Source organism: Mobula birostris, chromosome 10 (genome assembly GCF_030028105.1).
Source record: "Mobula birostris isolate sMobBir1 chromosome 10, sMobBir1.hap1, whole genome shotgun sequence".
In the NCBI taxonomy this organism is placed as follows: Eukaryota; Metazoa; Chordata; class Chondrichthyes; order Myliobatiformes; family Myliobatidae; genus Mobula; species Mobula birostris.
Window position 1 is genome coordinate 2,398,391 of NC_092379.1, and position 72,089 is coordinate 2,470,479.

The following is a 72,089-nucleotide window of genomic DNA, read 5'->3' on the forward strand; positions in this document are numbered from 1 at the left end:
ACGCTGACTGGCAACTCCTGTGACACCGCTGGTGCCAAACTGTATCGGTCTCTGCTCTTCCTTTGGGTTCATGAATGGGGTGGCAAGGCGGAGCCTGTCACGTGTGTAACAGCTTACTCCCCAAATCGTACTGCCCAGGCTTGTGTACTGGCCTGCGTTACACGTAGGCAGCTGGCACACCCACTGTTGACACTTACAGTGGAGCACAACAAGATATATTCAGTATATAAATTAAACAAATAGTGCAAAAACAGAATCAGAATCCGTTTAATATCATCAGCATATGTTGTGAAATTTGCTGTGTTGTGGCAGCAGTACAATTTAATAATAAAAACTATAAATTAGAATAAGAAATATTGTATTATACTGTAGTCTTGTAATAGAAATATAAAATTTATATTATTAAATCAAATATGTAGTGCAAAAACAGAAGGAAAAATAGTGAGGTAGTGTTTATGGGTTCAATGTTCACTCAGAAATCTGATGGAAGAAGCTGTTCCTGAAATGTTGCGTGTGTGTCTTCATTAATAGGTTGGGCCCAGGATTGATCATCGGAGATGTTGACACCCAGGAACCTGAAACTGCTCACCCTTTCCACTGCCGACCCCTCGATGAGGACTGGGGTGTGTTCCCTCTGCTTCCCCTTCCTGAAGAGCACAATCAATTCCTCGTTGAGTGTGAGGTTGTTCTTGCAACCAGCTGATCCATCTCGCTCCTGTATGCCTTCTCATCACCATCTGAACTTCTGCCAACAATAGTCGTCCTGTCGTTGGCAAAGTTGGATATGCTGTTTGAGCTGTGTCTAGCCACACAGTCATGGGTGTAGAGAGAGTAGAGCAGTGGCAAAAATACTGGGGTAGTGTTGTTCGTGGGTTGGTTCATTGTCCATTTGGAAATCTGATGGCGGAGGGGAAGAAGCTATTTCAAATCTGTTGAATGAACCCCAAACACAAGGAAGTCTGCAGACGCTGGAAAGCCAGAGCAACGCACACAAAATGCCGGAGGAACTCAGCAGGCCAGGCAGCATCCATGGAAATTAATAAAGACAAGAGGTTCTGCAGCTGCTGGAAATCCAGAGTAACAGACACCAGAACACCGTAGGCTCAGTAGTTCAAGCAGCATCTATGGAAATGATGGTTCAGGACTGAGACCCTTCTTCGGGACTGAGAAGGAAGTGGGAAGATGCTAGAATGAGAAGGTGGGTGGAGGGGAAGGAGGCTAGCTGGAAGGTGAAAGGTGATAGCTGAAGCCAGGTGGGTGGGAAGGGTCAAGGGCCAGAATCTGATAGGAGAGGAGAGTGGACCATAGGAGAAAGGGAAGGAGGAGGGGACCCAGGGGGAAGTAACAAGCAGATGAGGAGAAGTAAGAAGCCTGAGCTGGGAATAAAGGAAGGGTTTGGTGGTTCTTGTGTGGGGGGGGTGGTGTTTGTTTACTAGAACATTAAGATGGACTCCTGGCCCCGTGATCTACCAGTCTGTTCACACTGCCCTTTTCCTGACACTTTAATCTGCATATTACAGTTGCCTTTCCCTTGTACTACCACAATGCTATGTTGTAGTGAAGTGATCTGTATGTATAGAAAGCAAAACAGAGTCACTATACCACAGTACATATGGCAATAGTAAACTGATTTACCAATTCATCTTTTAATTTCACTTCTATCCCTTCTCAAGTGCTGCAGTGATAGAATGTACCAGCAGGTGGCATTGCTGAGGCGAATTTGTTGCCATGTGCTCTGCAGCACCACCTGCAGGATATTCCCATTCCTGCAACTGCCCAGGAATTGAATTGAATTGACTTTATTTCTTTCATCCTTCATATATATAGGGAGTAAAAATCTTCATGTTACATCTCCAAATGTGCAATGCGCAATTTGTAGTAATTTATAATAAATAGTATGTACCACAGGATAGTCAATATAACATAGAAATACAGTTGTGTCAGCATGAATTAATCAGTCTGACGGCCTGGTGGAAGAAGCCGTCCCGGACCCTGTTGGTCCTGGCTTTTATGCTGTAGTATCATTTCCCAGATGGTAGCAGCTGGAACAGTTTGTGGTTGGGGTGACTCGGGTCCCCAGCTATGTTCCCTATAAGCTGTGTGCGTGTGCGTGCACACATTTTTCAACTAGCACTCAAAGGAAATTAATGTGTGCACAAAAGGTTAGTTACCTAAAATAAGGTAGTAATTAATAATTATACTTATTGAAAATAACCTTTTAGTTAAATGTTTCTGTTAACTAGTTAGTCAAATACCACAATGCACGTCACTAATTTACGTCACCTCACCTTTCCTGTTCCGGTTTGTACAGCTGCATCACGGCGGCAGCCATCTTTGGCGGACAGTGTTCATATCGTAAAGTTTACAAAGGTCTGTTTCAAATCCTGTAGATAGCTTACTAAGTTTTTTATTGAAAAAGATCAGTCAAATGACTCTGTGACTAAATACTGCCACAAGAAATTGATAAACATCACATACTTTACAGGTTTGAAGTGATGTGTTTGATGAACTGGCTGCACTGTGCAAGATTCTGCAAAAGAGTGGCCTGACACCGATTGATTCACTTCATTTTGCGCGAGGCAAAATTAACAAGATAAGAAAGCAGTATCTGGGAGACAATGTTTCGTGGAGTGACAAAGTTAAGGTTTTGCTGAGCCAACAACGTGAAGAAAACGTCACAGTAGATACAAGTTCACTGTTGACTTTTATAAATAGTCTTTGTGTTCATTTAGAAGAAAGGTTTCCTGAAGATGAGGTACAAGAATGGCCAGCTTGTGATTTCTCCGCAATTGCAGATTGTGACTTCACATTTGGCAATGAACAAGTTAATGCCTTATGTCTAAAATATCATGATTTTCTAGCTGAAAATACTGTAATAGCTAGACAATTTGATGATCTCAAATTTTCCGTGCAAGAAGAAATTAAATCCAAATTGATTTCAAACTTTGCTCAAATGGTGGCATTTGTACTTCAAACTGAACAGCTTTGCAACCTTGCACAGTTGATGGACATTGGGGGAGTCTTTCTTGCGTCTAGTGCGGACTGTGAGCGAGGTTTTAGCCTAATGAGTCAACTCAAAAACAAGCTGAGAAACCGTTTAGGTGAATGTCATTTGGATGTGTTAATGAGAATCAAAAGCTATCAATTGGATGGAAGTTCTATTAGTCTAGATAGGGATTACAAAGAATGGGTAAATGCCAAAGACAGGAGAGCGAAAAAATAACTGAGGGACTTAAATATGTATGTTATTTTGATGTTATTCTGTGAAGTTTTATGTCAAATATTTTGTAAACCTACATAAATTGTGTCATGTGTGCATTCAGTGCGCACATACTTCTGTCACTGGAAAAAAATTTGCACGACATAAGATTTTTGCGCACACTGACTACGAAACATTAGAGGGAACATTGGTCCCCAGTGATCCTTTGGGCCCTTGTTACACACCTGTCCTTGTAGATGTCCTGAATCATGGGAAGTTCACACCTACAGATGCGCTGGGCTGTCCGCACCACTCTCTGCAGAGTCCTGTGATTGAGGGAAGTACAGTTCCCATACCAGGCAGTGACGCAGCCAGTCAGGATGCCCTCAATTGTGCCCTTGTAGAGAGTTCTTAGGATTTGGGGGCCCATACCAAACTTCTTCAACAGTCTGAGATGAAAGAGGCGCTGTTGTGCTTTTTTCACCACACAGCCAGTATGTAGAGACCACGTGAGATCCTCAGTGATGTGTATGCCAAGGAACTTAAAGCTGTTCACCCTCTCAACCCCAGATCCATTGATGTCAATAGGAATTAGCTTGTCTCCATTCCTCCTTGAATCCACAACCAGTTCCTTTATTTTTGTGACATTGAGGGAGAGGTTCTTTTCTTGACACCACTGTGTTAGGGTGATGACTTCCTCTCTGTAGGCTGCTTCGTTATTATTTGTCAGCAAAAGCTGTTGGGAGTTGTGGGTGGTGAGGCAGTCATAGGTATACAGAAAGAAAAGGAGGGGGCTTAGGACACAGCCCTGAGAGGCACCTGTGTTGAGGGGCAGAGGGGCAGAGGTGAGGGAGCCCACTCTTGCCACCTGCTGGTGACCTGACAGGAAGTCCAATACCATTCAGCAAGGGGGCCGTGGATCCAGGTTGGAAATCCCTACTCCAGAATATTGTTTGTTGCTCCAGGTTCCACCATCGGCAGTCACACACGTTCTCCAAGTGCCGGGGACCCAGGATAACTTGGCAACAGACAGATGCTGTTCATCGACTATAGCTCAGGATTTAATACCATCAATCCCGCAATCCTGATTGAGAAGTTGCCGAACCTGGGCCTCTGTATCTCCCTCTGCAATTGGATCCTTGACTCCCTAACCAGAAGACCACAGTCTGTGCGGATTGGTGATAGCATCTCCTCCTCACTGACGATTAATACTGGCGCACCTCAGGGGTGTGTGCTTAGCCCATTGCTCTACTCTCTATATACACATGACTGTGTGGCTAGGCATAGCTCAAATACCATCTATAAATTTTCTGATGATACAACCATTGTTGGTAGAATCTCAGGTGGTGACGAGAGGATGTACAGGAGTGAGATATGCCAATTAGTGGAATGGTGCCACAGCAACAACCTGGCATTCAAAGTCAGTAAGACGAAAGTGCTGATTGTGGACTTCAGGAAGGGTAAGATGAAGGAACACATACCAATCCTCATAAAGGGATCAGAAGTGGAGAGAGTGAGCAGTTTCAAGGTCCTAGGTGTCAAGATCTCTGAGGATCTAACCTGGTCCCAACATATTGATGCAGTTATAAAGAAGGCAAGACAGGGGCTATATTTGATTAGGAGATTGAAGAGATTTGGCATGTCAACAAATACACTCAAAAACTTCTATAGATATACTGTGGAGAGCATTCTGACAGTGTGCAGCAGCTGCCATCTTCTCCTTGGGCATAGGCCTCTGACGGCAGCTCACCAGAATCCTCTGTCCTGCGCCAATCTTTATCCCCCAGGCAGAGCCCATCGTCAAAGCTCCTTCCCCCTCCTGGAGATAAGGTCGTTGGAGCTTCTGTTAGTGTTTCTGTAGCCCTGGGTTTTCACAGGAGGGGGCTGCTAGCCCGCTGTCCAACCTTCTCCTTTCCCAGCCAGGGCTTGGACCATCTATGGTGGAGTTCTGCTGCCTGTACCGACTACAAAGTTCTCAGCAGATACTTGCCCAGGCGACATGGATGGGAAGGGTATGGAGGGCTTTGGAGCAGGTGCATGTCAATGGGACTAAGCAGTTGCAAAGGTTTGGCACAGACTAGATGGACTGAAGGGCCTATTTGTGCTCTATGATTCCATGATTGGGTGCCACAGTAACGTAGAGGTTAGCGCAACACTATTATAGCTTGGGGCTTCAGAGTACAGAGTTCATTTCCAGCATCTTCTGTAAGAAGTTTGTACATTCATCACTGTCCATCCGAAGAGTTGTTTCATTTATTACAAACCTATCAGGCTGTGTGGAATTGAACAACAAATGTAGTCAGAAATATCTGAAACTTTAAGTTTACTTGACTCAGTGCTGAGATGTTTGGGAGTGTTTCAGTGCCAGTTGCTTCCAAGGCAGCAGAGAATTCAGGCCTGACAACTGGAGACTTTGTTGGTGGGGAGATTCACTGGGAAAGTCGAGAGGCAGGAAGCATCCATTTCCCATCACCTGCCAGCCAGGACATGCCCTCTTCTCATTGCTACCGTTGGGAAGGAGGTACAGGAGCCTGAAGGCACACACTCAGGAACGGCTTCTTCCCCTCCACCATCAGATTTCTGAATTGTCACTGAACCCGTGATCACTACCTCACCATTTTTTTTTTGAGTGACATATGCAGTGGTCTGAATCTGACTCCGAAACTGAACAGGCAGCTGGGATTCTGGAGCCAACTCTGGGTCACCTGCTGGGGTTCGGGAGAGGGGGAGATAAAGGTAAAGCTGAGTAGAGAAGGGAAAGGAATGAGAGGAGGAGAGAGTGAAAGAGGAAGAGAGCAAGTGAGTGCAAGAGAGAAAAAGCGAGACGGAGAGAGAGCGCACGCGCGCGCAAGGGAGAGAGAAAAGAAAGAGAGGGGGAGGGAGGGGGAGAAGGAGAGAGAGAGAGAGAGAAAGAGAGAGAGTGCTAAGTAGGTAGATAGAAAGCAAGTGAAATATATGAATGTAACTGGCAGCCACAGTTAGCTCTGTTTCTCTCTCTCCACAGATACTGCATGACATACTGAGTGTTTATCTTGAAATTTCAGAATCTGCAGTATTCTAAATTTTCAAGCACAATGTAAAGTCATAGAGACATAGAGTCAAAGATCACCACAGCATGGCCCATGTAGTCTGTGCTGAACCACTAATCTTCCTAGTCCCATCGACCTGCGCCCAGACCATAGCCCTTCATCCCCCTCCCATCAACATACCTCTCCAAATTTCTCTTAAATATTGAAATCGGCCCTGCATCCACCATTTGCACTGGCAGCTTGTCCTACACTCTCACCACCCTCTGAGTGAAGAAGATCCCCCTCATGTTCCCCTTAAACATTCCACCTTTCCACCCTGCTTAGTACCAATTATTTCAGTAATATTGGAGTAATATTGCAGATATGTTGTTTGATTAAGCGATCTTTATTGCTTAAATAGTTCATTACGGGTTATATGTAAAAGCACGTAAATGGCATTCATCATTACATCACCACATCATACATCATCTTAAGTTAAAAAATAAATTGTTTCATTCTCCAGGGCACCCGTCTTTTTCTTGCAATTAGATTTATGTATTGGAGTTACACACTCTTAACCCGTGATTTTAGTTCTGGTCTCAGCCAACCTCAGTGGAAAAAGCCTGCTTGCATTTACCCTATCTATACCCCTCATCATTTTGTATACCCTGTAGACAGGTGACCAAAACTGCACACAAAACTCCAAATTAGGCCTCCCTGACATCTTATACAATTTCAACGTTGGTGGATCTGTTGGAGAGAATTAGAGGATTTTCTTTTCAAAGCACAGCAAACGTTGGGGGATTAGGAGAGACCCAGGCACTTAAAAGGTAGGAGAACTCTACAGGGTGGGACTAGTCAGGATGGCATAAAATCAATGGGCTGAATGGCCTCCCTGGGTTATAGATGCCAGTAACCCACTGATTAACCATCTGCAGCTCCACTGGCTTCATTGTAGGGAGGTGGGTTCATTAGGTGCAGGATCCTACAGGAGATCACCCTCCCCTTCTGACACCCTCTGGTGGCGACCCAACTCAATGAGTTTTCAAACACCAGTGGATTCCTCCTCCTTGTTGAAGTGAGATTCTGTCCTTGGTAGACACACAGAAGCAGATCCTTGGTAGTGTATGTGGTTAAATGTGGGACTCCCAAACACCAGTGGACAGAGGGAGCAGAAAATTTGCCTCCCCGACCCCAGGGCAGAAATTTCCCAGCTCCTGAATGGTCCTGAGGTCAAGATGGCACCCGTGAACTAAGGCAATATTCGCTACGCTACAAACAATACTTTTAAATATACCTCTTTTGAATTACTCTCACTTCAATCTGTGGCATGTAGTTTCCCTCTAAGCAATGTATTTTTAAATCTACTTAATTACGGATTTCACAATCAATGGACCCTCTAAGCGGATGCAGGTTCATCGCCATGGCTGGAAGCAGGCAGGGGGGAATGGCAGCGAACGACTTCATGCCAGGCTGAAATGCAGAGGAATGAAGCCCCCTCACCCAGCGTCTTGTTAGGAAATGTGCAGTTGCTGGAGAATGAAACTGAGGACCTGAGGGTGAGATTGCTGTATGAGAGGGATAGGAGAGATTGTTGTATTCTATGTCAGAGTGAGACATGGCTTTCTGCCAGCACGCCAGTGATCAGAATAGAAGGCTTCTCAGTTTACAGAAAGATCCAAACTGCTAATTCGGAAAAGGCAAAAGAAGAACAAATTTCAGGGTTGTGTATGGTAACATGTATGTACTTTGATAATAAAGTTACTTTGAACTTTGAAATCCTGGAAAGGAAGGAAGGGTGGGGGGTGAGGGGAAGAAATGGCTCGAGCCTTAAGATATAAATTTTGACGAGGAAGCCTATCACACGCAGAACAGACAGTTTATGTTTTCAATCCGGTAACCAGACTCGAAACCCAGTGGGTGGATCATAGAAGGAGCTCCCAGGGGTTCCTTGCCACAGTCCTCTGGATCTCACTGAAGGAATCGAATGCTCATCTTGTGCTCCAGGTTAACATTCTCAAGGCTCTGTGACAGAGGCAGAAACAGAGAGACATCATGGTGTTTGCTCAGAACGAAACTGAAGTCAAGCCAAATGTATTACCATCTGCCCAAGTACGGTGAAGTTCATGTATCAGACCATGAAGCACCAAGTCAGGATCAGGTCAGAACAGATTCATTTATTCATCTCGTATACCTGGGTGGCCGGGTGGAGATACGACTCTACCAAAGGAGGTGTAAGGCACTTCTTCCCTCCGCTAGCCTGCAGGTCACCCTTGGGCAAGATGTAGCACCTCCTGGGCAATCCACCTCCCACCCCAGCGCTCCCCACCACCCCCCGGATCAGGGTCACATGAAGCCATGGGAGCAGGTGGTGGATGGCCGTATGAGCAGCCGGTGCAGATCACACGTCCTGGTTGTTCATCCCAGTTTGGCAAAAGAATAAATCAAGGAAGGTAGTGCACCCGTGGCTGACAAAGGAAATTAGGGATAGTATCAATTCCAAAGAAGAAGCATACAAATTAGCCAGAAAAAGTGGCTCACCTGAGGACTGAGAGTCCAGCAGAGGAGGACAAAGGGTTTAATTAGGAAGGGGAAAAAAGATTATGAGAGAAAACTGGCAGGGAACATAAAAACTGACTGTAAAAGCTTTTATAGATATGTGAAAAGAAAAAGATTGGTTCAGACAAATGTAGGTCCCCTGCAGACAGAAACAGGTGAATTGATTATGGGGAGCAAGGACATGGCAGACCAATTGAATAATTACTTTGATTCTGTTTTCACGAAGGAGGACATAAATAATCTTCCGGAAATAGTAGGGGACAGGGGGTCCAGTGAGATGGAGGAACTGAGGGAAATACATGTTAGTAGGGAAGTGGTGTTAGGTAAATTGAAGGGATTAAAGGCAGATAAATCCCTAGGGCCAGATGGTCTTCATCCCAGAGTGCTTAAGGAAGTAGCCCAAGAAATAGTGGATGCATTAGTGATAATTTTTCAAAACTCTTTAGATTCTGGACTAGTTCCTGAGGATTGGAGGGTGGCTAATGTAACCCCACTTTTTAAAAAAGGAGGGAGAGAGAAACCAGGGAATTATAGACCGGTTAGCCTAACATCGGTGGTAGGGAAACTGCTGGAGTCAGTTATCAAAGATGTGATAACAGCACATTTGGAAAGCGGTGAAATCATCGGACAAAGTCAGCATGGATTTGTGAAAGGAAAATCATGTCTGACGAATCTCATAGAATTTTTTGAGGATGTAACTAGTAGAGTGAGTAGGGGAGAACCAGTGGGGATGTGGTATATTTGGATTTTCAAAAGGCTTTTTGACAAGGTCCCACATAGGAGATTAGTGTGCAAACTTAAAGCACACGGTATTGGGGGTAAGGTATTGATGTGGATAGAGAATTGGTTGGCAGACAGGAAGCAAAGAGTGGGAATAAACGGGACCTTTTCAGAATGGCAGGCAGTGACTAGTGGGGTACCGCAAGGCTCAGTGCTGGGACCCCAGTTGTTTACAATATATATTAATGACGAATGAGGGAATTAAATACAGCACCTCCAAGTTTGCGGATGACATGAAGCTGGGCGGCAGTGTTAGCTCTGAGGAGGATGTTAAGAGGATGCAGGGTGACTTGGATAGGTTAGGTGAGTGGGCAAATTCATGGCAGATGCAATTTAATGTGGATAAATGTGAAGTTATCCACTTTGGTGGCAAAAACAGGAAAGCAGATTATTATCTGAATGGTGGCCGATTAGGAAAAGGGGAGGTGCAACGAGACCTGGGTGTCATTATACACCAGTCATTGAAAGTGGGCATGCAGGTACAGCAGGCGGTGAAAAAGACGAATCGTATGCTGGCATTTATAGCAAGAGGATTTGAGTACAGGAGCAGGGAGGTACTACTGCAGTTGTACAAGGCCTTGGTGAGACCACACCTGGAGTATTGTGTGCAGTTTTGGTCCCCTAATCTGAGGAAAGACATCCTTGCCATAGAGGGAGTACAAAGAAGGTTCACCAGATTGATTCCTGGGATGGCAGGACTTTTATATGATGAAAGACTGGATGAACTAAGCTTATACTCGTTAGAATTTAGAAGATTGAGGGGGGATCTGATTGAAACGTATAAAATCCTAAAGGGATTGGACAGGCTAGATGCAGGAAGATTGTTCCTGATGTTGGGGAAGTCCAGAATGAGGGGTCACAGTTTGAGGATAAAGGGGAAGCCTTTTAGGACCGTGATTAGGAAAAACTTCTTCACACAGAGAGTGATGAATCTGTGGAATTCTCTGCCACAGGAAACAGTTGAGGCCAGTTCATTGGCTATATTTAAGAGGGAGTTAGATATGGCCCCTGTGGCTAAAGGGATCAGGGGGTATGGAGGGAAGGCTGGTACAGGGTTCTGAGTTGGATGATCAGCCATGATCATACTGAATGGCGGTGCAGGCTCGATGGGCTGAATGGCCTACTCCTGCACCTATTTTCTATGTTTCTATGGTTATGTGACCACTGACACCAGGCAGACAATCTCTGAAGAGCATTGATAATGGCTGGGGTCACCCGTCTTGTAAAGACACTGTCCAGAAGATGGCAATGGCAAACCACTGGCTCAGGGTGGAGGAGACCTGCTCAGGGGTAAAATTAGGAACGGCACAGTAGAGTACGTGGTGATTCATGTTACACTTTACTGTGCCGGAGATCAGAGCTGAATGTGTGCTGTTTTCTGTCAGGAGTTTATACCTTCTCCCAGTGACTACGTGGGTTTCCTCCCACGCTTCAAAGACGTATAGATTAGGGTCAGTAAGCTGTGGCCACACTACTTGGCACCAGAGAATGGTGACACTTGTGGGTTCTCCCCAGCACATCCTCGAACTGTGTTGGTTATTAACGCAAACAACATATTTCACTGTATATTTTGATGTACAGGCGACAAATCTAATCTTTAAAAAACTTCATCTTTAGAACCCAGCTCCCTCCCGACCCAGGTCCAGCCAATCCCGAACCTCACCTGGCCTGGCCTTGGCCTATCCTGAACATGCTCAACCTTGGCGAATCCTCAACCAGCCTGGCCCAGACCTAGCCAATCCTAACACGCCAGGCTTTGCTGATGCCAATCCTGAACCAGCCCAACTTCGGCCAATCCAAATGCAGCCAGTTCAAATCTATTGAGTCCTGTTGGTTACCGGGGCCCAACATGAGCCATTTTTCTTCATCACTACAGTGATCTCTCTTCCAGGCCGCGCACTGAGCTCCTGCAGACTAGTGGAACTGCCGGAAGGGTGGAAGGGTGTCATAGGGAAGTCCGAATCCGGTAGGATTTGCTGGAACATGATTAGCAGATGGATTCGAACCATCTCTCACCTCAGTCGCCACTGACACCTGCAGGTAGAGCTCCTCCCTCCCACCCACGCCGTGCCGATGGAAAGACCCACCCAGATCCCGACTGTGGGCCTGACCTCACACTGAGGCCGAGAGAGAGCAGTGAGGGCGGGCGTACCTTCCTGAACTCCTCGAAAGAGATGGCACCGTCACCGTCTAGATCAGCCTCCTGGATGGTGCGGTCAATGATACTGTCCAGTTGGTCCTCCGTGACCTCTGCCTCCATCATCATGAACAGCACCTGAGGGGGAAGGACAGACCTTTGGCTTTCATCTTGGCCCAGGAACCCCATTCTGGTTTAGATTCAGTTTTATTTATCAGGTGTACATCGAAACATACAGAGAAATGCGTCGTGTGTGTTAACAACCAACACAACCTCAGGACGTGCTGGGGGCGGCCCGCAAGTATTGCCACACATTCCACTGCCAACATCGCATGTCCACAATGTCAACAGAGCAACATGAGCAACAACAATCTCTTTCTCTCTCTCTCTTTCTGTCCCACACACACTGAAATCTTTACAGAGATTGTTGGAATAGACATTTTTTTGTTAAGATACCATGTTTTGGGTGTTTTCTGTAGTGTTGGAGGTCACATTTTCTCAATCCCATGTTTAAACATAGAAACATAAAAAAAATCTACAGCACAATACCAGACATCCCACCCTGCAAAAACTGATTTCAGGGAGGTAGCACCATCAATTTGCGGGAGACTCCCGGAACTTCCAGGAGAGGTGGGATGTCTGTAATAGAGTAGCTCCTTAGCAGCCGGCCAGCTAGTTTAAATAACGTTAGCTATGCTAATGAACGAATGACTCCTGTTAAACTCACCTCAACATGTCTTTTACAGTCTTAACCCACCATGGGCAATAGAAAAGTCACTGTTGCAAACAGTGCAGCGAGCAACACTGTCATTATTTTGACTCCTATTAAGTAGGGGTACACTTTAGTGTAGTCTGGGGTGATGTACGTTTTATATTTTCTTTTTTTTCTGGAACACTCTGCCATGGCGTGCTCTCGCTCTCTCTCTCTCGTGGTCGCTAGCACGCTCTCGCTTGCTTTCTCTCTCACTTGCTTTCTCTCTCTCTCTCTCTTGCTTGCTTGCTCTCGCTCGTTCGCTCTCAAAAAAATTGATTTCTGTGATATTGTATATAATTTGCGGGCATCAGGGAGCCACTATTAATATGCGGGAGACTCCCGGAACTTCCAGGAGAGGTGGGATGTCTGCAGTACAGGCCCTTTGGCCCACAAAGCTGTGCTGAACATGTCCCTACCTTCCTTACCTTACTACCTAGGCTTTACCCATAGCCCTCTATATTTCTGAGCTCCATGTAGCCATCCAGGAGTCTCTTCAAAGACCCTATCGATTCTGCCTCCACCACCATCGTCGTCAGCCCATCCGCACACTCACCACACCCTGCGTAACAAACTTACCCCTGACATCTCCTCTGTACCTAGTACCTAGTTTACCTGGTAGAGTTCGTCTCTCGAGATTTTCCCATCCTTGTCCTGGTCATACAGCTCAAAGGCAACTGAAATATGACAGAGAAAAGCCGTCAATCATCTCGGCTGTGCGCCACTAAACCTTTGATTTAAACCGCTGCACCTCTTTCCCTTCCTTACCTGGATCATCCTTCGATAACCCTCCCTCCTCCCGCAGTCCACCAATCGCACCTCCCCCCTGCCTCACCAATGCCCCTTTCTCCGACACTATTCATTCCACTCCCTGTTCCGATGTCGTGTTTTGACCTGAAACATTGCCAACTCATTCCTTCCTCCCTCTCCACTGCAGTTGCTGCTCGATCTACTAAGTCTCTCGAGCAGCTATGGTCTTGGGTGGTGGGGTGGAGATACGTCTCTACCAAAGGAGGTGTAAGGCACTCCTTCCCTCTGCTAGCCTGCTGGTCACCCTTGGACAAGGTGTAGCACCTGCTTAGCCCCTGATCAGGGTCATGTGAAGCCATGGGGGCAGGTGGTGGACAGTCGTATGAACAGCCGGTGCAGATCACAACTCCTGGTTATGTGACCACTGTCACTAGGCAATCTCTGACGAGTATCGATAATGGCTGGGGTCACCCGTCTGGTAAAGACACTGTCCAGAAGAAGGCAAAAACAAACCACTTCTGCAGAGAAAAAAAAAATCTGTGGAATTCATTGTTGCTGATTGCAGTGGAAGCCAAGTTATTGGGTATATTTAAAGAGGAGGTTGACAGGTTCTTGATTAGTCAGGATGTCAAAGGTTATGGGGAGAAGGCAGGAGATTAGGATTGAGAGAGATAATAAATCAGCCATGATGGAATGGTGCAGCAGACTCGATGGGCCGAGTGGCATCATTCTGCTCCTATGGTCCTGTGGTTTGAAGGAAGGACAGTGAAGAAACAGCCCATGATAGTTGAACCTAGTTCTCTCCACTGAGGTTCTGAACTTAATCTGGTGTCCCACCACAGTAGAAGTACCAGGCTTGTCCCTGATGGTTTGGTGAGATGTGCTACTTGCTATACTCACACCGCAGCTTGTTGTCTCGGCTATTAATTGGTTCGGGGGCCTGAGGATCTGATGACTTGACCTTTCCGATGGGCCGGAAGCACGCCAGGATGCGGACAAATGAACGGAAGTCCAGCGTATCCTTACTGGGAAAATAGAGGAAGGTGAGTTAGGGAAAGCAGCTGAGGGGATGGTGCAACAGCACTTCTCTCTAAAAGTTATTACTTTTAGTTATTACCAAACAACACAAAGCAAGACCCCATTCACCTGCTTTAGCCCCAAAGTCTATCAGGTCACCCTCTTTGAAAATTATTCCATTGATTTCTGAATGGAATCAGTGAATTTCAGTTGAATTTTGTTCGCCATATAGATTTACATGTATTAGGAATTTGCTGTGATGTGTTAGTCAGTGGGACATGCAACCAAAACAACATTCAACACTTATAAAGAGTAAAGAATTATATAAAATAAGGTTAGTGCTTGACACCCATAATTGGAATAAATTGTGCATAAATACAGATGCTGTAACGCAGACAGAAATCAGAGGGTGTGGAGGAGATTCACCAGGAGGTTGCCCTGGGTCGAAGGGCTTTCGTTACAGGGAGAGATTCGATAGGCTGGGACAGTATTCCCTGAAGCAGCGGAGGATGAGGGGCATTAGAATCGGAATCAGAATCGGTTTATGATTGTCACATGTACAGATCTACAGTGGAAAGCTTGTCTTGCATACTGTTCATACAGATCAGATCATTACACAGTGAGGTAGAACAAGGTAAAACAGTAACAGAATGCAGAATAGAGTGTAACAGCTACTGAAAAAGTGCAGTGTACGTTAACAATAAGGTACAAGATCATAACGAGGTAGATAGCCAAGAGACTATCTTATCATACAGGAGTCTGATATCAGTGAGATTGAGTCTGGTGGTACCCACGTACACTAGCTGACCATTTTTTTGCACTATTTATTTATTTTTTTCATATATGTATTTCTTATTGTCATTTATCATTTTTAATTATGTATTGCAATGTACTGCTGTAGCAAAGCAACACACTTCAACACACATACCAGTGATATTAAACCTGATTCTGATTTGGGACGTGCTTTCAGGCTTTTGTGTCTTCTGCCCAGTGGGAGAGGGGAGAAGACAGAATGTCTGGGGAGGGTGGGGTCTTTGGTTATTCAGGCTGCTGTACTGAGGCAGTGAGAAGTGTAGGCAGAGTTCATGGAGGGGAGGCTGGATCCTGTGATGTGCTGAGCTGTGTCCACAAATTCCTCAAGGGTCACAAACAAAGGATTTGTCATGATAAGCTGTTCTTCATCGAAATAGAATGCTTTTGATGTGGAGAAAAATTGGTAAGAGTTGACAATCGTGCCAAATTTCTTTAGTGAGGCACAGATGGAGTAGATATTAGGCTATAACACAATCAGATATAGGAGCAGAATTAAGCCATTCAGCCCATCAAATCTGCTCTGCCATTTCATCATTTCCCTCTCAATCCCAATCTCCTGCCTCCTCCTTGCAACCTTCACATCCTGACTAATCAAGAATCTATCAACCTCTGCTTTAAATATACCCAAAGAACTGGCCTCAGCAGTTGCCTGTGGCAAAGAATTCCGCAGATTCAGCACACTCTTGCTAAAGAAATTCCTCCTCATCTCAGTTTAAAAGGATGCCCCTCTATTCTCAGTCTGTGTCCTCTGATCCTAGACTTACTCACTTGTAATATTAAGCAGCACTATTTCCCACACTGGGGTGGTTAAAATCCACACTGATTTCGAATTGGAATTCAGAAGAACAAGGGGTGACCTCAAAGGAATCTATTGAACGGCGAAAGACCTTGATCGAGTGGATGTGGAGAGGATGTTTCCTATGGTGGGAGAGTCCAAGACCAGAGGACACAGCTTCAGAATAGGGGGCCCCTTTTTTTAAGAATGGAGCCGAGGAGGAATTTCTTTAGCCAGAGGGAGGTGAATCTGTGGAATTCATTGCCACAGGCAGCTGTGGAGGCCAAGTCTTTGTATATATTTAAGGCAGAAGTTGATAGATTCTTGAACAGTCAGGGCATGAACGGATACAGGGAGAAAGCAGGAGATTGGGGCTGAGAGGGATAATGGATCAGCCACGATGAAATGGTGGAGCAGACTCAGTGGGTCAAATGGCCTAATTCTGCTCCTGTATCTCATGCTCTTCTGGTCTAATCGGCTTGTCCATACAAGACAGAAGATAGAGGTCTCTGGTGCTGTTCTGACTGGAGCTCTCTGAGTAGTGCTGTTCCACAGGGATCTGAACTGGGACCTCTGCGGTCTGTGATATCAGACTAGGTTGAAAATGTGGTTGGGTGTGTTAGTAAGCCCTCCTGTGCTCTTGGATATGTGATGCCAGGGGTCGGCCACACTGCGCTACTGGGATGAGTTCAGTGTTTTATGAAGCTTTAGAGTAACTTCCCAGATCCTTCACCCATCTGCTCGCCTTCTCTTCACCCCCCCCCTCAACCAGAGTAGGAAGGATATCCCCCTTCCCCACAAGCCCCAGCCTCAGCCACTCACCCATCAGGAAAGAAGGCGTTGATGATTCGCTCTCCCAGAGGATTTACCGCGAGCGCTCCGATGCGCTGGAAGTCGGGCCGGCTGGAAAGCAGAAACAACCAGGATGTGCATTTGTGTGGCGCCTTATCACGGCCGGCAGGAATCCGCAAAGCACCGGACCCTCTACTCACTTCTCCCAAGTGCAGACCTTTGCTGCGTCCTCGGCCACGGGGGTTGGTTCACGCTCAAAGGTGTCACAGAGCGCAGTGGTCAACTAGTGTTTGGACTTGAAACGTGGCCCAGGGCACAGAAAGATCCTTAATCTATTACAAATAGGGATTTGGAATCTTTATCACAAACAAGAGAAAACCTGCAGATGCTGGAAATCGAAGCAATACACACAAGATGCTGGCGGAATCTTTATTATTGGTCTAACACAAGTAGATATCATTCTGATTTAATGCCTGAACCGTTGGTAATTCTGCCAGTGTAGCACTCCCCCAACGTCGCCCCCTAGAGTCTCAGGTCGAGTTTCTAGTCTGGAATATAGTTCATGTCTTGGTTTGGCATCGTGTAACTTGGCATCCCTCCCTCTCCATGGGGAAGGAGGTCCCCCAGCATTGCTTTTTCTCGCACCCTGTGGTACCATCAACTCAGAGCTGTGTCAGAGGGACCCTGGCATCGTCCAGAGCAAGAGATCTGTGAAAGGTGGCACAAAGAAATACAATCTTTAAGCCTTCTTTCACCAGTCATCAGCATCTGGGGTGGAGGGGCCACTGTGCAGGATCGGAAAAACTGCAGAAGTTCGTGAACTCAGCCAGCTCCATCGTGAGCACGGGACACCCCAGCATCCAGGACATCTTCAAAAGGTGACCTCCATTGTCACAGACCCCCATCACCCAAGACGTGCCCTTTTGTCATTGCTACCATCAGGGAGAAGGTACAGGAGCCTGAAGGGACACAATCCCATTTCAGGAATGGCTTCTTCCCCTCGGCAACCGATTTCTGAACTGACAAAGAGCTCATGAACTCTACCTCACTATTTTTGCTCTCTTTGTGCACTATTTACTTAATTATACTGTACTACCCTCCTTCCCTTCCCCTGCTTTTCTTTTTATTTTGGCATCTTCCAGCTTCCTTTCCAATACTGAGGAAAGGTCTCGGCTCAAAATGTCAACTGTTTATTCATTTCCATAGATGCTGCCTGACCTGCTGAGTTCCTCCAGCATTTTGTCTGTGTTCCTCTGGATTTCTATCTGCAGATCTTCTCATGTTTACATAATAAAATAATAAAGGCAACCGTTAGTCTTGCGAGACCATGGACCTGCCCCTGGAAAGTCTTCACTCTCCAGGGCGCAGGCCTGGGCAAGGTTGTATGGAAGACCAGCAGTTGCCCATGCTGCAAGTCTCCCCTCTCCACAACACCAATGTTGTCCAAGGGAAGGGTATTAGGACCCACACAACTTGGCACCAGCGTCATCGCAGAGCAATGTGTGGTTAAGTGCCTTGCTCAAGGACACAACACGTTGCCTCGGCTGGGGCTCGAACTCACGACCTTCAGGTCGCTAGTCCAATGCCTTAACCACTTGGCCATATGCCCACAATAATTATTATTGTAATTTATACTGTATTTTGTATATTGCCACAAAACAACAAATTTCAATGTTAATAAACAGGATTCTGATCCTGATTAATCTTCTACATTAATTGGCAGGATATAACCCATAAAAGTATTGTTGGAACACGCACACGAAATGTTAGAGGAACTCAGCAGGTCAGGCAGCAGCTACGGAGAGGAATAACGAGTCGAGACCCTTCCTCTGGACTTGCCTTGCAGTTCATGCATCCGGTGCCAGGATCCTCACCTCCCACCAGAGTTCAGTTCTTCTTGTTGTAACAATGGACTCTGTCCTCCGCGGCCAAAGCTATCTACATCTATCTTGTGTGGAGCACAAAGGTTGCACATTGAAGATAGGAACGTGATCATAAATCTTTTTATTAAATAACGCAAAGCCATCAGACCCTCCTGCAACATCTTGGGTGAGGGTGGAGGGAGCACAGGAGCTCCTCTAGTGGTTAAACCAGTCACTGCAGTGTCAAACAATGTTCAAAGCTCCAAGTAAATTTATTATCAATGTTCAACCCTGAGGTTATCTTTCCTGCAGTTATTAATGGGAAATCAAGAGATACAATAGATTATGTGAAAAACTATAAATAACAGACAGACAACCAATGTGCAGTGGAGGACAAATTGTGCAAGTTATATATAAATAAATAATACAGAGAACTAGGTTCCAAGGTCCAATCTATTGAAGTTCTTCTGACTAAGCTGGGCTGGGAGTGGCTGTAGGGGTAGGACTTTGGAGGAAAAGAGACGACCCAGCTCACAAGCTGGGGAGCCAAGTTTAGGGAGGGGGTAAATCTGCAGTCTGAGCACCTCACGGGTGTGTGATGGCACGGTCACGCAGTGGTTAATGCTATTGCAGTGACAGTAACCGGGTTCGATTCCTACCACTGTCTATAACGAGCTTGTGTGTTCTCCCCGTGGAATACCAGGGTTTCCTCCGGGTGCTCTGGTTTCCTCCCACAGTCCAAAGTCCGATGAGAAGTAGATTCATTGGTCACATGGGTGTGATGGGATGGCGCGGGGTTGTTGAACTGGAAGAGCCTGTTAATGCTCTGTATCCCTAAACAAACACATCACAACACCAACATTTCATATTTTTTCATACAACGATTAGCTTTATTTGTCGCACCTTCACCGAAACTCACAGTGAAATGAGACATTTTGTACCAACAACCGACACAATCTGAGCATTGTGCTGGGGGCGCCCCACAAATGTCGTCACGCTTCCAGCACCAACGTAACATGCCCGAAACTCAGCACCCTAACCATTCATCTTTGGAAACTGGGGGGAAACCGGAGGCTCCTGGAGGAAGTCCATGTGGTCACGGGGAAAACGTACAGACTCCTCACAGACAGTGACGGGAATTGAACACTGATCTGGCAGCTCGTGCTGTAATCGTGTTACGCTAACCGTGCCACCCCAAATGCAAATTGTTCTTGGGCCCACTATTCAGCTACTTATAAACACCAGAAGATTCGACAGATGCTGGTTGATCCAGAGCCACGTATCAGGAGTCCTGATGTAGGGTCTCGGCCCGAAACATCGACTGTTTCTCCGTAGATGCTGCTGGGCTTGTTGAGTGCCACCTGCAGTTTGTATGTATAGCTCAAGCTACTTAGCTGTGGGGGGCGTTCTGTCCCAATTGTTCCGAAACGACCAATGCCTATTGGCCTTACGAGGAAATAAGTTCACAGGTTTGGCAAGTGAGACAGAAGACATTGACTATGAATAAGTGTGTTAATCATTTATTTACAAATAGTAAAACATTTCACCAAACATCCAAGTCCCCCCAAGTTACACAGCTACAAGCCAAAGATTCAACAAACAGAAACTTAGCAAAGTACGCACGTGGGACCTGCTACATCTGCAGCATACGTTCCCAATGGTTCCGGGCGCAACCTCAGTGTGAAGATGAGTGCCCGAAGACAAAGGAAAGGTGCCCGAGACCGCACACCGGTGTTGTGACACAGAGGGAATGGCGGTAAAGAGCTGCTGCATCCTTCGAACAGCCAATCGATGACTGGCGTGGTAGAAGAGGCTTTTGACTGACAAGCAAACTAACGCCCCCCACATGACTATTGGTCAGCTAACAACCAATCCCAAGCTGACTTTTATTAAATGGACATTCCTCCAATCAACACCCTGAAGGCCCCTTAGGTAAACCATTTAAGTAGTCATGCTTTCAGATGTATTGAATCGAATTGACTTCATTCCTTACATCCTTCGTGTCTGTGAGGAGTAAAAATCTTTACGCTACATCTCCATCTAAATGTGCAATGTGCAATTTATAGTAATTTATAATAAATAGTATGTACAACAGGATAGTCAATATAGCATAGAAATACAATTGTATCAGTGTGAATTAAGCAGTCTGATGGCCTGGTGGAAGAAGCTGTCCCGGAGTCTGTTAGTCCTGTCTTTAATGCTGTGGTACCGTTTCCTGGATGGTAGCAGCTGGAACAGTTTGTGTTTGGGGTGACTCAGGTCCCCAATGATCCTTCGGGCCCTTTTTACACACCTGTCTTTGTAAATGTCCTGAATCATGGGAAGTTCACAACTACAGATGTGCTGGGCTGTCCACACCACTCTCTGCAGTTCCCATACCAGGCAGTGATGCAGCCGGTCAGGATGCTCTCAATTGTGCCCCTGTAGAAAGTTCTTAGGACTTGGGGACTCATGTCGAACTTCTTCAACCGTCTGAGGTGAAAGAGGTGCTATTGTGCTTTTCACACCACTCAGCCGGTGTGTACAGACCAAGTGAGGTACTTGGTTTTGTTTATGCCAAGGAACTTAAAACTGTTCACCTTCTCAACACCAGATCCATTGAGTTCTGGTTGTGTGTTTTTACTGAATAAAGAAATATTTTGAGTTTTGGTTTTGTTCTATCTCCTGGCTTTGGGTCTCATCAGTATTAATTGGCAGGAGGAGAAGATGGTGGTGCGACGCAGCGTGCACAGTCTCTCCGGTGAAATGATATCGTATTTGTTAAATAGGGTACCGTGCACAATTCTGATTTGCTGGAGACAGCCATGAGAAGCATAGAGGAACATCTGGAGAAACTTCTGAAATGCCCGCCTCGCTGCTGCTGCTACTGTACGATCGAGAATCTCCGGAGGGAAGGCCCCAGATCCTCGGCTTTGCCTGCTGCTGGCGGCCGAGGCTGGGGTCGAAGTGCTCGGCAGAGATGGTGCTTGGTGCTCGGTGTCGGAGGGCTGGACGGAGGCTTGAAGTTTTTGGATGACTCAGAGTCGGACTGTGGTTGGGTATGGCAGGGAGAGTTTTCTTCCTTCTCCCCTCTGCGTGAGATGTGGGACTTTCGAGAGACTTTGAACTTTTTTTTACCGTGCCCATGGCCTGTTCTTCATCAAGTTACGGTATTGCTTTGCACTGTTGTAACTATATGTTATAATTATGTGGTTTTTGTCAGTTTTTCAGTCTTGGTCTGTCCTGTGTTTCTGTGATATCATACTGGAGGAATATTGTATCATTTCTTAATGCATGCATTACTAAATGACAATAAAAGAAGACTGTGTGTCCTCATAATCTGAAAAAAAGCAAACACAGCACCAATGAATTATCAGCTTCATACAGCCAAGAACTGTCGTGGACTATCCCAGATGAAAAGTGAAGCCCTCAGGATGAAATATTGACAGACCATTCCCCCCACCCCCCACCTCGCCCACTGATGCTGCTTGGCCTGCTGAGTTACTCTAGCGGATATTTTTGTTGCTGCGGATTCCAGCTACTCCGATTTCTCAATTTACTGAGATGTCCTTCGTCTTCAGCCCAGGTAAGTCTTCCACTGGAAGCAAAGTGGTTTAGACTGAATAGACAGTCACCATATAACAAGGTGAACCATCTTCTGACAGTCCAGCCTTGAAGGGGAGTGTGAGTCTGGGTTGAGCCGTCTCCAGCCCAGGGGAGGGGCATCATTTGGCTCATTCACTCACAATGCCCTAGCCCAGGTGACTATTATAGAGTCGTAGAAAAGCACAGCAGAGAAATAGGCCCTTCAGCCCATCTAGTCCCTGCTGAACCATTTAAGCTGCCTACTCACTTGGACCTGCATGGGGACCATAGCTCTCTATACCCCTCCCATCCATGTAGCTATCCAATCTTCTCTTATCTAACACTTGGAAATTAAATTGGGCAAACAGGCCATTTGGCCCATCTGTTCCCTAATGTCTGCCCTGCAAATAATCAGCAAGGCTAAATTTCAGGCCTCACTGAAACTCTACACAATTTGAGTATTTTATAAGATACCTTCTATATCTAAGATCAATATTTATTTTTTGACTCTAACTTTCATTTTAGTGATTTAAATTTAGTTATCAGTGTGGGGCAGACAATTTATCAGCAATGGTTTACCGCTGCCAAAAATATCTGAAGTATTTCTGTATCGTTGAATGATTTCTGGCCTGTTTTGTTCCCTGCACTCCCGCATGGGTAAGGGAGTGTGGTGGCAAGTTACTGGATTGGACCAGGCTGAATTCAAATGCCAACAGGGTAGCTGGAGAATTTAAGTACAAATAATTAAATAAATCTGGAATTTTTTAGAACCCAATGATCGGGCCAGATTGAAAAGGTTGTGTCAGGGCCAGAGCTGAGGGACGGGTCAGTCAGCTCACTCCTCTGCGAGGTTTCCTCATCTCTGAACTGAACTCCAGCTATGGCCTGCGACTAACGGGTTGTTGCGTTGCCTGGTTTCATGTGTCACTTTCCACTCACTGTGAACTTCAGTCCTGAATGCTATTAGATTAGATTATGGGGACACACAGTCCTCTTTTATTGTCATTTAGTAATGCATGCATTAAGAAATGATCCACTGTTTCTCCAGAATGATAACACAGAAACACAAGACAAACCGATTGAAAAACTGACAAAAACCACATAACTATAACATATAGTTACAACAGTGCAAAGCAATACTGTAATTTAATGAAGAACAGACCATGGGCATGGTAAAAAAAAAAAGTCTCAAAGTCTCTCAAAAGTCCCATCATCTCACGCAGACGGTAGAAGGAAGAAAAAAAACTCTTCCTGCCATGAGCTTCCAGTGCCGCAAGCTTGCCGATGCAGCATCCTGGAAGCACCCGACCAAAGCCGACTCTTGAGTCTGTCCGAAAACTTCGAGCCTCTGACCAGACCTCCGACACCGAGCACCATCTCTGCTGGGCGCTTCGATTCCGGCCCCAGCAACAGGCAATAGGCAAAGCTGAGGATCTGGGACCCTTCCCCTCTGGAGATTCTCGATCGCACAGCAGCAGCGGCAGTGAAGCAAGCATTTCAGAAGTTTCTCCAGATGTTCCTCTGCGTCCGTGCTTCTCACATCCATCTCCATCAAATCAGGATTGCGCACGGCCCCCTAGTTAACTCATACGATATCACTTCGGAGCGGCCGCCCCCTGCTATTCGCTTACTTTTACTGTTTGCACGATTTGTCTTTTTTTTCTCTGCACATTGGGGATTTAAGGGGTCTATTGGGTTTCTTTGTTTTGTGGCTGCCTGTTAGGAGACAAATCTCAAGATACATACTTTGGTAATAAATGTAGCTTGAACTTTGAATATAGCAGACTGCTGAAAGTGTCCATCAAATCAACAAAAAAAGAACGTTCTGGAAATCTTCAGCTTCTGCGGTAAGGACATGGTTTACCATGGTTTACAATTTAGGTGTGTAGAATCCTTCATCAGAACTGGCTGTGTCCTGGACCTTAAGTGTTGCCTGTTCCTCATTCCATGGACACTACCCAAGTCAGTGAGTGCCTGCAGAATTTGCTCTTTTCTCTCTGATTCCAGCATCTGTGGTTTCTCTGATTTCCACCGGCTTTACTGACGTCTTCCATGGATGGACCTGGACAAGGCTGAATGTAACCTCCTACCCACCCCTGGTGGGCCTTTAACTGCCTCCCTAGCTCAGAGGCAAGGAGGGAGGGATGATAAATGCTGGCATTGGCGGCAACACTGTCCCTACCTTGTGAACAAGTGGGGCCTGTCCCCAGAGGCTGCAGGGCTCAGAGCTCCCCATTCCTGCTCCCTGAGCTGTTGTAAAACGATCGTCAGCTTCTTGCAGCCCAGTTATTGATTGACTTCTGCCGTCAGTCGCTATGGTTTCACAGGTATTTAGTGGCATCTCATGTCAAAGTCATTTTGGTGCAGTGTACCAGGTACAGAAGGACTTTGTCCTGCTTTCTGAGTTCCTCTTCAGACCATATTTCCTCACAACTTATGAAAGCTGGGCCAAAGGGACTGTTTTCATGTTGTATGACTCCATAAGTGGAGGGAGCATGGACCGATGATAAGAGGCATAGATCATGTCGACAGCCAGAGACTTTCACCTTGGACAGAAATGGCTCATACAAAGGGGCATCAGTTTAAGATGATTGGAAGGGAGTACAAGGTGGATCCTGATCTGGGTATAGGCTAAGCTATAGCGTTGTGTACTTACTATTCCAATAGTATTTGAGTGCTCTTGTATATAAATACGCTAAGTACTTAAGTCATCACACTATCACAAGATATGTGCACGCCTCACTTCAAGTAAAGACCATAAGACGAGACAAAGGAGCAGAAGCCGGCCATTCGGCCCATCGAGCCTGCTCTGCCATTTTATTATGAGCTGGAGTCAGATCCGTATTTCAGACTCCCGTGTCTTCCTCGATTTACTTTAAAGTTTTGAAGTTGCAAGACATAACGTTGGTGACAAGGATAGGGTAGGTGGCTACTGCTGTCAGAGCCACAATCCGCAGTCGCAGAGTCAAACCCCTACAACCACCATGAAGGAGCCGCAGAACCTGAGGCCATTTCGCAGCCACAAGTCTCACCTGCCCAGCAGAGTGACCTCCCCTCCCCACCGCCCACCCGCGTCAGGAAAGACATTATCCCACAAGAGTAAGAAATCCTCCACTGCGATTAAACCCTTAAGACTGAAAGGGGCAATTATATAGTAGTTGTATTATATAGTGCACTGTGTATGCAAGACCACAAGACAAAGGAGCAGAAGTCAGCCATTCGGCCCATCGAGTCTGCTCCGCCATTTTATCATGAGCTGATCCATTCTCCCATTTAGTCCCACTCCCCCGCCTTCTCACCATAACCTTTGATGCCCTGGCTACTCAGATACCTATCAATCTCTGCCTTAAATACACCCAATGACTTGGCCTCCACTGCTGCCCATGGCAACAAATTCCATAGATTCACCACCCTCTGACTAAAAAAATTTCTTCGCATTTCTGTTCTGAATGGGCGCCGTTCAATCCTTAAGTCATGCCCTCTTGTACTAGACTCCCCCATCATGGGAAACAACTTTGCCACATCCACTCTGTCCATGCCTTTCAACATTCAAAATGTTTCTATGAGGTCCCCCCTCATTCTTCTAAACTCCAAGGAATACAGTCCAAGAGCAGACAAATGTTCCTCATATGTTAACCCTCTCATTCCTGGAATCATTCTAGTGAATCTTCTCTGTACCCTCTGCATTCTGTATTGAGTTGGAGTTTTTAGGTAAGCAGGGAGGAGTGTTGTACATTTAATACTTCGATAGTATTTGAGTAATCATATATATATGTTGTTTGATTAAGTATTCTTGTTTGTTTAAATAATTCATTACTGGTTTCTGTAAAAATACATGAATGGCATACGTGATACCACATGATACGAGCACGCCTCGCTTCAAGTAAGGATGAAGCATTTCAGACTCCCATGTCTTCCTTGAATTACTTTAACGTTTTGAAGTTTCAAAACAGAACATTTCGACTGGACTGTATAAAGAACACTGGATTTAATTTTCCAAAGGGTACTTGTCCACCATTATGACCATTTATTATTGACACTGGATTTTTATTTCAAGGTGTTATTTCATTGTTTGAATTTAAAGAGCCAGCTGATTTGATAAGATTTGAACCCCTGCCTGTGGGTCTTTGGCCCAGTCCTTTGCTGCTAGCCCAGTATTGAGCCACAGTTGGTCCAATAAAAGCTCCCTAAGATTTGGGCGAAACAGTAATGTTTCTTTCGGGGGGGGGGGTGCATGCCGCCAGCGTATTCAGTAGCCACGCTTCATGTCTGCTTACCTCAGCTTCCCTATGTTGCTCTGGTCCAACGCTTCAAAACGATCATACAGACGGCAGATGTGGGACTTGGAAACTAAACAGAGAAGGAAGATTCATAAACAGACAAGATTCTGCAGAGGCTGGAAATCCCGGATAAGACACACAAAAGATGCTGGTGGAGCTCAGCAGGTCAGGCAGCATCTACGGAGAGGAATAAACAGTCAACGTTTCAGACTGAGACCCCGCATTAGGATCTCGGTCTGAAACGTAGTATATTCCCCTCTACAGATGCTGCCGGGCTTGCTCAGTTCCCCCAACATTTTGTGTGTGTTGCTCAGGTAATCGGTGCATGCCTGCTAAACAGCAACCTGGTCTTAAACAGGGATATCCCGGCCACTCACAGCCTTGCAAAGAAACCACTGATCCCTTTAGATCCCAACCTAATACATAGACACACTTCCATTGCCTCCCAAAGTCCAACACCACGTCCCCATCACGAGAGATGGAAATGGGTAAGGCTGGCCAGCAGGGCTCTGGTGAAGCTGTATAAGCCAGTTCCCTGTACTGTGGATGGAATGGATTGCAGAAACATTGATGAACTCCAACCATATCATTGACTTTGGACGATGAAGATGGGAGATCATCAGTTCCCTGTGCTCCACTGGAAGTTAAGGGCCCAAGAAGAAGGCACCTCCATTAATCATGTCACTGGCCCCAGTGGACCAATAGTGGGGAATCTACACTCTTTCTGCACAATTTTGGTGAATCAGCTGATCCACAAAAGGCCATTTACTCTCAGATTCAACTGGAGCTCCACAAGTCCCTGCCCTTCCCACTCTACATCACTCCTTCCTGGATCTCCACAGGTCCCTCCTCTTCCCATGGTTCATCACTCCCTCCTGGATCTCCTCAGGTCCCACTCTTCCCACCCTACATCAGTCCATTTCGGATCACCACAGGTCTCTGCCCTTCTCACTGAACATCACTCCTTTCCATTCTGCTGTGCCAATCAGTCCTTATTTAGCTCCTGGGAGCTCACTTCTGATATTTCAAGTTTAAGTTCAAGGTCAGTTTATGGTCATTCAGCTGTACACATGTACACCGCCAAACCAAACAATGTTCCTCTGGACAAAGCTGCATATACAGTACTGCGCAAAAGTCTTAGCAACATGTAAAAAAAAGTTGTAAAGTGAAGATGCTTTCAAAAATAATGAAATGAAGAGTTTCTAAATATCAAAAAGAATCATTATAATGAGCATAAATAGTGAAAAACTAAATCAAATCAATATTTGGTGTGATTATTCTTTGCCTTAAAAACCACACCAGTTCTCCTTGGTACATTGTGGTGCAGTTTTATAAGACAGTTGGCTGGTAGGTTGTTCCAAGCATCTTGGAGAACTTGGCACAGTTCTTCTGCAGACTTTGGCTGTCTTGCGTCTGTCTCTTCAGGTAATCTCAGACAGCCTTGATGATGTGGAGATCAGGGCTCTGTGGAGGCCATGCCATTGACACTACATAAAAAATCTAGGGTGCCTAAGACTTTTGCACAGTACTGTAATTCATACACATAACACATAAAGTAATATTACCACAAATAAATTAACAAATAAGGCGCATTTACCACACAAGAAAAAAGGAAACTGTATGAGCTACTGGCACTTCATATGTGATGAGACCTGGGTGGAGACAGGGAGTTCAGCATCTCATAGCCTGGGGGAAGAAGCTGTTTCCCGTCCTGACAGTCTTTGTCCTAATGCAACAGCGCCTTCTGCCAGATGGTAGGGGTCAAAGAGCTTGTTGGACAGATGCGAGGGATCATTGACAAAGCTAAGGAACCTGAATGCAGTGTTCTTGACAAATACTTCCAATGGGTGGAAGGGAGACCCCACTGATCCTCTCAGTGATCCTCACAATCCTTTGTAGGAACTTGTCAGATTCCCTGCAATTCCCGTACCAGACAGTGATGCAGCTGGTCAGGACCCTCTTGGCTAGATTGTGGGGTGGGGGAGGTTGTGGAGAGATCACTTGTCTCAATCTCCTCAGAAAGTGGACGCTGCTGTGCTTTCTTGACTAAAGAGGTGTTCTTGAGGAACCAGGTTAGATGGCAAGTGAGATTTCCCAGAACCTCAAGATGTTCCGAGGACTTTGATGAACTTTCACTGTAGAAATGCAGAAAACTCACCAGATTTGTGCGCAGTGGGAGGCCACATCGTAAGACAATAATATGAAGCTAATCTTATTTTAAATCACAGGTCTTGTTGGTCAAGGGGTTATTTTTATCCCTGAAAGGTAGTACCAGGGGGTTGCAAACTCAGCCAGCTCCACCATGGGCACTAGCCCCCTCAGCATCCCGGAAACTTGAAAAAGTGATACTTCTAGAAGGCAGCATCCATCATTAAGGGCCCTGGTACCCAGGTCATGCCCTCTTCTCATTGCTACCATCAGAGAGGAGGTACAAGAACTTGAAGACACACATTCAACGTTTTAGGAACAGCTTCCTCCTGTCCACCAACAGATTTCTGAATGGTCCCTGTACACGACTTCACTACTTTTCCTCACTTTCTGCAACATGTATTTATTGTTTTCTGTCTATTTTTGATTAGAATTTATAGTGTTTTTTGTGTATTGCATGGTACTGCTGCCACAGAACAAACACATGTCACACCATATTGTATGTCACTGATTATAAACTGGATTCTCTCTCTCTCTGTCTCTCCCTCTTTCTCTGTGTCTCTCTCTCATTCTCTCTCTCCTTTTCTTTTCCTTTCTCTCTATCTCTCTCATTCTCTCTATCTTCCTTGCTCTCTCATTCTATCTTTCTTTCTCTCCCATACTCTTTCATTCTCTCTCTCCTCTCTTTCTCTCTCTCTGCCTCTTTCTCTCATTCGCTCTCTTTACTGCTCCCTTTTTCTCTCTCTTAATCACTCTCCCTTGCTCTCATTCTCTCTCTATCGCTCCCTTTCTCTCTTTCATTCTGTCTCATTCTCTCTCTCATTCTCCCTCTCTCTTTATTGCTCCCTATCTCTCTCTGTCTATATATTTATCTCTCTATCTCTCTCTTTACTGCTGCCGCAGAACAACAAATTTCACACCAAATACACTGATATTAAACCGGATCTGATTCTGATTCTAACTATACTGTACCTTGGACCAGATCCCAGCCTCAGGTTTGCATGCAATTCCCCTAATTCAGAGACAAGAGGCAACGAGCAGTGGTTCTGGCAGGAGTGTCTGGGTGCACAGTGGTGCCACTGTCTCATGGTGCCAGATACCCAGGACTGATCCTGAGTTCAGGCGCTTCGGTGAGGAATTGTCGCGTTTTCCCTCTGAGCACGTGCATGTTTCCCGCCGAGTGTTCTGTTTCCTCCCAAATCCGGAAGGATAATTGACTGCTGTATTTTGCCTTGAGAGTGGGGGTTGGGGGGTGGGGAGTTAATAGGAGTGTGGGGAAGACAAAATGGGATGAGTGTAAATGAGTGGTTGGCTACGTGGGTCACTGGGTGGGAGAAAGGGAGGGAAGGGGCTTGTTTCTCTGTTGTTATTTTGCTGTTGTTGTTATTGTTGTTTTATAACCATAGAACCATATAACAATTACAGCACGGAAACAGGCCATCTCCGCCCTTCTAGTCCGTGCCGAACTCTTACTCTCACGTAGCCCCACTGACCTGCACTCAGCCCATAACCCTCCATTCATTTCCTGTCCATATAGCTATCCAATTTTACTTTAAATGACAATATCAAACCTGCCTCTACCACTTCTACTGGAAGCTCGTTCCACACAGCTACCACTCTGAGTAAAGAAGTTCCCCCTCATGTTACCCCTAAACTTTTGCCCCCTAACTCTCAACTCATGTCCTCTTGTTTGAATCTCCCCTACTCTCAATGGAAAAAGCCTATCCACGTCAACTCTATCTATTCCCCTCATAATTTTAAATACCTCTTTCAAGTCCCCCCTCAACCTTCTACGTTCCAAAGAATAAAGACCCAACTTGTTCAACCTTTCTCTGTAACTTAGGTGCTGAAACCCAGGTAACATTCTAGTAAATCTTCTCTGTACTCTATCTTGTTGACATCTTTCCTATAATACGGTGACCAGAACTGTACACAATACTCCAAATTTGGCCTTACTACTGCCTTGTACAATTTTAACATTACATCCCAACTCCTATACTCAATGCTCTGATTTATAAAGGCCAGCATACCAAAAGCTTTCTTTACCACCCTATCCACATGAGATTCCACCTTCAGGGAACTATGCACCATAATTCCTTGATCCCTCTGTTCTATAGCATTCTTCAATGCCCTACCATTTACCATGTATATCCTATTTTGATTAGTCCTACCAAAATGTAGCACCTCACACTTATCAGCATTAAACTCCATCTGCCATCTTTCAGCCCACTCTTCTAACTGGCCTAAATCTCTCTGCAAGCTGTGAAAACCTACTTCATTACCGACAACGCGACCTATCTTCGTATCATCTGCATACTTACTAATCCAATTTACCACCCCATCATCCAGATCATTAATATATATGACAAACAACATTGGACCCAGTACAGATCCCTGAGGCACACCACCAGTCACTGGCCTCCAATCTAACAAACAGTTATCCACCACTACTCTCTGGCATCTCCCATCCAGCCACTGCTGAATCCATTTTACTACTTCAATATTAATACCTAACGACTGAACCTTCCTAACTAACCTTCCGTGTGGAACCTTGTCAAAGGCCTTACTGAAGTCCATATAGACAACATCCACCACTTTACCCTCGTCAACTTTCCTAGTAACCTCTTCAAAAAATTCAATAAGATTTGTCAAACATGACTTTCCACACACAAATACATGTTGACTGTTCCTAATCAGACCCTGTCTATCCAGATAATTATATATACCGTCTCTAAGAATACTTTCCATCAATTTACCCACTGCTGACGTCAAACTCACAGGCCGACAATTGCTAGGTTTACTCTTAGAACCTTTTTTAAACAATGGAACCACATGAGCAATACGCCAATCCTCCGGCACCATCCCCATTTCTAATGACATTTGAAATATTTCTGTCAGACCCCTTGCTATTTCTACACTAACTTCCCTCAAGGTCCTAGGGAATATCCTGTCAGGACCCAGAGGCTTATCCACTTTTATATTCCTTAAAAGCGCCAGTACTTCCTCTTCTTTAATCATCATAGTTTCCATAACTTTCCTACCTGTTTTCCTTACCTTACACAATTCAATATCCTTCTCCTTAATGAATACCGAAGAAAAGAAATTGTTCAAAATCTCCCCCATCTCTTTTGGTTCCACACATAGCTGTCCACTCTGATTCTCTAAGGGACCAATTTTATCCCTCACTATCCTTTTGCTATTAATATAACTGTAAAAACCTTTTGGATTTATTTTCACCTTACTTGCCAAAGCAACCTCGTACCTTCTTTTAGCTTTTCTAATTTCTTTCTTAAGATTCTTTTTACATTCTTTATATTCCTTGAGCACCTCATTTACTCCATGCTGCCTATATTTATTGTCGATATCTCTCTTTTTCTGAAACAAGTTTCCAATATCCCTTGAAAACCATGGCTCTCTGAAACTTTTAACCTTTCCTTTCAACCTAACAGGAACGTTAAGATTCTGTACCCTCAAAATTTCACCTTTAAATGACTTCCATTTCTCTATTACATCCTTCCCTTAAAACAATTCGTCCCAATCCACTCCTTCTAAATCCTTTCGCATCTCCTCAAAGTTAGCCGTTCTCCAATCAAAAATCTCAACCCTGGGTCCAGACCTATCCTTCTCCATAATTATATTGAAACTAATGGCATTGTGATCACTGGACCCGAAGTGCTCCCCAACATATACCTCTGTCACCTGACCTATCTCATTCCCTAACAAGAGATCTAACACTGACCCTTCTCTAGTTGGTACCTCTATGAATTGCTGCAAAAAACCACCTTGCACACATTTTACAAACTCCAAACCATCCAGCCCTTTTACAGTATGGGTTTCCCAGTCTATGTGTGGAAAATTAAAATCTCCCACAATCACACCGGAGCCTCTCTAGCATAAGAACAGGGATTGTTAGGCTGGGGAACAGCTTCCTGCCCCAGGCTGTGGGACCTCTGAACACCCTGTTAGCACCCAGTGCACGTTATTTATGACAGTGCCAGCAGCATAATACTGTTGTATATTTAACTATATGTCACAGAGTGTATGCACTTTATGTAAACTTGTACATCTACAGAATACTTATTACATTATTCTGTTGTGTTAATATTATTTTCTGTGCTGTATGTACTGTATTTTCCTCCTCTGGTACGGGGGGAGAGGCTACAGCACAGGATTGAAATAAGCTGTAAACTTGTTGTCCTCCACATGGGCACCAGTGTCTGTAGCATCCAGGACCCCTACAAGGAGCGATGCCTCAAAAAGGCAGTGTCAATCTTCAAGGACCCCCATCACCCAGGACATGCCCTCTTCTCATTGCCACCATCAGGGAGGAGGTACAGGAGCCTGAAGACACACACTCAATGATTCAGGAACAGCTTCTTCCCCTCTGCCATCAGATTTCTGAATAGATATTGAACTTATAAACACTGCCTCTCAATTTTTGCACTACTTATTTAAATATATATATTTACAGTAATTCTCAGTTTTTTCTCTAATACGATGTATTGCAATGTACTGTTGCCACAAGACAACAAATTGCACAACATATGACGGTGATATTAAACCTGATTCTGATCTGGTCCTAGAGGAATGATGTTTTGTTTAGCTGTATACAGGCTCTTGAACTGAATTGACTTTATTTCTTACATCCTTCACATACATGAGGAGTAAAAATCTTTATGTTATGCCTCCATCCAAGGGTGCAATGTGTAATTTGTAGTAATTTGTAATAAATAGTATGTACAACAGGACAGTCAGTATAATATAGAAATACAGCTGTGTCAGCATGAATTAATCAGTCTGATGGCCTGGTGGAAGAAGCTGTTCCAAAGCCTGTTGGTCCTGGCTTTTATGCTGTGGTACCGTTTCCCGGATGGTCGCAGCTGGAACAGTTTGTGGTTGGGGTGACTCGGGTCCCCAGTGATCCTTCTGGCCTTTTATACCCACCTGTCTCTGTAAATATCCTGAATAGTGGGAAATGTTTATGGTTGAATGACGAAACCTGGTCCCAGAGAACGATGTTTCGCTTAGCGGTATACATGTGTACGGCTGAACGGTGGAATTTGAACTTTAACCCAGACACTGTCTGATCTTCCACAATGGAAGGACTTCACTACGCTGTTCTGAAGAATACCCGAGTTAATTCCCCGAGCACACTTATGTCTCAAATGTTACTGTAAAAACGATTGTCAGGTCACAGTCACAGCTCTTTCCCCAGGGTCACAGCTCTTTCCCCACGGTCTCTCTCCACACATTTTATTTGCTCATGCACAACATCACAAAGGGGATTTCATAGTTGTGAAGCAGAAGAGTCCAGTTTGGAAGATGCTGCCGACGTCCCCACATCCCCACCCGCCCTGCTCCAGCACCGTTCAGCCCGATGCCAGCCAAACCCAACGTTCTGAAACACCAATTTCTACTCAGGAAAGGAACACGCCCCAGATTATGAAGAAGCATTGAGAGCAAGCAGAGGGAGTTTGCCAAGAATTATTTGCTCTGTAACAAATTCAACTTCTATTGACTCTGTGCTTTACCAAGGGCTGGAAGTGGGGACATTCCCTTTTTAAACACGGACAACACTCAAGACAAGATTCCACCCACAGTTACAGCTGGAATAACCCCAAACAATTTTGCGCTCACTCACAGCCTGTCTCTTGCATGATTTCCGGAAGGTTCTCGATCTTAGGGAGGTGAGATGAGTATAGTCCCATTTCTCCACCTGTTCCTCCGCCCTGCCCGGACTCCACACCTCACTCTGCTGTTCGGGCACCCCCCGCTCGGCACGTGATCTGTGCTGCCTTTTGATTGGCATCTCCTCCACCAATGGCGAGGCGGCCCTAGACAGCCGGGGCCGGGGGAGGGAGGGAGAGAGATCAGCAGCTTATTCGAGTACTGTTCTAGCACTGACAATCTTGACCATTGTTCCTCTGACCTGAAGAAACCCCAGCCCCTCTCCAAACAACGTACACATTCAACAGTTGTCTCCTGCAAGCCTGCCTTTTCATTCAGCCGGTTGTGCGAGACGGGCATGCCAAGTACCAGTGAATTCAGGGGCTGCAACGTGAAGAGAGAGGCAATCTCCCCTTGACAGGCCATTTCCCTCTACCCTTCGCTCTCAGGCTCGGCTCCGCTGGTGACGCTCGTGGCTCTGAGCCAGAGGTTCCGGGTTCAAGTCCCACTCCAGGGACCGGACGCAGAGTCGAGGCTGTTCTGAAATCCTGCCAATCTCCCATCCCACTCTCTCCGGACTTGTCTCAAAATTCCACCCTCTACAATGATCACTCGCTTCATCGCTTTTCTGAACTGTTGCAATCCAAGCCTTCTGTCTTTATGACGCTCCCTGAGTGCATCTCAAAGTCAAAAGTCAAGCTCGAGTTTATTGTCCTATTGCACAAGTCCGTGTGCGCACAGGTGCAGTAAAACACGAACTATCGGCAGCATCACAGCTCAGAGCGGCAGATAAACGGCATTCACAGGAACAGTAACAGTCGGACATCAGGAAGTGCTGCGGGTTCTTACATGCCGGGCTTGTGGCACAAACGAAGCCGTGCCCCACTTCTAGAGGGGTGGGGGGCCGTGCCCCACCTCTAGAGGGGTGGGGGGGCCGTGCCCCACTTCTAGAGGGGTGGGGGGTGGAGAGGTTCAGGGAGGGGATTCAGAGCTGGCGCTTGGCTGTGGTGTTAAAACTATCGGAGGTGTTTGCAGAGTCCTATCTCCTCGTACCCCTTGGGCGGAGGTTGCCGCACCCCGTTTGCCAGGCCGCCCTGATAAGGAAAAGTGTTGAGGGAACCTTCGACGCGATCTGCGTGATGGTTATCTGGACTGACGGCTTCTCAGCCGTCAGAGAGCAGTTGGTCAAGCGGAACAGTTCTCAACCTCTGTTCTTAGATGTTCAGCCGCAACTCCGTCTGCGACTTTGCCGATGACACCGCGACCGAGCCGATTTCTTTCCGCAGAAAGAAAGAAGAAAGCATCTGCTTTAATATCAATAGACAATAGGTGCAGGAGTAGGCCCTTCGGCCCTTCGAGCCAGCACCGCCATTCACTGTGATCATGGCTGATCATCAACAATCAGTATCCAGTTCCTGCCTTATCCCCATAACCTTTGATTCCACTATCTTTAAGAGCTCTATCCATTTCTTTCTTGAAATCATCCAGAGACTTGGCCTCCACAGCCTTCTGGGGCAGAGCATTGCATATATCCACCACTCTCTGGGTGAAAAAGTTTTTCCTCAACTCCGTTCTAGATGGCCTACCCCTTATTCTGAAACTGTGGCCTCTGGTTCTGGACTCACCCATCAGCGGGAACATGCTTCCTGCCTCCAGCGTGTCCAATCCCTTAATAACCTTAATAATATCACCAGCGTATGCTGTGAAACTTGTCTTTGCTGCAACAGTACAATGCAATACATGATAATAGAGAAAAGACTGTGAATTACAGAAAGTATATATATATATTAAACGGTTAAATTAAATACGTAGTGCAAAAGTAAAAAATGTTAAAAAGTAGTGAGATAGTGTTCATGGGTTCAGACATCAGATGGCAGAGGGGAAGAAGCTGTTCCTGAGTCGCTGAGTGTGTGCCTTCAAGCTCCTGTACCTCCTCCCTGATGGTAGCAACCTTCCAAGTGGACCTCAACCTCATTGTAGGGTTTGAAGGCTGGTGTGCCCCAAAGACCCAGAGAGCTGTGCTGGCTGGAGTCAGGGCTTTGTGCTTTGGCACTTGGTAGGGTCACCCATGCCAAACAGGGCAAAGGATAGAGGCCAGACTAAGAATAGTCCACCAGTCCTCCAGGATCGGGGGTTCAGCTCAAAGCTAACAACCCTAACTGGTCAAAAAGAATTGTTATGGAAACAGCAATGAAGAATCCTTCTTAATCTGTGTGAGACAGTATGCACAGATAGAAACGGAGGACCCACATTGCTGCCCTACATGCCAGTGACATAATGGGCAGGAAGTCAGTAAGATGGTAGCAATGAGAACAGAGCATTCATCTCTTGAACATCTGGACAGTAAAGATGCCTGTCAGGCTATTGTTTATTGCATAAAGATCCAATTTCAATACTGTATTTGCAAGTAAACTCAACTCCACCAGGGACTCAATGCCTCTCTTTGCAACTGGATCCTTGACTTTGTGAAAAGATGCCACTGTCACAAATGATAGACAGCAACATTTCACCATGATAATCCTCAACACTGGTGTCCCACGAGGCTGCATCCTCAACCAACCACTGTACTCCCTGTAATCTCACAACCAACCACTGTACTCCCTGTAAACACACAACCAACCACTGTACTCCCTGTAATCTCACAACTGACCACTGTACTCCCTGTAAACTCACAACCAACCACTGTACTCACGGTAAACTCACAACCAACCACTGTACTCACTGTAAGATCACAACCAACCACTGTACTCCCTGTAATCTCACAACCAAACACTGTACTCACTGTAAGATCACAACTGAACACTGTACTCCCTGTAATCTCACAACCAACCACTGTACTCCCTGTAAACTCACAACCAAACACTGTACTCCCTGTAAACTCACAACCAAATACTGTACTCCCTGTAAACTCACAACCAACCGCTGTACTCCCTGTAAACTCACAACCAACCACTGTACTCCCTGTAAACTCACAACCAACTGCTGTACTCACTGTAAATTCACAACCAACCACTGTACTCCCGGTAATCTCACAACCAACTACTGTACTCCCTGTAATCTCACAACCAACCACTGTACTCCCTGTAAACTCACAACCAAACACTGTACTCCCTGTAAACTGACAACCAACTGCTGTACTCACTGTAAATTCACAACCAACCACTGTACTCCCTGTAATCTCACAACCAACTACTGTACTCATTGTAAACTCACAACCGACCACTGTACTCCCTGTAAACTCACAACCAACCACTGTACTCCCTGTAAACTCACAACCAAACACTGTATTCCCTGTAAACTCACAACCGACCACTGTACTCCCTGTAATCTCACAACCAACTACTGTACTCATTGTAAACTCACAACCGACCACTGTACTCCCTGTAAACTCACAACCAACCACTGTACTCCCTGTAATCTCACAACCAACCACTGTACTCCCTGTAAACTCACAACCAACCACTGTACTCCCTGTAATCTCACAACCAACTACTGTACTCATTGTAAACTCACAACCGACCTCTGTACTCCCTGTAAACTCACAACCAAACACTGTATTCCCTGTAAACTCACAACCAAACACTGTATTCCCTGTAAACTCACAACCAACTGCTGTACTCCCTGTAAACTCACAACCGACCGCTGTACTCCCTGTAAACTCACAACCAGCTATTGTACTCCCTGTAAACTCACAACCAACCACTGTACTCCCTGTAAACTCACAACCAAACACTATACTCCCTGTAATCTCACAACCAACCACTGTACTCACTGTAAGATCACAACTGAACACTGTACTCCCTGTAATCTCACAACCAAACACTGTACTCACTGTAAGCTCACAACTGAACACTGTACTCCCTGTAATCTCACAACCAACCACTGTACTCCCAGCAAACTCACAACCAACCACTGTACTCACTGTAAGATCACAACTGAACACTGTACTCCCTGTAATCTCACAACCAACCACTGTACTCCCTGTAAACTCACAACCAAATACTGTACTCCCTGTAAACTCACAACCAACCACTGTACTCCCTGTAAACACACAACCAACTGCTGTATTCACTGTAAATTCACAACCAACCACTGTACTCCCTGTAATCTCACAACCAACTGCTGTACTCACTGTAAGTTCACAACCAACCACTGTACTCCCAGTAATCTCACAACCAACTACTGTACTCACTGTAAACTCACAACCGAACACTGTATTCCCTGTAAACTCACAACCAACTGCTGTACTCCCTGTAAACTCACAACCGACCGCTGTACTCCCTGTAAACTCACAACCAGCTATTGTACTCCCTGTAAACTCACAACCAACCACTGTACTCCCTGTAAATTCACACCCAAGCACTGTACTCCCTGTAAACTCACAACCAACCACTGTACTCACTGTAAGATCACAACTGAACACTGTACTCCCTGTAATCTCACAACCAACCACTGTACTCCCTGTAAACTCACAACCAAACACTGTACTCCCTGTAATCTCAAAACCAACCACTGTACTCACTGTAAAATCACAACTGAACACTGTACTCCCTGTAATCTCACAACCAAACACTATACTCACTGTAAGATCACAACTGAACACTGTACTCCCTGTAATCTCACAACCAACCACTGTACTCCCTGTAAACTCACAACCAACCACTGTACTCACTGTAAGATCACAACTGAACACTGTACTCCCTGTAAACTCACAACCAACCACTGTACTCCCTGTAAACACACAACCAACTGCTGTACTCACTGTAAATTCACAACCAACCACTGTACTCCCTGTAAACTCACAACCAACCACTGTAATCCCTGTAAACTCACAACCAATTGCAGTACTAACTGTAAATTCACAACCAACCACTGTACTCCCTGTAATCTCACAACCAACTACTGTACTCACTGTAAACTCACAACTGACCACTGTACTCCCTGTAAACTCACAACCAAACACTGTACTCCCTGTAAACTCACTATCAACTGTTGTACTCCCTGTAAACTCACAACCGACCACTGTATTCCCTGTAAACTCACAACCAACCACTGTACTCCCTGTAAACTCACAACCAAACACTGTACTCCTTGTAATCTCACAACTGAACACTGTACTCCCTGTAAACTCACAACCAACCGCTGTACTCCCTGTAATCTCACAACCAACTACTGTACTCCCTGTAAACTCACAACCAAACACTGTACTCCCTGTAAACTCACAACCGACCACTGTACTCCCTGTAATCTCACAACCAAACACGGTACTCCCTGTAAACTCACAATCAATCGCTGTACTCCCTGTAATCTCACAACCAACCACGGTACTCCCTGTAAACTCACAACCAACTGCTGTACTCACTGTAAATTCACAACCAACCACTGTACTCCCTGTAATCTCACAACCAACTACTGTACTCACTGTAAACTCACAACCGACCTCTGTACTCCCTGTAAACTCACAACCAACCACTGTACTCCATGTAAACTCACAACGAAACACTGTACTCCCTGTAAACTCACAACCAACCACTGTACTCCCTGTAATCTCACAACCAACCACTGTACTCCCTGTAATCTCACAACCAACTACTGTACTCACTGTAAACTCACAACCAACCACTGTACTCCCTGTAAACTCACAACCGACCGCTGTACTCCCTGTAAACTCACAACCGACCACTGTACTCCCTGTAATCTCACAATCAATTGCTGTACTCCCTGTAATCTCACAACCAACCACCGTACTCTCTGTAAGGTGACAACTGAACACTGTACTCCCTGTAATCTCACAACCAACCACTGTACTGCCTGTAAACTCACAACCAACTGCTGTACTCACTGTAAATTCACAACCAACCACTGTACTCCCTGTAATCTCACAACCAACTACTGTACTCACTGTAAACTCACAACCGACCTCTGTACTCCCTGTAAACTCACAACCAAACACTGTACTCCCTGTAAACTCACAACCAACCACTGTACTCCCTGTAAACTCACAACCAAACACTGTATTCCCTGTAAACTCACAACCAACTGCTGTACTCCCTGTAAACTCACAACCAGCGACTGTACTCCCTGTAAACTCACAACCAAACACTGTACTCCCTGTAATCTCACAACTGAACACTGTACTCCCTGTAAACTCACAACCGACCTCTGTACTCCCTGTAAACTCACAACCAAACACTGTACTCCCTGTAAACTCACAACCAACCACTGTACTCCCTGTAAACTCACAACCAAACACTGTATTCCCTGTAAACTCACAACCAACTGCTGTACTCCCTGTAAACTCACAACCAGCTACTGTACTCCCTGTAAACTCACAACCAAACACTGTACTCCCTGTAATCTCACAACTGAACACTGTACTCCCTGTAAACTCACAACCAAACACTGTACTCCCTGTAATCTCACAACCAACCGCTGTACTCCCTGTAAACTCACAACCAACCACTGTACTCACAGTAATCTCACAACCAAACACTGTACTCCCTGTAAACTCACAACCAGACACTGTACTCCCTGTAAACTCACAACCGACCACTGTACTCCCTGTAATCTCACAACCAAACACTGTACTCCCTGTAAACTCACAATCAATCGCTGTACTCCCTGTAATCTCACAACCAACCACTGTACTCACTGTAAGATGACAACTGAACACTGTACCCCCTGTAATCTCACAACCAACCACTGTACTCACTGTAAACTCACAACCAACTGCTGTACTCACTGTAAATTCACAACCAACCACTGTACTCCCTGTAATCTCACAACCAACTACTGTACTCACTGTAAACTCACAACCGACCTCTGTACTCCCTGTAAACTCACAACCAAACACTGTACTCCCTGTAAACTCACAACCAGCGACTCCACTCCCTGTAAACTCACAACCAGCTACTGTACTCCCTGTAAACTCACAACCAAACACTGTACTCCCTGCAAACTCACAACCGACCACTGTACTCCCTGTAATCTCACAACCAACCGCTGTACTCCCTGTAAACTCACAACCAACCACTGTACTCACTGTAATCTCACAACCAAACACTGTACTCCCTGTAAACTCACAACCAGACACTGTACTCCGTGTAAACTCACAACCGACCACTGTACTCCCTGTAATCTCACAACCAAACACTGTACTCCCTGTAAATTCACAATCAATCGCTGTACTCCCTGTAATCTCACAACCAACCACTGTACTCACTGTAAGATGACAACTGAACACTGTACTCCCTGTAATCTCACAACCAACCACTGTACTCACTGTAAACTCACAACCAACTGCTGTACTCACTGTAAATTCACAACCAACCACTGTACTCCCTGTAATCTCACAACCAACTACTGTACTCACTGTAAACTCACAACCGACCTCTGTACTCCCTGTAAACTCACAACCAAACACTGTACTCTCTGTAAACTCACAACCAACCACTGTACTCCCTGTAAACTCACAACCAAACACTGTACTCACTGTAAGATCACAACGGAACACTGTACTCCCTGTAATCTCACAACCAACCACTGTACTCCCTGTAATCTCACAACCAAACACTGTACTCACTGTTAGTTCACAACTGAACACTGTACTCCCTGTAATCTCACAACTGAACACTGTACTCCCTGTAATCTCAGAACCAACCACTGTACTGCCTGTAAACACACAACCAAATACTGTACTCCCTGTAAACTCACAACCAACCACTGTACTCCCTGTACACTCACAACCAACTGCTGTACTCACTGTAAATTCACAACCAACCACTGTACTCCCTGTAATCTCACAACCAACTACTGTACACCCTGTAATCTCACAACCAAACACTGTACTCCCTGTAAACTCACAACCAACCACTGTACTCCCTGTAAGATCACAACTGAACACTGTACTCCCTGTAATCTCACAACCAACCACTGTACTCCCTGTAAACTCACAACCAACCACTGTACTCCCTGTAAACTCACAACCAACCACTGTACTCCCTGTAATCTCACAACCAAACACTGTACTCACTGTAAGATCACAACTGAACACTGTACTCCCTGTAATCTCACAACTGAACACTGTACTCCCTGTAATCTCACAACCAACCACTGTACTACCTGTAAACACACAACCAAATACTGTACTCCCTGTCAACTCACAACCAACCACTGTACTCCCTGTACACTCACAACCAACTGCTGTACTCACAGTAAACTCACAACCGACCACTGTACTCCCTGTAATCTCACAACCAAACACTGTACTCACTGTAAGATCACAACTGAACACTGTACTCCCTGTAATCTCACAACTGAACACTGTACTCCCTGTAATCTCACAACCAACCACTGTACTACCTGTAAACACACAACCAAATACTGTACTCCCTGTCAACTCACAACCAACCACTGTACTCCCTGTACACTCACAACCAACTGCTGTACTCACTGTAAATTCACAACCAACCACTGTACTCCCTGTAATCTCACAACCAACTACTGTACTCCCTGTAATCTCACAACCAACCACTGTACTCCCTGTAAACTCACAACCACACACTGTACTCCCTGTAAACTCACAACCAACTGCTGTACTCACTGTAAATTCACAACCAACCACTGTACTCCCTGTAATCTCACAACCAACTACTGTACTCACTGTAAACTCACAAACGACCACTGTACTCCTTGTAAACTCACAACCAAACACTGTATTCCCTGTAAACTCACAACCAACTGCTGTACTCCCTGTAAACTCACAACCGACCGCTGTACTCCCTGTAAATTCACAACCAACCGCTGTACTCCCTGTAAACTCACAACCAGCTACTGTACTCCCTGTAAACTCACAACCAACCACTGTACTCCCTGTAAATTCACAACCAACCACTGTACTCCCTGTAAACTCACAACCAACCACTGTACTCCCTGTAATCTCACAACCAACCACTGTACTCCCTGTAATCTCACAACCAACTACTGTACTCACTGTAAACTCACAACCAACCACTGTACTCCCTGTAAACTCACAACCGACCGCTGTACTCCCTGTAATCTCACAATCAATTGCTGTACTCCCTGTAATCTCACAACCAACCACCGTACTCTCTGTAAGGTGACAACTGAACACTGTACTCCCTGTAATCTCACAACCAACCTCTGTACTCCCTGTAAACTCACAACCAAACACTGTACTCCCTGTAAACTCACAACCAGCGACTCCACTCCCTGTAAACTCACAACCAGCTACTGTACTCCCTGTAAACTCACAACCAAACACTGTACTCCCTGCAAACTCACAACCGACCACTGTACTCCCTGTAATCTCACAACCAACCGCTGTACTCCCTGTAAACTCACAACCAACCACTGTACTCACTGTAATCTCACAACCAAACACTGTACTCCCTGTAAACTCACAACCAGACACTGTACTCCGTGTAAACTCACAACCGACCACTGTACTCCCTGTAATCTCACAACCAAACACTGTACTCCCTGTAAATTCACAATCAATCGCTGTACTCCCTGTAATCTCACAACCAACCACTGTACTCACTGTAAGATGACAACTGAACACTGTACTCCCTGTAATCTCACAACCAACCACTGTACTCACTGTAAACTCACAACCAACTGCTGTACTCACTGTAAATTCACAACCAACCACTGTACTCCCTGTAATCTCACAACCAACTACTGTACTCACTGTAAACTCACAACCGACCTCTGTACTCCCTGTAAACTCACAACCGACCACTGTACTCCCTGTAAACTCACAACCAACCACTGTACTCCCTGTAAACTCACAACCAAACACTGTACTCACTGTAAGATCACAACGGAACACTGTACTCCCTGTAATCTCACAACCAACCACTGTACTCCCTGTAATCTCACAACCAAACACTGTACTCACTGTTAGTTCACAACTGAACACTGTACTCCCTGTAATCTCACAACTGAACACTGTACTCCCTGTAATCTCAGAACCAACCACTGTACTGCCTGTAAACACACAACCAAATACTGTACTCCCTGTAAACTCACAACCAACCACTGTACTCCCTGTACACTCACAACCAACTGCTGTACTCACTGTAAATTCACAACCAACCACTGTACTCCCTGTAATCTCACAACCAACTACTGTACACCCTGTAATCTCACAACCAAACACTGTACTCCCTGTAAACTCACAACCAACCACTGTACTCCCTGTAAGATCACAACTGAACACTGTACTCCCTGTAATCTCACAACCAACCACTGTACTCCCTGTAAACTCACAACCAAACACTGTACTCCCTGTAAACTCACAACCAACCACTGTACTCCCTGTAATCTCACAACCAAACACTGTACTCACTGTAAGATCACAACTGAACACTGTACTCCCTGTAATCTCACAACTGAACACTGTACTCCCTGTAATCTCACAACCAACCACTGTACTACCTGTAAATACACAACCAAATACTGTACTCCCTGTCAACTCTCAACCAACCACTGTACTCCCTGTACACTCACAACCAACTGCTGTACTCACAGTAAACTCACAACCGACCACTGTACTCCCTGTAATCTCACAACCAAACACTGTACTCACTGTAAGATCACAACTGAACACTGTACTCCCTGTAATCTCACAACTGAACACTGTACTCCCTGTAATCTCACAACCAACCACTGTACTACCTGTAAACACACAACCAAATACTGTACTCCCTGTCAACTCACAACCAACCACTGTACTCCCTGTACACTCACAACCAACTGCTGTACTCACTGTAAATTCACAACCAACCACTGTACTCCCTGTAATCTCACAACCAACTACTGTACTCCCTGTAATCTCACAACCAACCACTGTACTCCCTGTAAACTCACAACCACACACTGTACTCCCTGTAAACTCACAACCAACTGCTGTACTCACTGTAAATTCACAACCAACCACTGTACTCCCTGTAATCTCACAACCAACTACTGTACTCACTGTAAACTCACAAACGACCACTGTACTCCTTGTAAACTCACAACCAAACACTGTATTCCCTGTAAACTCACAACCAACTGCTGTACTCCCTGTAAACTCACAACCGACCGCTGTACTCCCTGTAAATTCACAACCAACCGCTGTACTCCCTGTAAACTCACAACCAGCTACTGTACTCCCTGTAAACTCACAACCAACCACTGTACTCCCTGTAAATTCACAACCAACCACTGTACTCCCTGTAAACTCACAACCAACCACTGTACTCCCTGTAATCTCACAACCAACCACTGTACTCCCTGTAATCTCACAACCAACTACTGTACTCACTGTAAACTCACAACCAACCACTGTACTCCCTGTAAACTCACAACCGACCGCTGTACTCCCTGTAATCTCACAATCAATTGCTGTACTCCCTGTAATCTCACAACCAACCACCGTACTCTCTGTAAGGTGACAACTGAACACTGTACTCCCTGTAATCTCACAACCAACCACTGTACTGCCTGTAAACTCACAACCAACTGCTGTACTCACTGTAAATTCACAACCAACCACTGTACTCCCTGTAATCTCACAACCAACTACTGTACTCACTGTAAACTCACAACCGACCTCTGTACTCCCTGTAAACTCACAACCAAACACTGTACTCCCTGTAAACTCACAACCAACCACTGTACTCCCTGTAAACTCACAACCAAACACTGTATTCCCTGTAAACTCACAACCAACTGCTGTACTCCCTGTAAACTCACAACCAGCGACTGTACTCCCTGTAAACTCACAACCAGCTACTGTACTCCCTGTAAACTCACAACCAAACACTGTACTCCCTGTAATCTCACAACTGAACACTGTACTCCCTGTAAACTCACAACCAAACACTGTACTCCCTGTAATCTCACAACCAACCGCTGTACTCCCTGTAAACTCACAACCAACCACTGTACTCACAGTAATCTCACAACCAAACACTGTACTCCCTGTAAACTCACAACCAGACACTGTACTCCCTGTAAACTCACAACCGACCACTGTACTCCCTGTAATCTCACAACCAAACACTGTACTCCCTGTAAACTCACAATCAATCGCTGTACTCCCTGTAATCTCACAACCAACCACTGTACTCACTGTAAGATGACAACTGAACACTGTACTCCCTGTAATCTCACAACCAACCACTGTACTCACTGTAAACTCACAACCAACTGCTGTACTCACTGTAAATTCACAACCAACCACTGTACTCCCTGTAATCTCACAACCAACTACTGTACTCACTGTAAACTCACAACCGACCTCTGTACTCCCTGTAAACTCACAACCAAACACTGTACTCCCTGTAAACTCACAACCAGCGACTCCACTCCCTGTAAACTCACAACCAGCTACTGTACTCCCTGTAAACTCACAACCAAACACTGTACTCCCTGCAAACTCACAACCGACCACTGTACTCCCTGTAATCTCACAACCAACCGCTGTACTCCCTGTAAACTCACAACCAACCACTGTACTCACTGTAATCTCACAACCAAACACTGTACTCCCTGTAAACTCACAACCAGACACTGTACTCCGTGTAAACTCACAACCGACCACTGTACTCCCTGTAATCTCACAACCAAACACTGTACTCCCTGTAAATTCACAATCAATCGCTGTACTCCCTGTAATCTCACAACCAACCACTGTACTCACTGTAAGATGACAACTGAACACTGTACTCCCTGTAATCTCACAACCAACCACTGTACTCACTGTAAACTCACAACCAACTGCTGTACTCACTGTAAATTCACAACCAACCACTGTACTCCCTGTAATCTCACAACCAACTACTGTACTCACTGTAAACTCACAACCGACCTCTGTACTCCCTGTAAACTCACAACCAAACACTGTACTCCCTGTAAACTCACAACCAACCACTGTACTCCCTGTAAACTCACAACCAAACACTGTACTCACTGTAAGATCACAACGGAACACTGTACTCCCTGTAATCTCACAACCAACCACAGTACTCCCTGTAATCTCACAACCAAACACTGTACTCACTGTTAGTTCACAACTGAACACTGTACTCCCTGTAATCTCACAACTGAACACTGTACTCCCTGTAATCTCAGAACCAACCACTGTACTGCCTGTAAACACACAACCAAACACTGTACTCCCTGTAAACTCACAACCGACTACTGTACTCCCTGTAAACTCACAACCAAACACTGTACTCCCTGTAAACTCACAACCAAACACTTTACTCCCTGTAGTCTCACAACGGAACACTGTACTCCCTGCAAACTCACAACCAAACACTGTACTCCCTGTAAACTCACAACCAAACACCGTACTCCCTGTAAGCTCACAACCAAACACTGTACTCCCAGTAATCTCACAACCAACCGCTGTACTCCCTGTAAACTCACAACCGACCGCTGTACTCCCTGTAAATTCACAACCAACCACTGTACTCCCTGTAAACTCACAACCAAACACTGTACGCCCTGTAAACTCACAACCAACCACTGTACTCCCTGTAAACTCACAACCGACCACTGTACTCCCTGTAAACTCACAACCAAACACTGTACTCCCTGTAAACTCACTATCAACTGTTGTACTCCCTGTAAACTCACATCCGACCACTGTACTCCCTGTAAACTCACAACCAACCACTGTACTCCCTGTAAACTCACAACCGACCACTGTACTCACTGTAATCTCACAACCAACCACTGTACTCACTGTAATCTCACAACCAACCGCTGTACTCCCTGTAAACTCACAACCAAACACTGTACTCCATGTAATCTCCAAACTGAAAACTGTACTCCCTGTAAACTCACAACCAAACATTGTACTCCCTGTAATCTCACAACCAAACACTGTACTCCCTGTAATCTCACAACCAACCACTGTACTCACTGTAATCTCACAAAGAAACACTGTACTCCCTGTAAACTCACAACCAGACACTGTACTCCCTGTAAACTCACAACCGACCACTGTACTCCCTGTAATCTCACAATCAATTGCTGTACTCCCTGTAATCTCACAACCAACCACCGTACTCTCTGTAAGGTGACAACTGAACACTGTACTCCCTGTAATCTCACAACCAACCACTGTACTGCCTGTAAACTCACAACCAACTGCTGTACTCACTGTAAATTCACAACCAACCACTGTACTCCCTGTAATCTCACAACCAACTACTGTACTCACTGTAAACTCACAACCGACCTCTGTACTCCCTGTAAACTCACAACCAAACACTGTACTCCCTGTAAACTCACAACCAACCACTGTACTCCCTGTAAACTCACAACCAAACACTGTATTCCCTGTAAACTCACAACCAACTGTTGTACTCCCTGCAAACTCACAACCGACCGCTGTACTCCCTGTAAACTCACAACCAGCGACTGTACTCCCTGTAAACTCACAACCAGCTACTGTACTCCCTGTAAACTCACAACCAAACACTGTACTCCCTGTAATCTCACAACTGAACACTGTACTCCCTGTAAACTCACAACCAAACACTGTACTCCCTGTAATCTCACAACCAACCGCTGTACTCCCTGTAAACTCACAACCAACCACTGTACTCACAGTAATCTCACAACCAAACACTGTACTCCCTGTAAACTCACAACCAGACACTGTACTCCCTGTAAACTCACAACCGACCACTGTACTCCCTGTAATCTCACAACCAAACACTGTATTCCCTGTAAACTCACAACCAAACACTGTACTCCCTGTAATCTCACAACCAAACACTGTACTCCCTGTAATCTCACAACCAACCGCTGTACTCCCTGTAAACTCACAACCAACCACTGTACTCACTGTAATCTCACAAAGAAACACTGTACTCCCTGTAAACTCACAACCAGACACTGTACTCCCTGTAAACTCACAACCGACCACTGTACTCCCTGTAATCTCACAATCAATTGCTGTACTCGCTGTAATCTCACAACCAACCACCGTACTCTCTGTAAGGTGACAACTGAACACTGTACTCCCTGTAATCTCACAACCAACCACTGTACTGCCTGTAAACTCACAACCAACTGCTGTACTCACTGTAAATTCACAACCAACCACTGTACTCCCTGTAATCTCACAACCAACTACTGTACTCACTGTAATCTCACAACCGACCTCTGTACTCCCTGTAAACTCACAACCAAACACTGTACTCCCTGTAAACTCACAACCAACCACTGTACTCCCTGTAAACTCACAACCAAACACTGTATTCCCTGTAAACTCACAACCAACTGCTGTACTCCCTGTAAACTCACAACCGACCGCTGTACTCCTTGTAAACTCACAACCAGCGACTGTACTCCCTGTAAACTCACAACCAGCTACTGTACTCCCTGTAAACTCACAACCAGACACTGTACTCCCTGTAAACTCACAACCGACCACTGTACTCCCTGTAATCTCACAACCAAACACTGTACTCCCTGTAAACTCACAATCAATCGCTGTACTCCCTGTAATCTCACAACCAACCACTGTACTCACTGTAAGATGACAACTGAACACTGTACTCCCTGTAATCTCACAACCAACCACTGTACTCACTGTAAACTCACAACCAACTGCTGTACTCACTGTAAATTCACAACCAACCACTGTACTCCCTGTAATCTCACAACCAACTACTGTACTCACTGTAAACTCACAACCGACCTCTGTACTCCCTGTAAACTCACAACCAAACACTGTACTCCCTGTAAACTCACAACCAGCGACTGCACTCCCTGTAAACTCACAACCAGCTACTGTACTCCCTGTAAATTCACAACCAAACACTGTACTCCCTGTAATCTCACAACTGAACACTGTACTCCCTGTAAACTCACAACCAAACACTGTACTCCCTGTAATCTCACAACCAACCGCTGTACTCCCTGTAAACTCACAACCAACCACTGTACTCACTGTAATCTCACAACCAAACACTGTACTCCCTGTAAACTCACAACCAGACACTGTACTCCGTGTAAACTCACAACCGACCACTGTACTCCCTGTAATCTCACAACCAAACACTGTACTCCCTGTAAACTCACAATCAATCGCTGTACTCCCTGTAATCTCACAACCAACCACTGTACTCACTGTAAGATGACAACTGAACACTGTACTCCCTGTAATCTCACAACCAACCACTGTACTCACTGTAAACTCACAACCAACTGCTGTACTCACTGTAAATTCACAACCAACCACTGTACTCCCTGTAAACTCACAACCAAACACTGTACTCCCTGTAAACTCACAACCAACCACTGTACTCCCTGTAAACTCACAACCAAACACTGTACTCACTGTAAGATCACAACGGAACACTGTACTCCCTGTAATCTCACAACCAACCACTGTACTCCCTGTAATCTCACAACCAAACACTGTACTCACTGTGAATTCACAACTGAACACTGTACTCCCTGTAATCTCACAACTGAACACTGTACTCTCTGTAATCTCAGAACCAACCACTGTACTGCCTGTAAACACACAACCAAATACTGTACTCCCTGTAAACTCACAACCAACCACTGTACTCCCTGTACACTCACAACCAACTGCTGTACTCACTGTAAATTCACAACCAACCACTGTACTCCCTGTAATCTCACAACCAACTACTGTATTCCCTGTAATCTCACAACCAACCACTGTACTCCCTGTAAACTCACAACCAAACACTGTACTCCCTGTAAACTGACAACCAACCACTGTACTCCCTGTAAACTCACAACCAACCACTGTACTCACTGTAAGATCACAACTGAACACTGTACTCCCTGTAATCTCACAACCGAACACTGTACTCCCTGTAATCTCACAACCAACCACTGTACTCCCTGTAAACTCACAACCAACCACTGTACTCCCTGTAAACTCACAACCAACCACTGTACTCCCTGTAAACTCACAACAAAACACTGTACTCCCTGTAATCTCACAACCAAGCACTGTACTCCCTGTAAACTCACAACCAACTGCTGTACTCACTGTAAATTCACAACCAACCACTGTACTCCCTGTAATCTCACAACCAACTACTGTACTCCCTGTAATCTCACAACCAACCACTGTACTCCCTGTAAACTCACAACCAAACACTGTACTCCCTGTAAACTCACAACCAACTGCTGTACTCACTGTAAATTCACAACCAACCACTGTACTCCCTGTAATCTCACAACCAACTACTGTACTCACTGTAAACTCACAAACGACCACTGTACTCCCTGTAAACTCACAACCAAACACTGTATTCCCTGTAAACTCACAACCAACTGCTGTACTCCCTGTAAACTCACAACCAGCTACTGTACTCCCTGTAAACTCACAACCAACCACTGTACTCCCTGTAAATTCACAACCAACCACTGTACTCCCTGTAAACTCACAACCAACCACCGTACTCACTGTAAGATCACAACTGAACACTGTACTCCCTGTAATCTCACAACCAACCACTGTACTCCCTGTAAACTCACAACCAAACACTGTACTCCCTGTAATCTCACAACCAACCACTGTACTCACTGTAAGATCACAACTGAAGACTGTACTCCCTGTAATCTCACAACCAAACACTGTACTCCCTGTAATCTCACAACCAACCACTGTACTCACTGTAAGATCACAACACTGTACTCCCTGTAATCTCACAACCAACCACTGTACTCCCTGTAATCTCACAACCAACCACTGTACTCCCTGTAAACTCACAACCAAACACTGTACTCCCTGTAATCTCACAACTGAACACTGTACTCCCTGTAAACTCACAACCGACCACTGTACTCCCTGTAAACTCACAACCAAACAGTGTACTCCCTGTAAACTCACTATCAACTGCTGTACTCCCTGTAAACTCACAACCAACCACTGTACTCCCTGTAAACTCACAACCGACCGCTGTACTCCCTGTAAACTCAGAACCAAGCACTGTACACCCTGTAAACTCACAACCAACCACTGTACTCACTGTAAATTCACAACCAACCACTGTACTCACTGTAAACTCACAACCAACCACTGTACTCCCTGTAAACTCACAACCAACCACTGTACTCCCTGTAAACTCACAACCAACTGCTGTACTCCCTGTAAACTCACAACCAAACACTGTACTCCCTGTAATCTCACAACCAAACACTGTACTCCCTGTAAACTCACAACTAAACACTGTACTCCCTGTAATCTCACAACTGAACACTGTACTCCCTGTAAACTCACAACCAACCACTGTACTCCCTGTAAACTCACAACCGACAACTGTACTCCCTGTAAACTCACAACCAAACACTGTACTCCCTGTAAACTCACAACCAACTGCTGTACTCACTGTAAATTCACAACCAACCATTGTACTCCCTGTAATCTCACAACCAACTACTGTACTCCCTGTAAACTCACAACCGACCACTGTACTCCCTGTAAACTCACAACCAAACACTGTACTCCCTGTAAACTCACAACCAACCACTGTACTCCCTGTAAACTCACAACCAAACACTGTACTCCCTGTAAACTCACAACCAACTACTGTACTCACTGTAAGATCACAACCAAACACTGTACTCCCTGTAAACTCACAACCAAACACTGTACTCCCTGTAAACTCACAACCAACTGCTGTACTCCCTGTAAACTCACAACCAGCTACTGTACTCCCTGTAAACTCACAACCAACCACTGTACTCCCTGTAAATTCACAACCAACCACTGTACTCCCTGTAAACTCACAACCAACCACCGTACTCACTGTAAGATCACAACTGAACACTGTACTCCCTGTAATCTCACAACCAACCACTGTACTCCCTGTAAACTCACAACCAAACACTGTACTCCCTGTAATCTCACAACCAACCACTTTACTCACTGTAAGATCACAACTGAAGACTGTACTCCCTGTAATCTCACAACCAAACACTGTACTCCCTGTAATCTCACAACCAACCACTGTACTCACTGTAAGATCACAACACTGTACTCCCTGTAATCTCACAACCAACCACTGTACTCCCTGTAATCTCACAACCAAACACCGTACTCACTGTAAGATCACAACTGAACACTGTACTCCCTGTAATCTCACAACCAACCACTGTACTCCCTGTAATCTCACAACCAACCACTGTACTCCCTGTAAACTCACAACCAAACACTGTACTCCCTGTAATCTCACAACTGAACACTGTACTCCCTGTAAACTCACAACCGACCACTGTACTCCCTGTAAACTCACAACCAAACAGTGTACTCCCTGTAAACTCACTATCAACTGCTGTACTCCCTGTAAACTCACAACCAACCACTGTACTCCCTGTAAACTCACAACCGACCGCTGTACTCCCTGTAAACTCAGAACCAACCACTGTACACCCTGTAAACTCACAACCAACCACTGTACTCACTGTAAATTCACAACCAACCACTGTACTCACTGTAAACTCACAACCAACCACTGTACTCCCTGTAAACTCACAACCAACCACTGTACTCCCTGTAAACTCACAACCAACTGCTGTACTCCATGTAAACTCACAACCAAACACTGTACTCCCTGTAATCTCACAACCAAACACTGTACTCCCTGTAAACTCACAACTAAACACTGTACTCCCTGTAATCTCACAACTGAACACTGTACTCCCTGTAAACTCACAACCAACCACTGTACTCCCTGTAAACTCACAACCGACAACTGTACTCCCTGTAAACTCACAACCAAACACTGTACTCCCTGTAAACTCACAACCAACTGCTGTACTCACTGTAAATTCACAACCAACCATTGTACTCCCTGTAATCTCACAACCAACTACTGTACTCACTGTAAACTCACAACCGACCACTGTACTCCCTGTAAACTCACAACCAAACACTGTACTCCCTGTAAACTCACAACCAACCACTGTACTCCCTGTAAACTCACAACCAAACACTGTACTCCCTGTAAACTCACAACCAACTACTGTACTCACTGTAAGATCACAACCAAACACTGTACTCCCTGTAAACTCACAACCAACTACTGTACTCACTGTAAGATCACAACCAAACACTGTACTCCCTGTAAACTCACAACCAAACACTGTACTCCCTGTAAACTCACAACCAACTGCTGTACTCCCTGTAAACTCACAACTGACCACTGTACATAGAACGTAGAATAGTACAGCACAGCACAGGCTCTTTGGTCCACAATGTTGTGCCGACTCTCAAACCCTGCCTCCCATATAACCCCCTACCTTAAATTCCTCCATATACCTGTCTAGTAGTCTCTTAAACTTCACTAGTGTATCTGCCTCCACCACTGACTCAGGCAGTGCATTCCACGCACCAACCACTCTCTGAGTGAAAAACCTTCCTCTAATATCCCCCTTGAACTTCCCACCCCTTACCTTAAAGCCATGTCCTCTTGTATTGAGCAGTGGTGCCCTGGGGAAGAGGTGTTGGCTATCCACTTTATCTATTCCTCTTATTATCTTGTACACCTCTATCATGTCTCCTCTCATCCTCCTCCTCTACGAAGAGTAAAGCCCTATCTCCCTTAATCTCCGATCATAATGCATACTCTCTAAACCAGGCAGCATCCTGGTAAATCTCCTCTGTACCCTTTCCAATGCTTCCACATCCTTCCTATAGTGAGGTGACCAGAACTGGACACAGTACTCCAAGTGTGGCCTAACCAGAGGTTTATAGAGCTGCATCATTACATCACGACTCTTAAACTCTATCCTTTGACTTATGAAAGCTAACACCCAATAAGCTTTCTTAACTACCCTATCTACCTGTGAGGCATCTCTCAGGGATCTGTGGACATGTACCCCCGGATCCCTCTGCTCCTTCACACTACCAAGTATCCTGCCATTTACTTTGTACTCTGCCTTGGTGTTTGTCCTTCCAAAGTGTACCACCTCACACTTCTCCGGGTTGAACTCCATTTGCCACTTCTCAGCCCATTTCTGCATCCTATTAATGTCTCTCTGCAATCTTTGACAATTCTCTACACTATCTACAACACCACCAACCTTTGTGTCGTCTGCAAACTTGCCAACCCACCCTTCTACCCCCACATCCAGGTCGTGAATAAAAATCATGAAAAGTAGAGGTCCCAGAACAGATCCTTGTGGGACACCACTAGTCACAATCCTCCAATCTGAATGTACTCCCTCCACCACAACCCTCTGCCTTCTGCAGGCAAACCAATTCTGAATCCACCTGGCCAAACTTCCCTGGATCCCATGCCTTCTAACTTTCTGAATAAGCCTACCTTGTGGAACCTTGTCAAATGCCTTACTAAAATCCATAAAGATCATATCCACTGCACTACCCTCATCTATATGCCTGGTCACCTCCTCAAAGAACTCTATCAGGCTTGTTAGACACGATCTGCCATTCACAAAGCCATGCTGACTGTCCCTGATCAGACCATGATTCTCTAAATGCCTATAGATCCTATCTCTAAGAATCTTTTCCAACAGCTTTCCCACCACAGACGTAAGGCTCACTGGTCTATAATTAACCGGACTATCCCTACTACCTTTTTTGAACAAGGGGACAACATTCGCCTCCCTCCAATCCTCCGGTACCGTTCCCGTGGACAACGAGGACATAAAGATCCTAGCCAGAGGCTCAGCGATCTCTTCTCTCACCTTGTGGAGCAGCCTGGGGAATATTCCGTCAGGCCCCGGGGACTTATCTGTCCTAATGTATTTTAACAACTCCAACACCTCCTCTCCCTTAATATCAACATGCTCCAGAACATCAACCTCACTCATATTGTCCTCACCATCATCAAGTTCCCTCTCATTGGTGAATACCGAAGAGACGTATTCATTGAGGACCTCGCTCACTTCCACAGCCTCCAGGCACATCTTCCCACCTTTATCTCAAATCGGTCCTACCTTCACTCCTGTCATCCTTTTTTTCTTCACATAATTGAAGAATGCCTTAGGGTTTTCCTTTATCCTACTCACCAAGGCCTTCTCATGCCCTCTTCTTGCTCTTCTCAGCCCCTTCTTAAGCTCCTTTCTTGCTTCCCTATATTCCTCAATAGACCCATCTGATCCTTGCTTCCTAAACCTCATGTATGCTGCCTTCTTCCACCTGACGAGATTTTCCACCTCACTTGTTACCCATGGTTCCTTCACCCTACCATTCCTTATCTTCCTCACCGGGACAAATTTATCCCTAACATCCTGCAAGAGATCTCTAAACATTGACCACATGTCCATAGTACATTTCCCTGCAAAAACATCATCCCAACTCACACCCGCAAGTTCTAGCCTTATAGCCTCATAATTTACCCTTCCCGAATTAAAAATTTTCCTGTCCTCTCTGATTCTATCCTTTTCCATGATAATGCTAAAGGCCAGGGAGCGGTGGTCACTGTCCCCCAGATGCTCACCCACTGAGAGATCTGTGACCTGACCCGGTTCATTACCTAGTACTAGATCTAGTATGGCATTCCCCCTGGTCGGCCTGTCCACATACTGTGACAGGAATCCGTCCTGGACACATTTAACAAACTCTGCCCCATCTAAACCTTGGAACTAATCAGGTGTCAATCAGTATTAGGGAAGTTAAAGTCACCCATGATAACAACCCTGCTATTTTTGCACCTTTCCAAAATCTGCCTCCCAATCTGCTCCTCTGTATCTCTGCTGCTACTAGGGGGCCTATAGAATACTCCCAATAGAGTAACTGCTCCCTTCCTGTTCCTGACTTCCACCCATACTGACTCAAAAGAGGATCCTGCTACATTACCCACCCTTTCTGTAGCTGTAATAGTATCCCTGACCAGTAATGCCACCCCTCCTCCCCTTTTCCCCCCTCTCTATCCCTTTTAAAGCACTGAAATCCAGGAATATTGAGAATCCATTCCTGCCTAGGTGCCAGCCAAGTCTCTGTAATGGCCACTGCATCATAACTCCATGTATGTATCCAAGCTCTCAGTTCATCACCTTTGTTCCTGATGCTTCTTGCATTGAGGTACACACATTTCAGCCCTTCTATCTTACTGTCTTTATACTATTTATTCTTCTTGTCTTTCCTCAAAGCCTCTCTGTATGTTAGATCTGGCTTTACTCCATGCCCTTCTTTCACTGCTCTATCGCTCTGGGTCCCATCCCCCTCGCAAATTAGTTTAAACCCTCCCAAATCATGCTAGCAAACCTACCTGCAAGGATATTGTTCCCCTTCGAGTTCAGGTGCAACCCATCCAATCCGTACAGGTCCAACCTTCCCCAGAAGAGATCCCAATGATCTAAAAATCTAAAACCCTGCTCCCTGCACCAACTCCTCAGCCACGCATTCAACTGCCATCTCCTCCAATTCTTACCATCTCTGTCACGTAGCACTGGCAGCAATCCTGAGAATGTCACCCTTGAGGTCCTGTTCTTCAGCCTTCTGCCTAGTTCCCGAAACTCACACTTCAGGACCTCATCCCTCTTCCTGCCCATGTTGTTGGTCCCAACATGTATCACGACTTCTGGTTGCTTTCCCTCTTGTACCAGGATGTCGTGCACCCGGTCAGAGACATCCCGGACCCTGGCACCTGGGAGGCAACAAACCATGCGGGTGTCCTTCTCACGTCCACAAAATCTCCTGTCTGCTGTACTCCCTGTAAACTCACAACCAAACACTCTACTCCCTGTAATCTCACAACCAGACACTGTACTCCCTGTAAACTCACAACCAAACACTGTACTCCCTGTAAACTCACAACCAAACACTGTACACCCTGTAATCTCACAACCAACCACTGTACTCCCTGTAATCTCACAACCAGACACTGTACTCACTGTAAACTCACAACCAGACACTGTACTCCATGTAAACTCACAACCAAACACTTTACTCCCTGTAGTCTCACAACGGAACACTGTACTCACTGTAATCTCACAACCAACCACTGTACTCCCTGTAAGCATGGCCAGGTTCTGCTCCCATTCCATCTACGTTTGTAGATGGCACCAGCCTAGTGGGACGTATCTCAAATGCCGATGAGTCAGAGTATAGCAAGGAGATAGAGAGCCTAGTGACATGGTGTCATAACACTATGACAGGAAAGCAGCATCCATCATCAGGGACCCCCACCACCCAGGCCATGCTCTCTTCTCACCGCTGCCATCAGGAAGAAGGTACAGGAGCCTCAGGACCCACACCACCAGGCTGAGGAACAATTGTTATCTCTCAATCATCAGGCTCCTTAACCAGCATGGATAACTTCACTCACCCCAACACTGAACTGATTCCACAACCTATGGACTCACTTTCAAGAACTTAAATTCTCAGTATCAGTTATCATTTGTTTATGTATTGTTGACACATACTGTTGGCAGGATTTCAGGTGGTGACAAGGTGCGTAGGAGTGAGACAGATCAGCTGATTGAGTGCTGTCACAGCAGCAACCTTGCACTCGAAGTCAAGGAATTGATTGTGGACTTCAGGAAGGAGAGGTACAGAAAGGGGTCAGCAGTGGAAAGGGTGAGCAATTTCAACCTCCTGAGTGTCAACATCTGAGGATTTATCCTGAGCCCAACATATCGATACAGATACAAAGGAAGCACAACAGCGGCTACATAGAGGTTTGGTCTGTCACCGAAGACTCTCGCTCATTTCTACAGCTGTACCATGGAGAGTGTTATAGGCTGCATCACTGTCTGGTATGGAGGGACCACTGCAAAGCATCTTAAAAAGCTGCAGAAAGTTGTAAACACTGTTAGTTCCATCCTAGGCACCAACCTCCCTACCACCAAGCAATGCCTCAAAGAGGTGGCCAGCGTTCAGCATTGAGGATCACCGTCTCTCAGGATGTGCCGTCTTGTCATTGCTGCCATCAGAGAGGGGTGCAGGAGCCACACGCTCAGTGATCCTGAACACCTTCTACTCCTCCACCATCAGATTTCTGAATGGACAATGAACCTCTGGAGCTGAACGTCCAAGGACGTACGGTGTATCGGAGAGATGGGTTAGTGGGCAGAGGGGGTGGTGTGGCTCTGTGTATAAGAAATAATATTAAATCATTAGAAAGGGATGACATAGGATCAGAAGGCGTAGAGTCTCTATGGGTTGAGTTAAGAAATGGCAAGAGTAAAAGGACCCTAATGGCAGTTGTACACAGGCCTCCAAACAGCAGCCAAGATGTGGATTACAAATTACAGCAGGAGACAGAAAAGGCATGTTAGAAGGGTAATGTCATAATAATCGTTGGGGATTTTAACTTGAAAGTGGATTGGGAAAACCAGGTCAGTACTGGACCTCAAGAGAGTGAAATTGTAGAATGTCTAAGGGATGGCTTTTTAAAACAGCTTGTTGTTGAGCCCACTGGGGGATCGATTTACCTGGATTGGGTGTTGTGCAATGATTAGATTAGATTAGATTATGAAGACACGCAGTCCTCTTTTATTGTCATTTAGTAATGCATGCATTAAGAGATGATACAATGTTTCTCCAGAATGATATCACAGAAACACAAGACAAACCGACTTAAAAACTAACAAAAACCACATAATTATAATATATAGTTACAACAGTGCAAAGCAATAGCATAATTTGATAAGAACAGACCACGGCACGGTAAAAGTCTCAAAGTCTCTCGAAAGTCCCATCATTTCACGCAGACGGTGAACCTCCAGCGCCGCAAACTTGCCGATGCAGCATCCTGGAAGCATCCAACCACAGTCCGACTCTGAGTCCGTCCGAAAACTCCGAGCCTCCGACCAGCCCTCCGACACCGAGCACCGAGCATCATCTCTGCCGAGCGCTTCGACCCCGGCCCTGGAAACAGCCAATAGGCAAAGCCGAGGATTTGGGGCCTTCCCCTCCGGAGATTCTGGAGCGCACAGTAGCAGCGGCAGCAAAGCGGGCATTTCAGAAGTTTCTCCAGGTGTTCCTCCGTGCTTCTCACAGCTGTCTCCATCAAATCAGGATTGTGCACGGCCCCTAGTTACACAAACAATATCATTCGGAACGGCCGCGCGCACTGCGTCACGCTGCCATCTTCTCCTCCCTACTCCCTGATCTGGAGGTGATAAGAGAACTTAAGGTTAAGGAACCCTTTGGGAACAGTGATCACAATATGATTGAGTTCACATTGAAATTTGAGAAGGAAAAAGTAAAATCCAATGTGTTGGTATTTCAGTGGAATAAAGGAAATTACAATGGCATGAGAGGGGAACTGGCCAAAGTTGACTGGAAAGGGACATTTGCAGGAAGGACAGCAACGGCTGGAGTTTCTGTGAAAAATGAGGGAAGTACAAGACAGATATATTCCAATAAGAAGAAATTTTCAAAGGGAAGAAGGACACAACAGTGGCTGACAAGTGAAGTCAGAGCCAAAGTAAAAGCAAAAGAGAGGGCATACAAGGAAGCCAAAGCTAGTGGGAAGATAGAGGATTGGGAAGCTTATAAAAACTTGCAGAAGGAAACTAAGAAAGTCATTAGGAGGGAAAAGATGAATTAGGAAAAGAAGCTGGCGACTAATATCAAATAAGTTACTAGAAGCTTTTTTAAGTATATAAAGGGTAAGAGCCAGTCAAGGGTAGATGTAGGACCAATACAAAATGATACTGGAGATATTGTAATGAGAGGTGCAGAGATGGCAGAGGAACTGAATGCGTATTTTGCATCAGTCTTCACAGTGGAAGATGTCTGCAGTGTACCGGACATTCAAGAGTGCCAGGGAAGTGAAGTCTGTGCAGTGAAAATTACGACAGAGAAGGTGCTCAGGAAGCTTAATGGTCTGAGGGTGGATAAATCTCCTGGACCTGATGGAATGCACCCTCAGGTTCTGAAGGAAGGAGCCGGAGAGATTGCGGAGGCATTAACAATGATCTTTCAAGAATCAATAGATCCTGGCATTGTACTGGATGACTGGAAAATTGCAAATGTTACTCTGCTATTTAAGAAGGGTGGGAGGCAACAGAAAGGAAACTATAGACTTGTTAGCCTGAACATCAGTGAAAGTTGTTGGAATTGATTGTTAGGGATGAGATTACGGAGTACCTGGAGACACATGACAAGATAGGTCAAAACCAGCATGGTTTCCTGAAAGGAAAATCCTGCCTGACTAACCTACTGTAATTCTTTGAGGAAATTACATAGAACACAGAACAGTACAGCACAGTACAGGCCCCTCGGCCCACAACGTTGTGCCGACCTTCAAACCCTGCCTCCCATATAAGCCCCCACCTTAGATTCCTCCATATACCTGTCTAGTCGTCTCTTAAACTTCACGAGTGTATCTGTCTCCACCATTGACTCAAGCAGTGCATTCCACGCACCAACCACTCTCTGAGTAAAAAACCTTCCTCTAATATCCCCCTTGAACTTCCCACCCCATACCTTAAAGCCATGTCCTCTTGCATTGAGCAGTGGTGCTCTGGGGAAGAGGCGCTGGCTATCCACTCTATCTATTCCTCTTATTATCTTGTACACCTCTATCATGTCTCCTCTCATCCTCCTTCTGTCCAAAGAGTAAAGCCCTAGCTCCCTTAATCTCTGATCATAATGCATACTCTCTAAACCAGGCAGCATCCTGGTAAATCTCCTCTGTACCCTTTCCAATGCATCCACAAGCAGGGTAGGCAAGGGAGAGGCAGTCGATGTGGTGTACTTGGATTTTCAGAAGGCCTTTGACAAGGTGCCACACATGAGGCTGCTTAGCAAGATAAGAGCCCATGGAATTACAGGGAAGTTACCAGCATGGGTGGAGCATTGGCTGATCGGCAGAAAACAGAGAGTGGGAATAAAGGGATCCTATTCTGGCTGGCTGCCGGTTACCAGTGGAGTTCCACAGGGGTCGGTGTTGGGACCGCTGCTTTTTACGATGTATGTCAATGATTTGGACCATGGTATTAATAGATTTGTGACTAAATTTGCCGATGATACAAAGATAGGTGGAGGAGCAGGTAGTGTTGAGGAAACAGAGAGCCTGCAGAGAGACTTAAGATAGTTTATGGGATTGGGCAAAGAAGTGGCAAATAAAATACAGTATTGGAAAGTGTATGGTCATGCACTTTGGTAGAAGAAATAAACGGGCAGACTATTATTTAGATGGGGAGGGAATTCAAAATGCAGAGATGCAAAGGGACTAGGGAGTCCTTGTGCAAGATACCCTGAAGGTTAACCTCCAGGCTGAGTCGGCGATGAAGAAGGCGAATGAAAGGTTGGCATTCATTTCTAGGGGTATAAAATATAACAGTAGGGGTGTGACGTTGAGGCTCTACAAGGCACTCGTGAGACCATACTTGGAGTATTGTGTGCAGTTTTGGGCTCCTTATTTTAAAAAGGATATACTAATATTGAAGAGGGTTCAGAGAAGATTCACGAGAATGATTCCAGGAATGAGAAGGTTACCATATGAGGAACATCTGGCAGCTCTTGGGCTGTATTCCCTGGAGTTCAGGAGAATGAGGGGGGATCTCATAGAAACATTCCAAATGATAAAGTGCCTGAACAGATTAGATATGGCAAAGTTATTTCCCATGATGGGGGATTCTAGGACAAGAGGGCACGACTTCAGGATTGAAAGGCCTCCATTTAGAACAGAGACCATACCATAGAAACCATAGAAACTACAGCACAGAAACAGGCCTTTTGGCCCTTCTTGGCTGTGCCGAACCATTTTCTGCCTAGTCCCACTGACCTGCACACGGACCATATCCCTCCATACACCTCCCATCCATGTATCTGTCCAATTTATTCTTAAATGTTAATAAAGCACCCCCATTTATCACCTCGTCTGGCAGCTCATTCCACACTCCCACCACTCTCTGTGTGAAGAAGCCCCCCCTAATGTTCCTTTTAAACTTTTCCCCCTCACCTTTAACCCATGTCCTCTGGTTTTTCTCTCCCCTTGCCTCAGTGGAAAAAGCCTGCTTGCATTCACTCTATCTATACCCATCATAATTTTATATACCTCTATCAAATCTCCCCTCATTCTTCTACGCTCCAGGGAATAAAGTCCTAACCTATTCAACCTTTCTCTGTAACTGAGTTTCTCAAGTCCTGGCAACATCCTTGTAAACCTTCTCTGCACTCTTTCAACCTTATTTATATCCTTCCTGTAATTTGGAGACGCAGACAAATTACTTTAGTCAGGGGGTGGTAAATCATAGAGGCCAACTCATTGGGTGTATTTAAGGCAGAGGTAGATAGGTTCTTCATTAGCCAGGGCATCAAAGTCTATGGGGAGAAGGCAGGGGAGTGGGGACGACTGGAAGAATTGGATCAGCCCATGATTGAATGGTGGAGCAGACTCGATGGGCTGAATGGCCTACTTCTCCTCCTGTATCTTATGATCTTATGGTCTGTGGACACTACCTCACTATTTTCTTTTCTTGCTCTCATTTCGCACTACTTACTTAATGTGATTTTAAACATTTATTTCTTATTGAAGCATATAGTTTTTATTGCAATGTACTGCTGCCACAAAACAGTAACTTTTCCAACATCTGGCAGTGACATTAGACACGATTCTGAATCAGATTCTGTAATTATTATTTTGTTTTTCTTTTTGTATTTTCACAATTTGTTGTCTTTTGCACTTTGCTTGTTTGCCCGCCTTTGAGCGTGTTTTTTCACCGAGTCTATTGTGTTTCTTCGTATCTATTGTGAATGCCCGCAAACAAATGAACCTCAGGGTTGTATATGGTGACATTTAGGCAGTTTGATGATAAATTTCATTTCAACTTTCAACTTTGAACCAATCTAGTAGAATGCACACTCAACATTACATTGACTATACAGCGGGGAGTCTGACACTGTCTGAGAAATAAAGCCAAGTCTCTTGTTTTCTTGTAAAAAGTATCCAACGATACTGTTGCCGAAAAGTAGGAAACGCCCTCAGTTTCCCGACCAACATTTGTCCTTCATCCCTCATCACCAAAACGTATTAGTAACCAACACACCTGAGGATGTGCTGGGGACAGTCTTATGACATGAAATTTGTTTTTTTTTTTGCAATACAAAGCAAAGACATAAAATTAATATAAATTATAAAATTAATAAACAGTGTAGAAAGGAGTATTGAAGTTTGTGGATCCTTTTCAATAACCTGATGATGAAGGGGAAGAAGCTGTATGTGAAATATCCGAGTGTTTGTTTTCGGGCTCCTGTACCTCCGCTCTAACGGGAAGGGGGCACGTCCCAAATGAGGAGGGTCCTTCATGACGGGTGCTGCCTTCTTGAGGCGTCCATGATGAGAGAGTGAGTGAGAGCGAATGAGTGAGAGTGAGAGAGAGTTTGTGAATGAAAGAGAGTGAGTGAGAGTGAGAGTGAGTTAGTTAGTTAATGAGTGTGAGTGATTGAGAAAGAGTGAGTGAGAGTGTGAGTGATTGAGAGAGAAAGAGAGAGAGAGAGGAGTGAGAGAGAGACAGAGCTAGAACAAGAGACAGAAAAACAGAGAGTTAGAGAGACAGAGAGAGAGAGAATATATTTTTCTCTGCACATCTGCTCCAAACCAGTTCCACCCCATTCTAAGCTTGAAAGACAGGAACAACTTTAATTTATTTGTATTGATACAGATAATGTGTCATTGCCGTTGAGAGCTTTTATCTCCGCATCAGGAGTTCAATGGTTCAGATAAATACCTCTGTAAGTCTCTCTCTTACTGTCTGCAAATTCCTTTGCTTAATAAAACACTTTGTTGGTTTACTTGCCAACTCTCTTCCAGTATGATAGAGTTATATGGATAGAATGTGTTTTGTAACACAAAGGAATTTATAGAGAGAGACTCACTGGGGCAGTAACTTGAATTCCCAGAAACAAACTCTCTCAAGCTGCTGTACTGACATTTAACAAGACAGATTAATTGGTATGTCTCCTAACAGCTGGTGAAGGTGAAGAGGCAGCAAGACTTTAGGTTAAGTCAAGAAATCTCTCAAAGATGATGCTCAGCTCCTAGGGGTTAGAGCAACGTGCTTCCTGTTATGTTTTGTAACTTGTTTTTACTTGAAGCCAGGCCCGCATGTGTGATGTGGTGGCATGATAACGTATGCCGTTCACATACCTTTATATATAACTCGTAATGAATTATTGTGCTCAATTGTATGCTGTATCAAAACTTGGTTATCCTAGATACTCCGGACGCAGCATTCGGACCAGAAAGATTCACGATTCACAGAAGGCACTCAACTACAGACTCAGGAAAGGCAAAAGAAGGCCACCTGCTGTTGGTTAATTCTCGTTGGTGCACCGCCGTGGCGGTGCTGTCAAACTTGCGTTCCCTTGACTTGGAACACCCAACGGTCAAATGCAGAGCATTCTACTTACAGAGGCTCAGGGGTTCTCATCTGTGATCCTGATGGCAGCTGATCTGATATACCACCAGTGAGGACTGTAATCAAGCACTTGCGACACTGCATAGTGATGTCTGCAGACCACAAAACAGCCCATCCCAATGCATTTCAAATTATAGTCAGAGACTTCAACCGGGCCTGTACGAAGAAAACCCTGCCCAATTATCACCAGCACATAACCTGTTGTACCAGTGGTTCCAGCACGCTAGACCTCTGCTACACTACGATCAGGAATGCCGATCGGTCCTTGCCCAGACCGCATTTTGGAAAATTGGATCACTCTGCTGTCCTTCTCCTACCTGCACACAGGCAGAGCCTAAAAGCAAGGACAACAAAGAGGTGGTCGTGGGAGGCCGAGGGGGAGGGGTCAGTGGACTGGGCCGTGTTCAAACTCTCTCTGTGCATCTGGATGAATACACTGGGGTTGTAACTGACTTTGTGAAAGCAGCTGTAGATGAGTGTGGTCCCCATGGAATCATTTGGAGTCTCCCAGCCAGAAGCCCTGGACGAACCATGAGATCTGCAACCTGATGAGAGCCAGATCGGAGATATTCACGTCTGGAGACCAAAGAAAGAGGTAAAATATGGAACAGAGAAGAGTACAGCACAGGAACAGGCCGCTTGGCCCACAGTGTTGTGCTAACACAGCTAAAAAGCAAATTAAAAACATACTCTAATCCCTCCTACCTACACCATGTCCGTATCCCTCCATCTTTCTCGCATCCACGTCCCTATCCAAACGTCTCTTAAAAGCCTCTAATGTATTTGCATCTACCACCAGACCAGGCAGCACATTCCAGGCATCCACCACTCTGAGTAAAAAGACTATTTCCTGTCTACTCTATCTCTGCCTCTCATAATCAACCCAAGTTTATCCAGCCTCTCATGATAGGACATTCCTGCTAAACCAGGCAGCATCCTGGTCTTCTGCCCCCTCTCCAACATCCTTCCTATAGTGGGGCAACCACAGCTGTCTGCAATCCTCCAGATGTGACCTAACCAGAGTTATTTAAAATTGCAACATCGGAAGTTGCAACTAACAAGAATGCTGAAATCAAACATCACATTTACAGTATCACTCAAATATCAGTGAAATACTAAATACACAACACTCCTCCCTGCTTAGCTATAAACTCCAACTCAATAGAGAATGCATCTCAGCTCAAGAATGTAGCATATTGCTATGCGCACAGTATACTATACAACTATTATATACATATCCACAGCATCGTAAAGTTTGAATTGTCCCATTCAGGCCAATGCTCTTCCTATGTGTCCTACTTTGCTGCATTTTCTGCAAGTTTTGCCCTTAAGCCTGCATCGGTCTGGTGTATGACACAACTTATCCGGCCAGGCAGGTTTCAGTTTAGACACTGCAATTTTGTTCACACTCACTTTCATTCCTGACTGCGAATGAATCTGCTCCCAAACCGACTCGAATATCCAAACCAAAACGCGACTGTCCGGAGATCCGGAGACTGGCGTCACGATCAACTGTGGGCAACAGACGCCATCTACTGGAAGTTGAATGTACTGCCTCATCTCAGCTTTTCATGAGCCAGAATCTTATTTACCCGGCCAGTGGGATGCAATGCAAGGGAAAGTACGGCTTTGGTTGTGACAGAGACCGGCCCTCGTTCATGTCTCAGGGTTCCCTGTTGTGGCGCCGGGGAAGGAGACGCTGAAGCTGGCTGTGTGCCCCCGAATTCTGCACTAGGTTGGGAGCCTGCCAGGCTCAGTGGTGCTGCCCTCTAGTGTTCGCTCGGTGGAAGAAGAAGCTGGACTGTGGTCATCTGCACTTCACTGCACAATCGGGGCAGGCGATGCGGGCTGTTTCTGCAGAAACATGGCTCCTAGACAGCATCCACGCACCATCAATCTACAGGCCATGACGCTCAGAGGCTTGGGCTACATCATTTTTCAATTTTTTTTGTAACTATGTTTTTCTGCAATCATAATAACATGTGCTATACCGTGTGTGCTTTGTGCTGTGTGTGACTGTCGGTACTCTGCTTTGTATTTTGGTCCCAGAGTAACACTGTTTCATTTGCCTGTATACGCGAGTATTCATGTACGGTTGAATGGCAATTACACTCAAACTTGAATGTAAAAGGTGAATTGGAATTAAATAGGCAGCAGAAAATAAAAGCAGGCAGTCAAGGCAACTAAAGTGCAGAACAATGATAAAGTGATTATTGTATTTATTGATTGAGTTAAAGCACAGAATAGGCTCTTCCAGCCCTTGGAACCACACTGCCCACCAATCCCCAATTTAACCATCACCAAAGCATGATGAACAATTAACCTACAAGCTGGCATGTCTTCAACTGTGGGAGGAAACCAGGCCACCTGGAGTAAACTCCTGGATTCAGAAGTTCAATGTTTAAAATTCAAAGTAAATTTATTATCAAACTACATATACGTCACCATCTACAACCCTGAGTTTCATTTCCAATAACTGTAATAGAATCAATGAGAGACCACACCAACAGGGCAGACAACCAGTGTGCAAAAGACAACGAACTGTGCAAATACAAAAAAGTAAAAAATAGAATAAGTAAACCAACAAACAAATAAATAAATAAGGAATAAATATCAAGAACATGAGATGAAGAGTCCTTGAAAGTGAGTCCTTAGTTTGCAAGGTTATCCCCTCTGGTGCAAGAGCTTGATGGTTGAGGGGTAATAACTGTTCCTGATCGTGGTGGTGTGAGTCCTGAGGCTCCTGTACCTCCTTCCTGATGGCAGCAGTGAGAAGAGAGCCTGGCCCGGGTGGCGGGGGTCCCTGATGACGGATGCTGCTCTCCTGCGACAGCTCCGTGTTGATGTGCTCAGTGGTGGAGAGGGATTTATCCGTGATGGACTGGGCCGTATCCACTACTTTTTGTAGGAATTTGCATTCAAGGGCATTGGTGTTCCCATATTTTATACTTTATTGTCGCCAAACAATTGATACTAGAATGTACAATCATCACAGCGATATTTGATTTTGCGCTTCTCACTCCCTGGATTACAAATCGATAGTAAATATTAAACATTTAAATTATAAATCATAAATAGAAAATGGAAAAATGGAAAGTTAGGTAGTGCAAAAAAACCGAGAGGCAGGTCCAGATATTTGGAGGGTACGGCCCAGATCTGGGTCAGGATCCGTTCAGCAGTCTTATCACAGTTGGAAAGAAGTTGTTCCCAAATCTGGTCGTACGAGTCTTCAAGCTCCTGAGCCTTCTCCTGGAGGGAAGAGGGACGAAAGGTGTGTTGGCTGGGTGGGTCGTGTCCTTGATTATCCTGGCAGCACTGCTCCGACAGCGTGCAGTGTAAAGTGAGTCCAAGGACGGAAGATTGGTTTGTGTGATGTGCTGCGCTGTGTTCACGATCTTCTGCAGCTACACTACACAATGAGGAACTGCAGGCGATGCGGGCTGTTTCTGCAGAAACATGGCTCCTAGACATCAACCACGCACCATCAATCTACAGGCCATGACGCTCAGAGACTTGGGCTATATCATTTTTCAATTTTTTTTGTAACTATGTTTTTCTGCAATCATACCAGGCCGCAATGCAGTCAGTCAATATACTCTCCACCACACGTTTATGGAAGTTTGTCAAAACCTTGGACGTCATTACGAATCTTCACAAACTCCTCAGGAAGTAGAGGTACTGCTGTGCTTTCTTTGTAATTGCTGGGCCTAGGACAGGTCTTTTGAAATGAAAACACGGAGGAATTTAAAGCTGCTGACCCTCTCCACCTCTGTTCCCCCGATGAGGACTGGCTCATGGACCTGTGGTTTCCTGCTCCTGAAGTTAAAAACCAGTTCCTTGGTCTTTCTGACTTTGAATGAAAGGTTGTTGTGACACCACTTAGCCAGATTTCCAGTCTCCCTCCTCTACGCTGATTCATCACCACCTTTGATTCTGCCCACGACAGTGGTGTCTTCAGCAAACTTGAATAAGGCGTTGGACCTGTGTTTAGCCTTCAGTGTAAAGCAAGTAGATCAGGGAGCTAAGGACACAGCCTTGTGGTGCACGTGTGCTGATGGGGATTGTGGAGGAGATGTTGTTGCCAAACTGAACGAACTGGGGTCTACAAGTGAGGAAATCGAGGATCCGGTAGCTCAATGAGGTAGTGAGGCCAAAGGCTTGGAGGTTACTAATTCTGAGAGGATGATGGTATTGCATACTAAGCTGTAGTCGATAAAGAGCATCCTGATGTCTGCATCTTCCCTGTCCAGTTGTTCCAGAGTTGAATGACGAGCCAATTAAATGGCATCTGCTCTGGACCTGTTGGCAAATTGTAGTGGGTCCCAGTTGTTTTGTATGTTTCATCACCAACCTCTCATAACACTTCATCACTGTGGATGTACGTGTAACTGGGTGATAGTCACTGAGGCAGATCACCATGTTCTTCTTAGACGCTGGTAAAATTGAAGTCTGCTTAACGCGGGTGGCTATCTCAGACTGCCTGAAGTGAGAAGTTAAAAACCTCTGGCCAGTAGATCAGCCCAACTCTTTCATACTTGGCCAGGTACCCCGTCTTGCCCGAACACTTTTTGTGAGTTCACCCTCTTTGAAGGACGCTCGCACTTCAGCCTCTGAGTTGGAAATCACGGGATCCTCGAGGGCTGTGGGAATTTGTGATGGTTTCCCAATATTTTGACGGTCAAAGCGAGCATAGAAGGCATTGAGCTCATCTGGAAGTGAGGCCCTGCTGTCACCGATGTCACTTGGTTTCACTTTGTAAGAAGTGATAGCATTCGAACTCCGCCACAGCGATCAAGCGTCCTTCACTGATTCAAGTTTAATCCGGAATACCCACCTCACCTGTGAGCTGGCTTTCCGGAGATTACACCTGCACCTCTTGTCACTTTCTTGGTCACTGGACCTGAACGTGCTGATCTGGCCCTTGGCAGACTGTGGATCTTATGGTTCATCCGGAGTTCCTGGTTGTGGAGGACTCTGAATGATCTTGTGGGGACACACTTCTCTACAACTGTCGTTGTAAAGAAAGAAGATAAGAGAACAAAGGACAGAGAACGGTACACACACCGCCAGGCCCTTCGGCCCACAGTGCCAGCACCAACCATGCCATCCGTCTCAGTATTCCTGTCTGTTCCCGGCCTGTCCACGTGTCTGCCATCTCTGCTTCAATCCCCAAGCAGTGTGTACCACACACCTACCACTCCCTCTGTGTACACTACCCCACGCCTCCTTCAAACTCTCCCCACATCACCTGGAATCTATCCACTCTCACTTTTGACGTTTCCAGTCTGCAAAACAAAAAAAAAAAAATTGCCTGGCAAATGAGGTTGGCTGCAATACGAGAGAGCTCATAGAATGTGAACAGAGTTTCGTCAGGGATAAACTGGGACAAGGCCACTTCAAAGGTTTCAAAGGTACATTTAATGGCAGAGGAATGTATACAATATACATCCTGAAACTCTTTTTCTTCGCAAACATCCATGAAAACGGAGGAGTGACAGTTAAATGTTAGAACCCCAAACCCCCCCCTGAGCTACCCCCCACGCATAAGCAGCAGCAAAGCAACAATCCCCCCCTCTCCCACCAGCAAAAAACAAGCATCGGTGCCCCTCATCGGATTGAGTTTCTTTCAATGGGAGTGATTGATTGAGAACTTTGTTGTCAGGAAAAGTTTCTTTAACATGAGTGAATTTGACATTAAACTTCGTTTGTTATTGAAGCCCCTGAACCAGCATGGACTTCTTCACTCAGAACAACACTGAACTGATCCCACGAGCTCTAGAATCACTTTTAAAAACTCTGTGACTCATGTTCTTTCTTCCAACTTCCATCTGTTTATCGGTCCGTCTGTCTGTATATCTGTTTCTCTGTCTATTTATCCATCCGTACATCTGTTTGTTTATTTGTTTATTATCACTTGTTTCTTCTTGAATCTGCACAATTTGTCAGTCTTTGTAGTTCATAGATAGATATACTTTATTAATCCCGAGGGAAATTGGGTTTCGTTACAGCTGCACCAACCAACAATAGAGCGTAAATATAGCAATACAAAAACCACAAACAATCAAACAACAAAATACAAACTATGCCAGATGGAAAAAAGTCCAGGACCAGTCTATTGGCTCAGGGTGTCTGACCCTCCACGGGAGGAGCTGCACGTTCTTCATTGATTCTATTGTATTTCCTTGTCCTACTGTGACTGCCTGCAAGATAATGAACCTCAGGGTTGTACGGGGACACATGTACTTTGACCATCAACTTACTCTGAACTTTGACTGTACCACGATACAGTGAAAAGCTTGTCTTGCCCACTGTTCATACAGATCAACTCATTACACAGCCCATGGAGATAGAACAAGGTAAAAAAATTGCAGAGTGCAGAATACAGTTACCATCTTTGAACCGAGGAGCACAAAATCCATCACTGTTTCCACTTCCTTTCCATTTATTACCCTGGAGTTAACAGGGCTGGTTGACATAACCCTGGTTTTCCTAATATTGAGCAAAAAACCAGCTTTTGCACTTTCTTCTTTCTCTTTGATTAGAAGCTTCCTCAGATCCTCCTCACTTTCAGCCATTAGAGTGGTATCATCTACATATCTGAGGTTGTTAGTATTTCATCCGGCAATTT

The 72,089-nt window shown here is 45.3% G+C and overlaps 1 protein-coding gene across 1 annotated transcript; it reads right to left on the minus strand.

Annotated features, from left to right (window-relative positions):
- Nucleotides 1–6,610: 6,610 nt before the first annotated feature.
- On the minus strand, nt 6,611–34,220 carry chp2 (calcineurin-like EF-hand protein 2). Its single transcript, XM_072271143.1, has 7 exons — nt 34,077–34,220; nt 26,285–26,357; nt 16,612–16,692; nt 14,085–14,209; nt 13,050–13,111; nt 11,699–11,821; nt 6,611–8,232 (listed from the first exon to the last, which is right to left on the minus strand). Exons 1-7 carry the CDS (start codon nt 34,141–34,143, stop codon nt 8,179–8,181), a joined length of 585 nt encoding a protein of 194 aa, XP_072127244.1. The 5' UTR covers nt 34,144–34,220; the 3' UTR covers nt 6,611–8,178.
- Between the last annotated feature and the right edge of the window lie 37,869 nt (nt 34,221–72,089).

Coding starts and splice junctions, on each gene's coding strand:
- chp2 (XM_072271143.1), bottom strand. CDS start 34,143: ATGGGACTATACTCATCTCACCTCCCTAAGATCGAGAACCTTCCGGAA. Junction 26,358..34,076: donor AATCATGCAAGAGACAGGCT/GTGAGTGAGCGC, acceptor TTCTCTGTTTAG/TTTCCAAGTCCCACATCTGC. Junction 13,112..14,084: donor CCGAGACAACAAGCTGCGGT/GTGAGTATAGCA, acceptor GTCATATTTCAG/TTGCCTTTGAGCTGTATGAC.